We start from the raw sequence: 63594 nt of genomic DNA on the forward strand, positions 1-63594 counted from the left end.
GTTCAAAGATATTCTTCTATATTTAACTCATTTAATTTTCAGCAACCCTACTAAATATTAGTGCTATCCCATTCTGTAGATAAATAAACTAAGGCAGGGAAAGAACTGTGCCCCAAATCGCACAGCTGGTAAGTGGTGGAGTCAGGACTTTCTTCAGAATCTGCTTCAGAAGCCTGCGCCGTGCTGTGCTCTCCGTGCGCTGTGTGCTTCGTGCGCTGTGTGCTCCGTGCGCTGTGTGCTCCGTGCGCACTGTGCGCTGTGTGCTGTGCTGTGCGCTGTGTGCTGTGCTGTGCAGTGTGCGCTGCGTGCTATGCGCTGTGTGCTCTGTGCTGTGCACGCTGTGTACTGTTCTGTGCGCTGTGTGCTGTGCGTGTGTGTTCTGTGCTGTGCTCCGTGCGCTGTGTGCTTTGTTGTGTGCTGCGCTCTACGTGCTCTGTGCTGTGCGCTGTGCTGTGTGCTGAGCTGTGCTGGCATCGTTCTCACTCCTCCTGGTGGCTGTGGGAGGATGGACTGGTAAGGCTTTCTCCTTGTTATCTTCTATCCCAGACCCGGACGTCTGTCACAGTCATCAAGGGGTCTTGTCTGTAATGCCAGGAGGTGTAGCACAAGATGGGAAGGTGGGGGACACACTGAAGCGAGGAAATCCTAGAGGGAAGGCCAGCCTGGAGGGGCGCAAACACCGCCGCCCCCAGGCCCCGCCCCACCCCGGCAGCCAGAGCCCTGCAAGCAGCGGGGGCCTTCTACGCAAGAGGCATCCACGCTGTGCTGCTCTGAACATTGAGAGAACGCTAGGCTGGGCGTGGTGCAGGCTCACGCCTGTAATCCCAGCACTTTGGGAGGCCAAGGTGGGAGGATTGCTTGAGTCCAGGAGTTCAAGACCAGCCTGGGCAAGAGAACCAGATCCGATCTCTAAAAAGAAAAAAAGGAAGAAAGAAAACATATGCCACATGCTCATTTTCCTTGCAAAGGTGGTTTTGGAGGAATCCAGAGAAATGGCTGAATCCCATCTCTGAGCTGGGGCAGAGAAGGAAAAAAGAAGTCTGGTTGGTCTGAGAATAAACCCCATAGTCCAGAGGCAGCAGTGAGCCCCTGGGAATCTGGATAAACTTGAGGAGGACACTGTTCATTGTACTTTACACCAACGTGAACTGGAGGATACAACCCGTTTTATTTCAGTCCCAGAGGACTGAGTGACCTCGGATGACAAGTGGGAGAGCGCTGTACATTCATGCATGTATATACGTGTATGTGATTTGTAACATGTATATTATCTGGTTTATATAAGCAGATACATGACATAAACATGTACCAGTAGAGGTGTAGAGAATTCTTTATAAAAAGTGACATAATGAATCAATAAATCTATATATATTATACATTGTATATAAAATATAAATGTAATATGGTATATTATAAAACTTATATATAAAACAAACATAACACATACTGTTTTATATATGATATGTAAGCACATATTTATATACTCTATTAAAATGTAACATTATATGGTTTAATGTTTTTCCCATTAAATTTTTTTAACAAAATGGGACATTATTATATACACAATTTTGTGTGTTTTTAATTTAGGAATATAGTGTGTATGCTTCATCTTTTCAGTAATATTCTTTAAGAAGATGATTGTTAATATATTTTTATATTATTTTGTTTTTGAGGCGGGGGTCTTACCATGTTTTTCAGACTAGCCTTGAACTCCTGGGTTCAAGTGATCCTCCTGCCTCAGCCTCCCAAGTAGTTAGGATTACAGGCACACACCACTGCACCCATCTATATTTTTATATTCTATGTGGAGGTATCATAATTTGCTTAATCAGTCTCTTATTTTGGTTATTTCTGTTTTGTTTTTGCTATTATAGGTAATGCTGCTAATGAACTTTCTTATAAATAGAACTTAGATTCTGATTTCATACATCTTGCCAACATCAGTCAGGGCCTGACAGGAAACAGGTGGCACGCTAAACCTGGGCAATTGAGGGACATCTAATAAAAGAAAAGGTACAAAGGTGTAGGCTGAGTTTAGGGAAACCAACCAGGGATGGTGCAGTGCCTCTGGGATATTACCTCCTCTAGAATATTTTGTTATTGCTTCATTTTTCATTCCTTTTATTACTCGTGAGGTCAAGCACTTTTTATATGTTTAATTTTCTTTTGTGAATTGCTTTTGCCCATCAGGGAGTTCATTTATTCTGCTTAGTTTGTGGAGTGTTTTATATTAACTATTGGTTTGTTTCCTCAAATATTTCAGTTGGTTTGTTATTTTTTATATGTGGTTCCTGTTGTTTTGATACACAGGAGTTTAAAATTTTTACATTGTCAAACTATTAATCTTTGCTTATATGTTTTAGAATGATGCCAATTTAATAAGACTCTGTAAATGGAAATTATAGTCTATTTTATAGTTTCTTTTTAACCTCTAATTCTTATCTTCTTAACCAGAGCTATAACTTTCGTTATCAAGTAACCATTTATGTTAAACCTGAAAAAACTGAATATGATTCTTCCCCCTAAAAAATATTTACAAACATAGGTATTAACATGAATCATCATATTTCCTGACCTTGTATTCTTCCATCACGGTTTCAAAGCAGAGAAGAGTAACTCTGCTTTTTTTTTCTTTTTTAAGCAAATTCATCTTCTAGGTGCTGCAAATATGATAAACTGCTTTTTTAAGGAGAATGCTTGCCTGAGCCTTAGCAGACATGCCCTGACTTAACACATCTAAGTGAAGCTAGAGTATTTTTTCAAGAATCATCTTTATGATGTTCAAGATGAATTAAATGGAGGAAAAGTAGGTTTTAAAAATAAAATTAGGCTGGGCCCAGTGGCTGGCCGGGCATGGTGGCTCATGCCTGTAATCCCAACACTTTGGGAGGCTGAGGTAGATGGATCACTTGAGGTCAGGAGTTCAAGACCAACCTGACCAAATGGTGAAACCCCATCTTTACTAAAAATATAAAGATTAGTTGGGCATGGTGGTACATGCCTGTAGTCCCGGCTACTTGGGAGGCTGAGGCAGGAGAATTGCTTGAACCTGGGAGGCAGAGATTGCAGTGAGCTGAGATCATACCATTGAACTTCAACCTGGGTGACAGAACAATATTCCATTTCAAAAAAATATAAATAAATAAAAATAAAATTAGGCCAAGTGTGATGGCTCACGCCTGTAATCCCAGCACTTTGGGAGGCTGAGGTGGGCAGATCACTTGAGGTCAGGAGTTCGAGACCAGCATGGCCAACATGGTGAAACCCCATCTCTACTAAAAATACAAAAAAATTAGCCGGTATGGTGGCGGGCGCCTGTAATCCCAGCTACTCGGGAGGCTAAGGCGGGAGAATTGCTTGAACCCAGGAAGGGGAGGTTGCAGTGAGCCGAGATTGCACCACTGTACTCCAGCTTGGGTGACAAAGCGAGACTCCATCTAAAAAAAATAATAAAGTAAAATAAAATAAAAAATAAAAATAAAATCAGTTCGTAGACTATGATACAAATATAAAAGATAATATTAAGCATAGGCTTGGGGCCAGTCATTCTGTGTTGCAATCCAGCTTTACTACTTACAAACTGAATAGGAAAGAAACTTTTTCCTCTCTGTACTCACACTCACTCTCGTACTTCACTTCTGATACCAAACGTGTGGGGTTGTTTTCCTCCCACACATCCATTCTCCAGTGGACACCAGCTTGTCCTAAATTTCAATCAATTCTGACACCATCTACCTGGAGTTAGCATCAGAACTAACAAGTTAAGGGCTCAGTCCTGGAAGACCGGCTCCTACTTCAGGTCCCAGTCACAAGTACAGGCCTCCTGTGCTTCTGACCAAGGCTATAAATCAGAGGTTTCCATAAGCCCCTTCTAGGGTTTGATCATTCATTAGAATGGCTCATAGAGCTCAGGGAAACACTTGAGTTTACCAGTTTGTTATAAAGGATATTACAAAGGATACAGAAGAACAACCGGAGGAGATTCTCTAAATGCCTTCCCAGCAATAAATATGCTCAACTAAAATTATATGCTCATAAATTGCTATCAGTATTTGGTAGTACCTGTCTAAAAAGACATTTTCACAGTTGAAATACATAACATTTCATTACACATTAGTATTAACAGATGAACATTTGCAATAGATTTTGATGATAGGGAACACCAATTTTGAAACTCAATCAAAATGTTACCCTCTCTCAATGAAATTTTTGTTTTTTTTTTTTTTTTTTAAGACAAGGTCTCACTCTGTCTCCCAGGCTGGAATGTAGTGGCACAATCACAGCTCACTATAACCTCTACCTTCTGGGCTCAAGCAATCCTCCCTCCTCAGCCTCCTGAGTAGCTGGGACTACAGGCACACACTGCCATGCTTGGTTAATTTTTAAATTTTTTTTGTAGAAATTCCTGGATTCAAGCAATCCTCCTGCCTCCACCTCCCAAAGTACTGGAGTCCAGGCATGAGCCACTGAGTCTGGCCTAAAAATAAAAAACTTAAATGAGGTTTAATTGGGCCTCAGCATCAAGTATTTCCTCCTGTCTGATGGTTCTGTTGCATGGAATCAATAAAACCCTGATTCCCACCTATGTGTGATTGCAAGTGGTCACAGCCTTTAACAACGTGCTGGGACTCTCAGGATATCTTTCAATTAAACTAATCTAAATGCTTGAAAAGACAGATTTTTGTTGAAAAATTGAATCTACTGCCAACGTGTCTTGTCACGAATACAAGTCCACTGAGTAGCATCCAAATCATAATAAACATTCAGATGATTAATATGTTCTGTTTACCACCCAGTGCCCTCACTCGCCAGTTACTGCACAGCTCACTATTATGCTGGGTTTGATTTTAAGTGAATGGATAAATACAGCCTGCATTTTTTTTTCCACTTCTTTTTTATATGGAACATTTCATGAATTTTCATGTCATCCTTGGGCAGCAGCCATGCTAATCTGTGTATCATTCCAACTTTAGGATGTTTGCTGCCAAAGCAAGAACCAGATCTGAGTATTTTTAAGAAATGAGGGTAGAAGCCGGGCACAGTGGCTCATGTTTGTAATCCCAGCACTTTGGGAGGCTGAGGTGGGTGGATTACTTGAGGTCAGGAGTTCGAGACCAACCTGACAAACCTGACCAACATCATGAAACTCTGTCTCTACTAAAAATACAAAATTAGCCGGGCATGGTGGTGCTCACCTGTAATCCCACCTACTTAGGAGGCTGAGGCAGGAGATTCGCTGGAACCCAGGAGGCGGAGGTTGTAGTGAGCAACAAATGACCTGGTTTGTAGGATTTGCCAATTACCATGGTGCAAATACTTCCACTACAGCCAATTTCAAGTTATTAGTGCGATATTTCTGAATATGAGGTTAAGAAGAGATGTGTATCATTGGATGAATGAGTATTTCTGAGTATCAGGTTAAGAGATGTGTACCGTTGGTAGTGAGCTGAGATTGTGCCATTGCACTCTAGCCTGGACAAGAGTGAAACTCCATCTCAAAACAAAACAAAACAAAAAAATGAGGGTAGAGCTATGATCTTTCTCATCCATATAGTTATAGGAAGGTCTTAGAAGCATATAATACATACTTAATAAACAGTTGTTCATTGAATGAATAGATGAATGAGGTTTTTTTTTCCTCTAAAAAGGTTAGTCTGGTGGCACTAGTTTGTGATGTGGTGGTCTCCACCAAGTCAGTCTGATATGGAATATCTGAATGTGCATGTTTGTATTTGCATGCGTTTGTTAGTTTTTAGAGACAGCGTGTGAAATAGTGACCAAGAAAGGCTCTGGAGTCAGATTCCTTGGGTTTGAACCTCAGCTCTGCCATTTACTAGCTTCCCAGCCTTGGAAAAACTGCTTAATTCTCTGTGCCTTAGTTTGCTCATCTGTAAAAGGAGGATAACAATAGCACTTACTTTATAGGATAATTGTAAAGATTAAAAGAGCTATTCATGCAAATAACATCATAAATTGCTTAATATAGTTCCTGCTGAGGCATCTATTTTTAGGCCTGACATAAGTTATTTGAAACCTAGTCATACCTCATGACCTTTGGCGTCTGGTTACATCTTCCCCTTCCAGTGTGATTATTTGTGCTATAGCCCTATTGTTCTATCCCACTGATACAAAGCTCAACATAGCCCAGAACTGCCGGCCATAATAAACCTAATGGTCAATGCCAGAGTCATGGCTGTGGTGGCATGCACCTGTAGTCCCAACTGCTCAGGAGGATGAGGCAGGAGAATCACTTGAGCCTGGGAGGTTGAGGCTGCAGAGCCATGATCGCACCACTGCACTTCAGCCTGGGTGACAGAACTGTGTGTTTTTTTGGTCTCAACAAACACTCAAAAAAGTCTCAAACCCCTTGCTTCATCAGATGGCCGTGCTCACCGCTACCTACAGACTTCCTGTTGGCCTCCCATTGGGACCCCTAACCCTTCTGAGACCTTGTAAATAATATGTATCATGAATTTTGGTTTCATTTCCCCATTGTGGCCTATCTGATGCACACACCTGAACCTAATTTCACCATCACCCACCCACACACCCCCACCCCCAACTCCTACCCCAGTGCTCTCCCACAGAGTGGCTAGCTTGGCTTATGGCCACTCTCGAGAGAGAGACCCGAAGACCAAATTAGAAAAAATTACAACCTAACTTGATAAAGGTTTGCCATTTAAAGCTGGTAAAATATAAAAAAGAAATGTAAATTGAAAGCAAGCTTACAAAATTCTCCAAGGAATCATCAGATTGCAGAGGACATAGTCTGAAAAATACCAGTTTAAGAGAAAATGAATGAGAGGGTTTGTGCAGCTCAAAGCAAAATGATCTCCTCCTTTGATTTGCTTGCTCAATTAGTCTCAGAGGATGAGTGTCCGACATGTACGGAAAGATGTTTTTAATTGGAGAATAACCTGGAAACTTCATGCTACTGAGCTACGTGTCAGAAACAGTAACAAAGAGCACCGAGGACTTACTCTGTGCCAGACCCTGAGACAAAGTATGTACTTAAATTTTCTCATTTAGTTCTCAGAAAATGCCCAATGAAATTGGTATTTTAACCCCATTTCCAGATGAAAAAGTCAAGGCCGATGGCCCAGTTGAAACTCTTTTGAATGAAGTGGAGGAGGCAGGATCTGTGTGATTTGAGAGTCCAGGCTCTGAGTCAGGACTGCCTCCTGGCAACACACAGCAGCAACAAAGTGCAAGTTTGGGGGAATGCCAAGACCTTCACCTTGAGGGTCTGCATGCCCTGCTCTCCAGAACCGAGGAGGAGCCTTACCTCTACCCACGGGTACTATAGCACTAGCTCATCCGCCCGGGGTCTCTTCCCAGCGGTACCAGGTGGCTGTTCTCCTTGAATGTCAAAACACACAGCCCTTGGTTTCTGCATTTCCTTTGTCTTTGCCACCCACACCCACCCTCTCGCCTTGTACTTATTAACACCACAGGCTTACCCAGCACCTTTTATTTTTAGCATCTCAAAATGTTCGAACAAGACATTTTTCTTACTTTCATGTGCCTCTGCCTGGGAAAATCAGAATCACAAAGACTATTACCATCATAATGACTCAGATGGTTATGCAACAAACAATTCAAGATAAAAGGAGGGGAGAGGCCCTTCCAGGTTCTGGGGTTTGGGGGATGGATCCGGTTCAGAACACAGCTGCATCTCTGCTACCAAACCTGCTGACCTGGCCCTGGGACTCGGGACTTGCTGATCTGTGTGAAACAGCTTCTTCCTACCAGGGGTGTTATTGACGGCCAGACAGCTGGGCTGCCTCGAAGTGATGCTCGCCCGTGTTAGCCATTTTAATAGTCATTTAAAATTCACTTCAAATACTAGGGATAGCAGTTTGTCACTTTCCCTGTTGTTTTTTCCCACACACATATTAATATGGATGTGGCCAGCAGGTTCCAAGCTCTGAATTGTACTCATTAAGTCACAGCTGGCTGGGAATATGTGTCAATCCCAGACCTTTATTTCTCAAGCCGGTTTTATAATGAAATTAAAATGGACTCCTCCAGACACCCCCTTCCCTGGAAGCAAAGCATTTGCCCCTCTGGGGAGTGGATAGTGTTCTGATATGCTCTTTTTCTCAAAAGAAATGCGTAAGTAATTTCAGTAATTAAAAAATTTAATTTGATGATTACCCGCACAAAAAGAAACTGCACAAATTAACCCTGGTAGGGGAACATTCCCTCCAGCTCTTTCGACGAGGCCTTTTTTGCCCTCATCCGTGCCCTCCTTCCCTTTGAGGGAGCAGCCCACCTGTTTGGGATGCTCCCCCGTCACTCACCATATCCCAGTGTTCCCAGTGGAAGTGTGGCTGGCCAGATGGCCCCTGCTATTAGTCACTTTCCTCCGCTGAATTGCATGGCTTGACGTCTGAAACTCAGTATTTATTTGTAAAAGGAGCTAAGGAAAAAGCTGACTCATTGTTACTCCAGAGGAATTCCTTCAGGGAATATAATACCCTTAAGAAGACCAGACGTCATGAAAGACATTTTGGCTTAAGCAGAACTAGCTGCGTAAGTGAACTCACCTGGGGAGCTTGTTAAACGAAGGGGTTCCTGGACCCCACCCTGAACCTACTGAAACAGGAAGGTCCCAGGAATTTGAATTTTAACAAGCTCCCAGGTGATTAATTTGCAACCTGGATTTTGGGAGCCACTGAGATGGGAGACACCCACTCATCATCAGCGTGGGGGTGGGGTGTAACTGTGAGTCACTCAGGGAATGATGGGGGTGGGGGTCTGACCTTTGATTGGGTGCAGCTGAACTCACCTGACAGGCTGTGCTTCATTTGGAAATGACAAATTAGAAAACGATGTGCAATTAAGCTTTTCAAGAGGCAATTAATCAGTTCACCCCCTCTTGTACCTCAGAGCCAGCCTTTGCATCCCTGGGTAATCAGGAAAGTCACTGACACTCCCCATGTCATGTGGGCTGAAGGATGACAGAGCGGAAGCCCTCAGATGTTGTCTGCCCTGAACAGAAGAACAGGCTGGGTGAGTCCTGCAGCCTCAGCCAGGCTGGGTCCTAACTCTCAGGAGCTGCTGAAGAAGAGCGCAACGTACTCATTTGCAGATGGTTTTGCTGTGGTTTCCGAATGCCATCCCAACCCTAGGCCTGGAGCTAGGCTGGCATACCAGAGTCACCTGGGGAGCAAACCAAAAACATAGATTCCTGTGCCACTGATTGGCTTGGAGGCTGGGCCCTGAAATCTGTATTGGTAGCATCCTCCCTGGGATTTGGGAACCACAGTGAACAGACAGGACTGCCTGTTGGATCATGAAGTGATTGGAAATAAACCCACAGAGAAGTCGATGTAAAGAAAAGCAAAACTCCGATGGCAGGAGCTTTGAGTGATCCTGCAGCCCTTGGAGAACACCAGAGGGCCTAACAAGGGGAGGACAGTCAATGAGGACTGAAAAGAAAGACGCACCTTCAAAAGAGGCTATGTGATTCACAATTGCTTGGCTCCCATTTAGCACCGGGGAGCTTCCAGAAAATGATGGGGAGGGTGAGATGGAGAAGATTCTAATTGCACAGGCTGCTGTCTCTTGTGAGGGATTTTTAAAAAGTGGGTATTTCCAGTGCCGTGTAGTAAGTGGATGCGCCAGGGTGTGGTGAGGGGGCGGCGGACGCCCTGGTTCGTAATATTTGCTGATTTCCTTGCCACCAGCATCACTTCACTGAACGTGGAGTTGGGAAGAGACCTGCGCAATCGGCTCTTTGTGTTGGCAGGCGCCTCCCCCAGCACACCTCTGGATGGTTCCCGTCTTCAAAGACGAGCTTCCTGCAATTATCCCGCAGTATCTGCAGTAACATCACCAAAATGTGGCCATACGGGAATCCCTGAGGCGGAGTAGCTGGACCCGAGGGCTCACTGATTGTGCGGTTGGGAGCAGGCTTCTAGCAGGCTTGCAGAGATCCGCTTTTGTTGCGCCAAGAGCTGATGCTTCATGGCCAAGCCTGCCTGAGGCAGAGCCCAGTTTCCTAAGGAAGTGGGGAGGAGCAGAGGAAGCAGGAGCTAAGAACTTCAGGTGGGGAATGGGGCTCCTTTTGAATTCAGCTAGGAATCGCTCATAAAGACGAAGAGTTCACAATAAAGGAAATGGAGATGCTGCCGGCCGCCCCAGTACACTGACAAGCAGATTCTTCACAGTTAGCTGCAGCCAGAGGCAGAGGGCAGGCTCTGCACAACCTGACCTGGAGTGGAATGGAAAATATCCAATTAATCATTCAAATTTGTGTCTAAGGAACCATGATGCTCAGTTATGAATTTCAAGCACTTTTAAAAACTGCTCTTGGGAGAGATGTAAAACCCGTCATGGAAATAAAATTAGCAAATATTTCCCCAAGTAAGTTAAAATGTGTCAGGTAAATAATGGGAAGGAAAGAAGAGGTTTCTGGGAAATACCTCATTTGTGTAACTGAAGAAACATTGTAGGAGGTGATGGGGGAACAACACGCATAAAAATGCAGAGCGTGGCTTTGAGGGAAATATCTTTCCCCTTTTTCTTGGCCGTCATGGAGAGCGGCTTGGCTCTGAAATGGAAACCAGCCACTTTGTACAACTCAGTTCCTATGTCGCGTTAATGTGCTGAGCACATTAGGTGTGAAAAGCAAGGAGTGGAAAGAGCAGAAAACATGGACTGCCGTATTATCAAGTCCCTTTCTGTCTTGAGAACCCCTGCCCTGGGTGTGTGAGTGCTTTTGGGGTGGGGGTGAAGGCATGCTAGGAAAATACCATTTTATTTTTAAAAACAAGCAAACAAGATCCTGCCATATAATGTGCTACTAAGAATATTTGCTCCTGGCATTGACTGTCAAGCAGTGGCATGCTGCAGCCAGCTTGCGTTGGCTCACAAAAGCCACATCTCTTCTTAACCTGATATTCAGAAATATCACACTGATAACTTGAAATTGGCCATAGTGGAAGTATTTACACCATGGTAATTGGCAAATCCTACAAACCAGGTCATTTGTCCTTGGAGAACTGGTTGTTAAAGATCTGTCATCACACAGCTGCTGGCAGGTTATCCTACTGAGAGATTGGATCGTAACCATGTGTCTTAGTCAGCTTGGGCTGCCATAACAAAATGCCACAGACTGGGTGGCTGAAACAACAGTCATTTATTTCTCACAGTTCTGGAGGCTGAAAGTCCAAGAGTAAGGTGTCAGGGAGTTTGGTGGCTCCTGAGGTGAGGTCTCTTTCTTTGGCTTGCAGGCAATTGTCTTTTTTTTTTTTTTTTTTTTTTTTGAGACAGTGTCTCACTTTGTCACCCAGGCTGGAGTGCGGTGGCGTAATCTTGACTCATTGCAACCTCCACTTCCTGGGTTCAAGCAATTCTTGTGCCTTAGCCTCTGAAGTAGCTGGGATTACAGATTACAGGCACCTGCCACCATGCCTGGCTAATTTTTTTTTTTTTTTTTTGATATGAAGTCTTGCTCTGTTGCCCAGGCCAGAGTGCAGAGTGATTCTTCTGCCTTAGCCTCCTGAGTAGCTGGGATTACAGGCACACACCACCATGTCCAGTTAATTTTTGTACTCCCAAAATGCTGGAATTACAGACATAAGCCACTGTGCCCGGCCTAATGTTTGTATTTTTTAGTAGAGATGGGGTTTCACCATGTTGGCCAGGCTGGTCTCAAACTCTTGACCTTAGGTGATCTGCCCACCTTTGCCTCCCAAAGTGCTAGGATTGCAGGCATGAGCCACCATGCCCAGCCGTGGTTGTCTTCTTGATGTGTCCTGGTGTGGCTTTTCCCTGTTCACACACATCCCTGGCGTCTCCTCCTCTTCTTCTTCTTCTTTTTTTTTTTTTTTTCCTTGAGACAGAGTCTCGCTCTGTTGCCCAGGTTGGAGTGCAGTGGCATGATCTCAGCTCACTGCAACCTTCAAGTTATTCTCCTGCCTCAGCCTCCTTAGTAGCTGGGATTACAGGCATGCACCATCATTCCTGGCTAATTTTTGTATTTTTAGTAGAGACGAGGTTGCACCATGTTGGCCAGGCTGGTCTTGAACTCCTTACTTCAAGTGATCCACCTGCCTCGGCCTCCCAAAGTGCTGGGATTATAGGCATGGGCTACTGCACCCGGCCTCTTCCTTTTATAATGACAGCAGGCATGTTGGATTAGGGCCCTACCCTTATGACCTTATTTAACCTTAATACCTCTTTAAAAGTCTCATCTCCAAATACAGTTACATTAGGGGTTAGGACTTCAACACATTAATTTTGAGGGGACACAATTTAGTCCACAACACTATGTGACAGGCACTTGGGGAAGATGCATTTTATTTTCAGGGAAGTGGTATTTCAACTTCAAAGGGAGAGAATTTCAAGGCATTTCAAGCCCTCTAGCATGGTGGAGCAGGAAGGGGGAGCTTTCTGTGAAGTAAAGGAGTGTTCTTGCTGGCAGTGGTACTGTTAGCCACGTAGCTGTTAGGCAACAGTTGTCTGCTCCCAGGGAGCCCTGGAAACCCCTGATGCCAGATCCAACTCTGGCAGGGAGAAAGGCAGTAGCCATTAGACTTGTTCCCAAAGATAGAACCATGAGGAAACACAGACTCTGAAATTTTCCATTTAAGTATGGGTAAATAAATTAGTAAAGACCCATTGAGCACCATAATGATAGCAATGACCTTTCCCAGCAGTAAGGAGTGAGCATGCGCAGGGTTGCAATCAGAATGAAGCTCAGGACTGTCTGATGGTTGTGGAGTGGACAGTCTCTCATCAGCTGTAACTCAGGAAGCAAGTAGCCTTGGTTGTTGGTATCAGCTGCCCATGAGCAGGAGGGAAGCAAGCCTGAGAATGAATCCAACAGAGGAGGGTAGAGAAATGAGCTAGAGTCTCAATTAAATAATGCCTGCCTCCCTGATATACAGACAAGTGGATTTTGTTTGTTAATTATGTAAGTTAATATGTTCCTTTTATTGTCTAGTCCATTTTTCACGGAGTTTTCTGTTCCTTACAATAAAAATGGTCTCAAGGGTGATAATCCAGGAGTGCTCTGTGTGTGTGTGTGGGAGGAGGGTGGTTTATGTAACCTGAGTGCACTGGTTCAGTGTGTCAGCGACATTATCATACATCTATTGAAATCACTCATTCTTTATCCAGCCCATCTAACAGCTCACACATCAGCATGAATAGAGAAGTAGGACTGAATGCAAGCACTGACCTAGGTCCTACCTAGGACAGGGGTTGTCAGGCCCCTTGAGCTGTCTTCTTGAAGGTACTAGCAGTAGGAGAATCCTTGGAAACCTCCAAAAGGGTACATCCTGGCTCAGAGTCAGGAGAGCCAGGAGGGAAGCTGGTCTCATTCTGTGCAGAGCTTTGACAACTCCTGGCTCGCCAGGAGGGAACTGATGGGACAGGAGGAGGGACGGGTTCCCGGCAGAGCCCTCAGGAGCATGAGCCTTCCTTTCTGATCCTGATGGATCCTGCTGCTTGCCCTAGCTCTGCGCCACCCCTCTTTGCTTCTCCCCATCAGCACAGCCTCTGACCTGTTCCCCATCAATCCATTCATCCACCCTCACTGAGCCACAGACACTATGCTGGGTACTACGGATGTGGATGTGCGGAGCAGGTCTAGGAACTGGCCAGGAGTGAGTCAGACATGTAAGTCTGAGGCCTGCTATGAGACAAAGGCCCGGGCACTTGGGGCACATTACAGGTGAACGGAAGAGGCCGACCCCAGGGAAGTGGTATTCAAGTTGAGATCTGAATGGTGAGTATTAGCTGAGTGGAGAGGGCTCAAAGTGTGGGGGATGGCAGAGAAACAGCTTTCCCAAGGCACTGAGGTGGAAAGGGCAAGGTGCGTCCCACCTCTACCATCAGTACTCACTTTCCCCTTGGGAACTTCTCCCACTGTCCCCAGCCCCATCACACCCACCCTGAATCTGAGTGAGCCATGGAGCCGTGACCTAGTGGGAGGGGATGAGGAGTGAGGAAGAGCTCATAGACTGGGAGAAGGTGAACGGGAAGTGTTAGGAGAACAGGAAGTGTTAGAAGTCCTCCCCAAGGTTTAAAAAAAAAAAATTTCAGCGTGTTATCAAGGGAATGAGGGGGTTAGAGAGTAGCAGATTGTGATCAGAGAGTAGAATTTCCAAATTTCCAAATTTAAGACTTGGGCCAGGTGCAGTGGCTCACACCTATAATCCCAGCACTTCAGGAGGATGAGACGGGTCAGGGGTTCGAGACTAACCTGGCCAACATGTGGAAACCCCGTCTCTACTAAAAACACAAAAAATTAGCTGGGTGTGGTGGCATGCACCTGTAGTCCCAGCTACTCGGGAGGCTGAAGCAGGGGAATTGCTTGAACCCAGGAGGCAGAGGTTGTAGTGAGCCGAGATTGCGCTGCAGCACTCCAGCCAGGCAACAGAGTGAGACTCCGTCTCAAAAAAAAAAAAAAAAAAACATTTAGGAGGTGAACTGTTCCAGGAGATGATAGAAGCTGATGAGATCTGGGAGGGAGGTGCTGAGGTGACAGTAATTGAAGGCACGTAAATTAAAAAGCTGAGAACCTACCTAGATGCCAGCCTGGTAGCCGGCAGGAGTTGGTGGGGAGAGAGAGAATGATCTGCAGAGGAGAGGGTAGGAGAGTTGGATGCAAAGGCCCCATCTGCTACCACAGCCCCTCCTGCCCTGGTCATGACCATGAGAAATCCACGGAAAAGCCAGGGGAGGCTTGAGGCTCTGGACACGCTCCTTCCTCCTTCCCTGCGTCTGATGGTGCAGGGGGACAGAACTTTGAGAAACACAAGGAAAACAACACTCCAGTTTTCTTTACATAAGAGATCAACATTTGTTTGCAAGACTAAGGGTAAAGGAAATTTTAACAGAGAAAGACAAACTCAGGCATTAGTAGTGGTCTGACTGTACCCCTGAAGGAGTAACTTGAACAGTATTGAGCACCTTTCTTTGGGTGGTGTCCACCATGGTTAAGCCCTGCAGCCTTCTGCTGGCCTCCCCAGTTATTTCTGGGAGCTCTGTGGGATGTCTCTAGAAGCTTACAACAGCCCTCGCCAGCCCTGCTAGGAGTCCATCAGTTTGCCCATCTCCTCCTCTGGCTTACTTTGTAGAGGTTCCTGGTCCTCTAGCCTAGAAATCATCCATGGATTTTTGGCCACATTCCCAGGGCAGTTCCAAGGTCTCTGACATCATTGCCAAGGGTGCCATCTCCCGGAGCTTCCAGCAGGGTTGCTGCCTCTAGCAGCTTCTCCAGAGCAGCAGTGCTCCCAGATGCCTCTGTTAGCACAACTGGGACCTCTCCCAGGTCGGCTCTGGGCAACCAGGGCCACTGCTAACGTGCCAGAGCCTTGCTCTGATCTCTGGAGCCTCCAAAGCATCAGAGCCATCCCATGTTTCATGTCAACGTGAGAAGACTGCTTCCCTCCTCATTGTGTGTGATTCAGCAGTTAGCTGGGGCGCCTCTGGCCCTGGCAACTGATAAACTAGGCCCCACTGCGGGATCTCAAGGCAGTCGCTGAGATCTGTAGAGACTGGCATTTCACAGCCACCTCTCAGCCTGAGCTGCTGGTCACAGTTAGCTCTGCTCATGGCCCCTCCCCATCTCCCATGTGCAATCTTCTCTTCCATACCAGCTTGACGCCACCTTGAACCTTAGCTCATGCTTTGATTTTTCTTGGAGAAAACTCCACTTATACAAGTGGTCTGTGAAATACACTAGATGTTACTGAACATTTAGGAGCCAGACCTAACAAAATCCTTAAACAAATCATAACTTGGCTGAAGACAGGATCCTGCTACATATGATTTTTTCCATTTCTTTTCTTTTTTTGTGACAAAGTCTTGCTGTGTTGCCCAGACTGGTGGCTGGTCTGGACCTCTTGGGGCTCAGGTGATCCTTTTACCTCACCCTTCCAAGTAGCTGAGACTACAGGTGTGCACCACTATACTCCAGGTACATACAGTTCCTCCTCTTGTTCTTTCCTCCTCCTCCTCCTCCTCCTCCTCCTCCTTCTCCTTCTTCTTCTTCATCGTCATCGTCATCATTGTCGTTGTCGTCATCTAGTCACCCAGGCTAAAGTGGAGAAGCATGACCACAGTTCACTGTAACCTCCATCTCATGGCCTCAGGTGATCTTCCCACTTCAGCCTCTCAAGTATCTGGGCCTACAGGCGTGTGCTACCATGCCCAGCTAATTTTTTAATTTTTTGTAGAGGCAGGGGTCTCCCCATGTTGCCCAGGCTGGTCTCCAACTCTTGGGCTCAAGTGATCCCTCTGCCTCAGCCTCCCAAAGTGCTGGGATTACAAGCATGAGCCACTATGCCTGGCCCAGTTTTGAAATTTCACTTATAACTGGGAAACTTCTCTCCTCCTTTTTTAATTTTTATTTATTTTTATTTAGAGATGGGGTTATGCCATGTTGCCCAGGCTAGTTTTGAGCTCCTGAGCTACAGTGATCTCCCTGCCTTCGCCTCCCAAAGGGCTGGGATTAGAGGCATGAGCCACTGCACCCGGCCCCTCCTTCTTTCTTTTACACACTAACATGCGTGCACACACATTATTCACAACTGGATTTTGAACTTTTAATTTTGACTTCCTACTCTTTTCAGATCCACAGTTGCTAATGACCTTTGAGGTATTTACTGTAAGAATGAATGAATGGAATAATAAATTAGTGAATGGTGAAAACAGGAGCACTCATTGGAGAGCAGGTCCCAGAAGCTGTGAAGAACCCAGGGCTCCACAGTGACAGAGGTGGTCCACAACGGCAGCCTTGCTTTCTGTGTTCAAGCCCCCTTGGCCCATGTCCCCCAGTGCCAGGTTCCTAGAAGAGAGGACTTGGTTGGCCCAGCTGTTGTTGGGTTCTCTCTTGGTGCAGAAACTTGCACCCAGGGCAGGGGCAGGTCATGTTTCAGAAGGATTCCTGTCAGAGTTCCTCCCAACCTTCCCCATGGGTAGGGGTTTAGTTTTTAAAGACGGGAATTGCTGGGTGGACAGATTTCCCAAAATCTCTGTAACAAAGTTCTGCACTGTGAGACTGAATTGCTTTAGGAAAAGCAAAGTGATTGTGGCTTTGAGGCATTGTGCGGTTAGAACTCTGAATTAAAGCCGCAAGTCTCAACATGTGATTCCCCAAAACCCTTTCAGGGGTCTGAGAGGTCCTTCCTTCATCAATTGCACATCTGTGTAAGGCTGGATTTTCTTCTGTATTTAAACAAAAAAAAATATTGCAACAGATTGAAGGCAGAAGATATTTCAGCTGCTCTCTGTGAAACCAGACATTAGAAAATGTTGTAAAAATGTAAAACAATGCCCCGTTCTCAGTTTTTTTAAAAACACGATTCCCATAAAAAATGTTATTTGTGCTAACATGTAATGGGTTCACTGTTATTGATTTTTAAATGAATACATATTTTGTATATTTCTCAGTTTTAATTCCTAATATGATCCATATTGATAGATAAAACCTACGTAACAAAAAGCTCTTTGGGATCCTCGATAGTTGTTGAGGATGTCAAGTGGTCCTGACACCAAGAAATTTGAGACATTAAATGAGATGAAGAAGACAGGTTTCACACTCCCCTGTCTGTCTGCTTTTCTGTCCCCTCCTCCTCCTCAGGCCATCCAGTCCCACCACTCATAGAGACACTGGATCTTGTCCTCTCTCCAGCTTTTAGCACCAGGAGCCCCACCTTGTTCCCCTGCTGGGCTCCTGCGGGGAGTTGAGAAGGAGTCAGTGAGCAGAATGTACCGCAGCCCCTGGGAGCTTTACCTAGAAAGCTGAGTCAGACAGAACAGTAGGTAAAAAGAGGGCTTTGGACTCCATGTTCTCTGCTTAAAAGCAACCCCCGCTGGAGGTAGAAAATTCGGGTGGAAAATCCATTCCGCATGCGGAGAACCCCTGGCAGAATGGCTCTCCTCTGTGAGGATGTTTTGTTCTGAAATGTTGGTATGCATTGACAAAGACAGTTGATGCTCCTCTACAAAAGAAGCATCCACACCACGCAAGGGAAAGCATTCTTGGCGAGAAATGTTCCTTTGGAAGAGAGGAAAACTTCTACTGCCAAGAGGAGAGAGGAGCTGTGAATCACTAGCTGGGCAGGTAGGAAGCAGCCCCACCCATCACCAGGTGGCTGCAGGCAGGACGCAGGGGTGTCATGGAGCAGAAAAGCACTTTACTCCATCTGAACAAAAATGTGCAGCAAGTCCAGCTCTACGTTTGCAGATAATGATCGAAGCAGGGGAACCAAAATCCTAATGTTTGAGTTCAATTTCTCTTTCATCTTTAAGGTCAAAGTCAAGAGAAATTTTCTTCTCACGGATCATTACTCTTCCAAGACAAAGCGCTGACTGCCCACGAAGAGCCCTGGCTCTGCCACTTCCTGTGTGAATGCTCTGCCTTAATGTTCTTGGCTACAAAATGGGGATAATAACTGGCCGGGCGTGGTGGCTCAAGCTTGTAGTCCCAGCACTTTGGGAGGCCGAGGCAGGCAGATCACAAGGTCAGGAGTTTGAGACCAGCCTGGCCAACATTGTGAAACCCTGTCTCTACTAAAAATACAAAAATTAGTCTGGTATGGTGGCGCATGCCTGTAATCCCAGCTATTTGGGAGGCTGAGGCAGGAGAATTGCTTGAACCTGGGAGGCGGGGGTTGCAGTGAGCCGTGATTGCACCACTGCACTCCAGCCTGGGCGACAGAGTGAGACTCCATCTCAAAAAAGAAAAAAACAAAAAGGGATAATAATAGTCCTACTTCATGAGGTCATTGTGAGGATTAGCCTGGCACAGACTCAAGCACTCATTAAATGTGAAATATCATTATTAGTCAAGTAAGCATCTATTAAGAGATAGACAGTTGTAGTGGTGGTAGTGGTAAGAATGTAATATTTTTTCAACTCCCTCAAGCTAATCAGGCCACCAGCTGCGAAAGAAGCAAGCCCTTCTGTTCCTAAGTAGACATGAAAATGTGCTCTTATGTTTGAATGACTCCAGTGTGAAGTTGAAAAAAAAATTTGGGGTCTCTGTTGTCATCAAGAACAATATAGACAGCCGCTAATGATTTTTATTGGAGAATTCGTGAGACTGAAAGCAAGGAGAGGGAAACACACAAGTGCAGGTGAGAGGGCAAGAGAGAGAAGAAGCTATAGTTGTCACAAAGAATTCAGAACTTCTAATAAGACTTCCGGCCAGGCACAGTGGCTCACACCTATAATCCCAGCACTCTGGGATGCCAAGGTGGGAATATCACTTGAGGCTAGGAGTTCGAGGCCACCCTGTGCAACATAGCGAGATCCTGTTTCTAAAAAAAACAAAACAAAACATACTCCTTACTACCCTTAGAGGTTGTAAGGAAGGAATGCGAGTTTGCATCCCAGATATGGGTTCAGTCCTGGGCAAATCAGAGTGGTTGGTCAACCTAACACCCCCATCTACTCTTCAAATCTTTTTGTTTTGTTTTGCTTTTGAGACAGAGTTTTGCTCTTGCCACCTAGGCAGGAGTGCAGTGGCGTGATCTCGGCTCATTGCAACCTTGGCCTCCCAGGTTCAAGCAATTCTCCTGCCTCAGCCTCCAAAGTAGCTGGGATTACAGGCATGCACCACCATACCAGACTAATTTTTGTATTTTTAGTGGAGACAGGGTTTCACCATGTTGGCTAGTCTGGTCTCAAACTCCTGACCTCAGGCAATCTGCCTGCCTTGGCCTCCCAAACTGCTGGGATTACAGGCATGAGCCACTATGCCTGATGAGGGACTTATTCATATATTTATTTGGTATGTAAAATTCACATGATTCTTTCTCAATATCTGAATGATCTGCTGCAGGCAAAAGGAAAGCACACTCTGAACTGCTCTAGAGCTTTTAGACCCCACCAGGCAAACGCAGCCTTTCCTCTGTAGCAACGTGGACCCTCAGGTTCACTTCTGTTGGGTGCAGCTGTAAGAGAATATATGAACACCCTCCTCCTCCTCATCCCTCACCGTACTTAGCAGGAAGATATTTGTTAAAGACCTTGTGGGCCGGGGAGAAAAGAGGGAGAAAAAATTACACTGATTGGTGTGGTTGGTCATAGGCATATTGGCTATCCACACCAATAAGAGGGCATCTCAACCCATACACAAGCCCTCATTTCTTCCATACTTATCTGCCTGGGGTGCTATAGCAGAGATTTTCTACTTGAGTAGGAAGTTGTCTGGATGACCTGGGTTTTCCGAAGCTAAAGTTCTGAGATTCTGGCACCAGCGAAGCCTCTCTGACTCCAGGGGCAGTGTTCATGTAGGGGTCTTCCTGGGGATTTCCAGCCATTTTCCCTAGTGTGGGTCTCTGTCATTGATCCATACCCACAGGGCCTTCAGGATGGTCGCTGCCCTGATGCAGCTGGATCTGGGTTAACAGGGAGGAGCTGGACTTGCTTGGGACAATATCCACTGGAGCCACAGCTGACTTGCAAGGTCAGCCTGGAATGGCCGTCTGTGGGTAGATCCAGGGGACAAACTGTCATCTCAGTTGGGTTCTTTAAATACGAGAAACAGAAACTAACTGGGTAACTGACTGGGAGCTTATTGGAAAGATGTGCAGGAGATCTTAGGCCGAAAGAAAAGCCAGGGACCAACTTGAAAATGATGGAACAGGGCAGTAACTAAGGTGTAGTCTCCTAGGGTGCACTGTCAGAATGAATCAGCTCCAACCGTCTTCAGGCTTTAGGTCTCTCTGCTAAAGATCAAATTCCCAGAAGAGAGTCAGATCGGCCAGCTTTAGTTTCATGCCTGCCCTTTGGCAAGGCAACTTTACTGGTAGCACTTAAGGGTAGAGGGTGGGAGTGGGGCGTGGAGAAAGTTATTTTATCAAAAGAAGGTGCATGGATGATGGACAGACCAAATTCCAGATGTCCATTCCAGGGAGACTTCCCCAATGGCCTGCTTAGGGGGATGGCAGGGGCCAAAGGTAGGCTCAGCAACTCAGTACACAGCTGATTTCTAGAGAGTTCAGTATCAGAAAGTGTTTCATTATAAAACTGGTGATATCCTCATTGAAGAAATTTGGAAATCGCAGAAAAGTCTAGAAAAAATAATTTTTAAAAGTCATCTATGATTCTACTAGCCAGAGTTAACCGCAGCTAATTTTTCAGGGTGTGTCTCTCCTTTTTTTTTTGAGACAGGATCTCACCCTGTTGCCCAGGCTGGAGTGCAGAGGTGCAATCATAGCTCAATGTAGCCTAGAGCCTCTGGGCTCAAGTGATCCTCCCTCCTCAGTCTCCTGAGTAGCTGGGACCATAGGCTTGTGCCACCATACCTGGCTAATTTTTAAATATTTTTGTAGAAGATAGGGTCTCACTGTGTTGCCCAGGCTGGTCTCAAACTCCTGGCCTCAAGCGATTCTATCCACCTCAGCCTCCCAAAGTACTGGAATTACAGGTGTGAGCCACCACACCTAGCCTATGGATTCTTTTTTACAGAGTTGAGGCTACACTGTGTGCATATTTCATATTAAGCACTGTGTATTGACCTGTTAGAAAAATGTCTTTGTAACATTGGTCTAGTGACTAGACTTGAGCTGTGGCTGTGCTACCTGCTGGAAGAGGCAGAGGGGACCTTCTTTGGCTCATTATTTCACCAACACTGGGGACCAAGCAAGTGTTGCCCAACTTGGGAAAGTGCCAAGGCCTGCCTTTCATCCAGAGGAAGTTCTATCTGGACATCAGCCAAGGTGAATGGGAGCTTCCATGGACATAGTGCTGCATACGGAAGGCCCTAGTTCCATATTAGAATCCATATTAGAGTCCTTCTGTTATGAATAGATCACATTTCCATCTCATTATTAAAGAAGACACTACCTTTATTTAGTCACTTAAAATGATAAGAATATACTTCATGATGAAGAGTAAAATCACTAGGAAGGGCCAGGAGTAGTGACTCATGCCTGTAATCCCAGCACTTTGGGAGGCCAAGGTGAGCAGATGGCTTGAGCCCAGGAGCTTGAGACCAGCCTGGGCAACATGGTGAGACCCCATTTCTACAAAAAATACAAAAGTTAGGCAGGCATGTTGGTGCATGGCTGTAGCCCCAGCTACTGGGGAGGCTGAGGTGGGAGACTCACCTGAGCTCAGGAGGTCAAGGCTGCAGAGAGCACACACCACTGCAGTCCAGCCTGGGTGACAGAGTAAGACCCCATCTCAAAAAAAAAAAAAATTCACTAGGAAGGTGGGATAATGGGAGAATCCTAGTTGAAATATAGCTATACCCATCTTAATAATGTGCCATGTATACACAGATGTGTATATTTAGACACCTGAACTTGTGGATTTAATAATATTAAACTGAGAGCTTGCCTGCTTCAATCTTTGCTGACATTTGCTAAGGGATATAATTCAAGGTGATATAAGAATTCTCTGTCACCTGGAGCTAGAGAAATCTGTACAACTCCTGCAATTAAATCTCAGGAAAGAGTAGGCCATGTTCCTATTAATAGGGTCCACCCCTCAGAATCAAATCACAGTGGGATCACTTTTGAAGAGGTCAGAATTTGTCCATAGAGGAGAATCATTCAACTTTGCTTTTTGACTCATTCCACGTGACTCAACGGGCCAGCCTCTCATTCTAATACCTCTAGGGACACTTGTTTGCTAAGACACATTATCTGCACAGAAAAGGTCCTCCTAAGTCAAGCCTGAGGAACATCGAGCCATTGGGAATGCCATGCTTAGTCTAGTGACACCCAAGGGACTCCAGCTGAGGGGGCTCTCACCTCTCTATTACTCCTTCTATGAGCCTTTCATGGACTCCTTCACTCTCCTCATTTCTAGTTATTTTTCCCTGGGAGTCAGCTTCAGCCCTCTTTTTTCATTCTGAATTATCTTGCCTGCTTCCAGGGTTCCAACTACCTGTGGAATTGTGGCTTCCTAATTTATATCTCTAGCCCAGCCTTTCCTCAAATTCCAGACCCTCTTATCTACAGGATACCCCAGATTTCTACCTTAAAGTTGTCACTAGCACCACCTGCTCACCAAATCCCCAAACTTACTCTTCTCCCTGTGTTATTTTTATCTTGGTGGCACCAAGAGTCTGCCAAGCTTGAAAGCTGGAAGTCAGTACTGATTCCTCCCTCACTCCATCCTCACTCTGTTCACTAAATCCTGTTTAATTCACCCAGTTGGTCATTCAGTGAGTATATTTCAAGCACCTGCTATGTGCCAGGCATTGTGTTAGGTATCTACTGTGAAGCAAAAATAGACAAGATCCTTGCCCTCATGGCTTACAGTACAGCTAGGGAAACAATGTCATGAAGGAAATGTGTCCTAAGTTATTAGTGTTTAGTCTGGGAGACAGGGAAGGCTTCCAGAAGAAAAGGGGAGATCTAAAGGATGACTTAAGAATTAAATGAATGAAAGTCATAGGTGGGGAGTTCAATTTCTAAGCAGACAGAACGTCCTGTGTATGAGCTCTGAATGAGGTGGAAGGAATGAGGCACGTCCTTCAAGGGACTAAGAAACGACCTCTGGAAAATGAGTGGTCTTCCAGGAAGGCCATCATGGCTGAGGTGTAATGAATTGCAGTAATACTGAGACGGGAGAGGAGAGTGGGGAAGTGGGAGAGGCCCCATTGCTCAGCACCTTGTAAAGATTTTGGTAAATTTTTTAAGAGGACAGAGGAGACTTTCAAGGTGGGTGGGATGGTGGGTGGGGAAGGTTGAGGAATGACAGATTTCTATATGAAAGTCACTCTGGCTACAATGTGGAAAATGGATTAGATGGGGCCTGGGCAGAGGTAGGGGAAGGCGATCCCACTGGCTTCCTCTTTGCCATCCCCGTAGCCATGATCCCCAGTCCAGATTTTTGTTGTCTCTTCTTGCCTTGCAGCAGAAAACACCTCTACTACTGTCCCTAGCAACTTACGTTCAGTGTGGCTGTCTCACTTCTGACAATAGAAAAGAAAATCAACAATCCTTCTTTGGGCTCAAAATTAAGTTCAAACTCCTTAGTCTGGCTACAGGTCCCTTCAAACCCAGCCCTTGTCTCCCTCACCAGTGTCACATCCAACCACTTTTCACCGATACCCTGTGCTCTAGTCCATACAAGGGAGATGCGAGAGCTGTACTGTAGTTTGAGGTGGAAGGACCAGAGTAGAGGCACCGAGAGCCAAATCTGAGGCTCAGTCAGAGGTCTAGAATATTAACTGAATAGAAAGTAAAGGAAACCGGCCGAAGTGGGGGTTTCAGGCAGTTGGCTTCCAGCACCTTCAGGGAGTTGGCTACGAGAGCGTCAAAGACCAATATTTGGGAAGCACTCAGGGACAAGGCATCTGGAGGCTTGGATGCAAGACCAAAGGTGTAGTCACTGGGAGGTAGTTCCCCAGGACAGGCCCCCGAGCACTGCCAGATGGGAGCTTAAGGACAGGACCCCCAACCAGTAGAGAACTGAGGTTCCCAGACAGCCATGACCACAGCTGGCAAAGAATGGGCAGGACTCAGACACCTGTAACTCAGAAGGTCAAGGGCAATGGCTGACTTGAGGATGACTTGGTAGGAGGAGAACGATGAGAACATTCTTTATATTCTACCTGTCTGGAGCCAGAATGAATTCTAGAACAAAAGGAGCAAGGCCAAGCTTCCAGTCAAGGCTAGAGCTAGAAGTGCGTGGAGAAAGGAGTGGGCAGCTCCTCCCTTCGCCTGCACCAAGTTCAACAAACACACAGTCATAGCCATGGCTGGTCCCCAGAGCATACACAAGGCAGGGGCGTTAGTGGCCGCCCCATGCACCCCGGTGAGCTGTGCTCACTTGGGAGACCCATCCTCCTTGAAGGTGAGTGAAATCTCAACATGAGTATGGTTCTGAGAGTAGCCCTGTAACTCTGAGGAGGGCCTCTGGAGACCATAACTGTGTACAGTTCACATGGTAACCAGAAGACTATGACATACTTCAGAAGGCGGTGAGGTCACAGAACACAAGCTTTAAAGTAAGTGAATCATGTGTGCCTCATTTATTTTTAAAAGCAACTTCTGAGAAGGGCTTAGAACAAATTTTTTCCCTGAGTGCCATTTCCCACAGGTACTCACAGAACAATAAGGTGTGACCATAATGGCTGCACTGAGTTGTCTCTTGGACAGTGTCAGAAGGGACATAAAGAAGGTGGACAGAGAACTAAGGCAACTGAGATGCATCGACGAATTTAGCACGCGGTGCCTGTGTGACTTGTATATGCACCCCTACTGCTGCTGTGACTTGCACCCATATCCGTACTGCTTGTGCTACTCCAAGCGATCACGCTCTTGCGGCCTGTGTGATCTCTACCCATGTTGCCTGTGTGATTACAAGCTTTACTGTCTGCGACCATCGCTCAGAAGTTTGGAGAGGAAAGCCATCAGAGCCATAGAAGATGAGAAGCGAGAGCTTGCCAAGTAAAATAACTTATTTTTAGATTTTTTTAGTCGGTATATTAGCCTTATAAGTTGGAATAAGGAAAAATATGTGACAATCAATACTTGAACAAAGATTAAAAGGGTTCAGGATAATGACCCTGGTGACTTAGGAAAGATTTAAGGAAAGAAGAGTAAATGAGTCTATGATGGGAATTGTTGGGTTCTCAAAAGACAATGTAATGATGTCGATTGGCAAGGTCGTTGGTGGTTTATAGCAAGAATGCCAGTATGATAAATAATGCGGCTTTAATGAAGGGAAGAAACAGGGGGTGTCATTAAAAAGCCATTGGAAGCAACAAACTAAACATTTTTCCTGGTTATGAGTAAAGTGATTTGAGTATATTTGGACTTACAGAAATGACTATAGGAGAAGTAATAATAATTGATCAAATCCTTAATGCGTGCCAGAGGCTTTACAAGCAGGAGAGCAAATTGAACAATAGAGGCATTGCCTTGGTCTTGTGGGAATATCATTCTCCTATCCCCCCACTCCAGACAAAGACTTACCTTGTGTCTGGAATTAGGTCTATCATGTTGGCCTCCCCTCTCACTCTAGCAAAGGTCTTGCAAATAAACTATGGACTGAGTTGTAGCTTTCAGGATAGACTTGAAAGGCTTTTTAATTGAATTGGGTAATTAAAAAGAGTCAGTTTAAAAAAAATTTGTTTTAGATTATGTTTTCTTTTTACCTGGAGAAGCCTTTCCTTTTCTAACTTTTTGCATATGCCATTTAGTCTGTTACTGTTGATGAAGAAGATGGTTCAAAGTGCTGTCCCTGGTTAAAGAAATAATACATTCATACACGGAAATAATAAGTAAACGTAGAAAGGATTGATGAAACATTTTACATATTGATGTATTAAGTCAAACAAGCAAAGTGCAGAAAAACTGATAGAAGATAGATAGATAGATAGATAGATAGATACACAGAGTCTCTTGATAACAGTGACAGTGATGTTTCTTTGGAAAAAGCAATAGGAGGCCAGGTGCAGTGGCTCATGCCTGTAATCCCAGCACTTTGGGAGGCCGAGGCGGGCAGATCACCTGAGGCCAAGAGTTTGAGACCAGCCTGGCTAACATGGTGAAACCCCATCTCTACTAAATACAAAAAAAAAAAAAATTAGCCAAGCATAGTAGCAGGTGCCTGTAATCCCAGCTACTTGTGAGGCTGAGGCAGGAGAATCGCTTGAACCCAGGAGGCAGAGGTTGCAGTGAGCCAAGATCGCGCCACTGCACTCCAGTCTGGGTGACAAAGCAAGACTCTGTTTCAAAAGAAAAAAAAAAAGGATAATTATTGTCTAGGTCACCAGCAGCTACCAATGGTCATGAATGAACCTCCTTCATAGCCTGGGAGCTTTCACCTGTAAATTCATCTACACTCTTTGAACCAATGTTTGTTTTCATTTCTTAGGGTATCAAGTTACATAAATTGCTAACACTTGAGGCAGGGGCTCTTTTTAAAATATTTGGTCCAAGTTAAGGTTTCCTTGTGAGCAGATCAGTATCCAGTCTCCTCCTACTTTTGTATACTTGAATACCCTTGTCCAGGTCTTTCCAGCCTCTGTCTCCTGGCTGCTCTCCTATCCCCAGACTCTACCAATTAAAATGCCCTCTGTCCTGTGCCATCTACTCTCTTTATGCCTCTTTCAGGAGCCTTGTTTCTTGGCATGCAGTAGAAACAGCTTCAAGCTTAATCTCGGCAGTGTAGTTTAGGCAAGAGGTAATGCTTTCTCTTGTTTGTGATGCTCTTCCTGACAGCCTCTGGGTCTTTGCCTACTTTTTCTGTGCCTGCAGGCAGTATATGAAGCTGGTGATGTCTTTACATTAATTCCTGGATCTCGGAAATGATAACTCCAAGTCCATTTTAGAAATGACCTCAGGCTTGTCCTCTTTATCTCTTCCAATTCATACCACCTTGTGAAATGTCTATGCTCTATTTCTGACAACCTGACATTTCACTCTCCAAAAGGGCTTAGTGTCATTTGCAAACCTAAATATTCAATTTTCCTGAATATGGGTGAATATGGGTGAAAATGTTAAACCCTGATTCTAGCCTCAGTCCCAGAAGGCCCCCACTGTAGTATTTTTTCTTCTAGTGCAATGCCATTTATTCTTATCTCTAAGCTAGCGCCTGATCCATAACTAAATAGATATAGAAATACCGTGTGGATTCAATTTTTTAAAACAATCTTTGGTGTGAAAGCTTGCCCAAGGCTTTTCGAGTTTAGAATTCATATTCACATGACCTTCCTCCCTTTTAAAGAATGCAAGGGGGTTGGTTAGTGACGACATATCCTTTCAGATGGCAGGCTGTGCTGTCCAGAAGGTTCTTTGCCCAATGTGAAGTGAAGACTCTCTGGTCTGTAGTTGTGTGGCCCCCTTGAAACTGTTTTTCTGGGTCAGAGTCAATCTGCTGTGTCTCTGGGTCCTCCTTTAATAACTGGTAAAAAGCCTCAGCCAACAGCTTCTTAATTCATCCCACAGATTACTTGAGCACTCCTGACTATAATAGTCAGTTATTTGATTGATGTATGTGTGGTGTTTTCTTAGACTGGGCATAGAAAATCCAATCTAAGCTGGGTGCACTGGTTCACACCTGTAATCCCAGCACTTTGGGAGGCTGTAATGGGAGAATTGCTAAAGTCTGGTAGTTCGAGATCAGCCTGAGCAACACAGGGAGACCCCATCTCTACAAAAAATAAAAATTAAAAAAATTAGCCAAGCGTGGTGGCACATGTTTGTGGTCCACAGTACTCAGGAGGCTGAGGTGGGAGGATTGCTTGAGCCTGGGAGGTCAGGACTGCAGTCAGCTGTGATTATGGCACTGCACTCCAGCCTAGGCAATAGAAAGAGACCCTGTTTCAAAGAAAGAAAGAGAGAGAGAGAGAGAGAGAGAGAGAAAGAAAGAAAGAAAGAAAGAAAGAAAGAAAGAAAGAAAGAAAGAAAGAAAGAAAGAAAGAAAGAGAGGAGAGGGAGGGAGGGAGGGAGGAAGGGAAGGAAGGAAGGAAGGAAGGAAGGAAGGAAGGAAGGAAGGAAGGAAGGAAGGAAGGAAGGAAGGAAGGAAATCCAATCCATTTCCATCCTTTATTGGGCAGCTGCTCCAGAAGACACCATATTGGCAGTGTCTTCCTTAGTAGAGACCCAAGTAAGCACCTTTGTTTCTTTAGCTTCTTTGATATCCTCTTTTCCTCCCCTAGAGGCAGGCAGTGCCCCTATCTCTTCCTCCCTCTTCCGGATTTAGAGGGGCTGAGGGGACTGCATTGGTTTCCTTTGTGGGAAGCCATGCCACCAGCCTGATTTAAGTTGTACCCGATTCACCACCACATTTCATGGGCTTCCCTACCCTCTGTCTTAAAGCTGGAGAAACAAAACCCAGGCCCTCCTCAATCCTGCCCTAGGAGTTTATTATCTAATTCATGGGTGCCCTGCGTGGCCAGGACACCAGGCAGTCCTCGGGAGCAAAAGAACCTTGATATACAGCTGTACTCTTTACCGGTACCTAGAAACGAATCCTGAGACCGTGTTTCTGTCCACGTACCCAAGTGTCTGTGGCTGGCACGAATCTCAGTGAAAAATTCCCTTGAAATCCCCACACCGGGGGCACTCTCAAAACTTCAAAAACCTGCCTCCTCATTTCTTGGTTCCCTCTTCATGCTCTGAGGATGAGGTTTTCACTGAATCCACTCTTGCTTGGTGAGACTGATGAGTCAGGCCTCATGGTGAGCTCTTTGTGGGTTTAGAGGTGCCTTGCCCAGGTCTAAGCCCTCAGAGAAAGCTTTCTAGTCTCCCTCATTCTCTAACCCAGAGGTCGAAGTATAAGTGAGCCCTATGGGGCTTTCTGGCTGGTGCAAGGCTGGCTTTTCCACTCCCACTGAGGGGAGCTCTCCCTTGTTTCCCTCTGTGTCCTCTACAGAAGTGGAAGTGAATTGGGCCTTTGCCTGCCTCTCATCATAGACTCTTCACATCCATACTTCTCACAGCTCAGTCACCCGTTGGCTGCAGGGGTAAAAGTCGCTTCCCATCTAGGCCAAATGCATTGCTATGATTTGGTTTGACCTTGTTGTTTAATGATATAAGACTTAAAGCTTCAGATTTAGGGTAAGTCCATGTAAGGTGGGGCCTGGTGCAGCTTGATAAAGAAGACTTACACTTTATTGAGTGAAACTGTTCCTAGCACTTCATGTTCATTTAAGCCTTGTAACATGGGTGACATATTGGGTGATATTATCTTGGTCATCTTACAGACAATGAAACAGATTCAGGGGCCATGTTCTTGATCACTAGGTGGTGGCAGAGCCAAGACTTGAAGCTGTGTGTGCCTGAGTCTGGAATCTGTGAGCCTAATCTCTGGTCAGTGGTTCTCAATGTGTGGCCCCTGAAGCTGATTAGTAGCATTACCTGCAGCATGTTAGAAATGCAGATTCTCAGATCCACCCTAGACCTGCTAGTTCTGAAACCTCTGAAACTCTAGGGGTGGGATCCAGCCACCTGTGTTTTTTTGTTGCTGTTGTTGTTTTGTTTTGTTTTTCTGAGATGGAGTCTTGCTCTGCCGCCCAGGCTGGAGTACAGTGGTGTGATCTCGGCTCACTGCAACTTCTGCCTCCTGGGTTCAAGCGATTCTACTTTCTCGGCCTCCTGAGTAACTGGGACTAGAGGTGCGGACAACGACGCCCAGCTAATCAGCCACCTGTGTTTTAACAAACCCTGCAGGAGAGTCAGATGCACTTGTGCCATGCTGCCTGGCTCCCTGCTGAGTGACATTGTCCTCAGTATCAACCCGAAAGCCTGGAGAAGAGAGAAAAGGCTGGAAAATAAGAGAAAGGGGGAAGAAAGGAGAAGAGAAAGAAAAAGATGTGTTGGAAAGAGAAGGATCAAGTTTAAATGGGACTTTGGGATGGAGCTAAATTCAGGAGAAAAAGCAAAGTACTCCAACGAAGCCTAGAGGAAGGCCTGCCCCACCTGGTTCCCTGGTAGAGGTAGATATTTTTGATATCTTCATTACTTTACTCATGACCAGGCTGAATCTGATTTATATCTTTGAGAAGATGGCTGGGTATGCAGCTGGTCATTGCTGTGGGCAGCATGTTTCATATTTGGGAGTCTGGTTGTACATCCAGGTGAAATTCAGCACTAGCAGGGAGGAAAGGAGGCCGCACAGAGCAGTAGACACAGGCACTGGCTGTCTGCTAGCTTTTCCCAGCCTTCCCAAGAGGCTTCTGCAAAGGAGCTGATTTCCCTACGTTTACTGAGGCTAAGCTTCGCCCCCATGACAACAAGTATAGGAGGCAAACTCTCTTTGTGCAGAACCCCATAGAGCCATGAAAAATTCCAGGTGGGGTGATGGGGACATCACCAGGCAGGAGTCAAATTGCAAGTTCAGAGTTGAGTCTGATGAGTAAAATGTGGCTTCTGCAAGTTTCCCCTAAACCAACACATCTTCCCTGATAACCACTGACTTAGAAGCAAGAAGAAAAGGAAGCATGATCTGGCCAAGACTTTTTGGGTGACTTCCTGAAGACATTTGTGAGACTCTTGTGCAGCTGTCGCAGAGCCACAGGAACCAAAGTGACAAGAATAGAGGAAAAAAAGGAACCCAAGCAACAAAATACATGAAATTGTGCCCTGGGACCCAGGTTACTTAGAGGAGATGAATCTGGGCACTGACTTGGGCTTATAGACCTGGCTCCCAGATCCAGCTTCTGTGGAGGTCAAGAGGGCTTTGCCAAAACCAGCTGTGGCCAGAGCCGGGGCCACTAGCAAGGACTCCTAGCTGGGGTCCTTGGCCCTCCTTTAGGAGGCCCGGCTGCATCATCCTAGTGGGATTTGATGTTTCTCGTCTCATATGAGAAGATCTGAGCTGAACGGGAGAAGTTTGATTCTCAGACCATGCACACACCGTGGGAGAGTCTTGAAAGGCCTAGAGAGTGCCCATCTTGCTCTGTGCTTCCCCTTGGCCTTGGCTGCTCTGACTTTAAGCCTGTAATCCATCCAGAGAGGGTACCATGCCTGGAGTTTGGGTTGGTTCCCTGCATCTTTGTGGGCTATTTTCTGCCCATCCAGCAAGATAGAGTGCTTGTTCTCCTGCTTACCTCACAAAGATAGATTTCAAAGAGTCCAAAATTCTCCTACTTTCTCCTTAGTGTGGCATAGGGTACCCTGGCACACCCAGGGCAAGAAAGACAATCATGCCCCATGCCACCCCCAGGTTCCACGGGGCAAGAGGTAGAAATGGGGCTGAGGTCAGGTGTGGTGGCTCACACCTGTAATCCCAGCACTTTGGGAGGCTGAGGCAGGCAGATCACAAGGTCAGGAGATTGAGACCATCCTGGCTAACATGGTGAAACCCCCTTCTCTACTAAAAAAAAAAAAAAGCCAGGCATGGTGGTGAGCACCTGTACTCCCAGCTACTCAGGAGGCTGAGGCAGGAGAATGCCGTGAACCCGGGAGGTGGAGCTTGCAGTGAGCCAAGATCACGCTACTGCTCTCCAGTCTGGGCGACAGAGCGAGACTCTGTCTCAAAAAAAAAAAAAAAAAAAAAAGAAATGGGACTGAATACAGTCCTCTGGGTGTATTACACAAGTTGTTTCTGTTTGCCTCAGTGTCTTCTGGGACTGAGTTCTACTTGACCATTTTATAATTAGCCACTAAGAGTCTTGATTTGTAACTTTCAGTACAAGGTAGTGAACACTCAAACTGCTAATCTAATCATGTTAGGGCTCAAGTGGAAAATACAGATAAAAATCAGTATGTATAGCATGATTTCATAAGAACACATACAAAACTCTCTCTCTTTCTGCATGTATATAGGACTACACACACATACACACACACACACACACAAAGTCAAACACCAAAATGCTGAGTTATATGAGATTATAGGTATTTTTAAAATAGTCCATATGTTTACTTATCTGTATCTTGAGTCTTCTACAATGAACTTGTATAACTTATGTAACAAAAAGAAGTAACTGCATAAACAAAATTTAACATACAAAAGTGATATGGTGATAATTACATCTGCATCACAGTTATTATTGTGAAGATTAAATGAAATATGTCTTTAACATGCTTAGCACTTTCCACAGCACACTGAAAAAAAAAAAGACAAAAACTTAACATCCTATGTGCTAAGCATTATTGTAAATATTTTCTTGCATTAACTAATTTAAGCCTCACAGCAACCCAATGATGTAGACTATTTTTATTGCCCCAGTTTTACAGATGAGGAAACTGAGGCACAGAAAAGTAAGTTATCCACATGGCAGAGCCAATCTTTAAACCTAGGTACACCAGTTCCAGAGTCTGTTCTTAGGCACTTTGCTTTACTACCTCTTGATGGATCATAACTGATCAATTAGTGGGAGCTGCTGTTATTGTTTTTATTAAGGATTTACACAATAGAACTACTGAATAGCAAAAGGTAGCTCTGTAGGAACCATGGTAGCTCTGCAGTGAGAACAGAGGAGAGCGCTGATATGTAGCATTTTCCAATTTCCGTGGTGTAAATATCCTCATCACGACTATGATTGATTTCAAGCTATCAGCATGCAGTACTAAATGGGGAGTTGGGAAGAGATGTGCACTATCAGCTCTTGCCAGCTGATGCGATCCTGATTCAGGACTCCACTGGCAGGCTGTTCTGAATCTGATCAACATGGCCCCACCCAGCTGACTGCATTTCTGCTGCTGCCAGCTGTCCAGAGCCTAGAGTGACTTCCCAGCCTGGAGGAGCCAGGCCCTGTTGGGCAGAGCCAGGCCAGGGCTCTCCTGCCATCCTTGTTTGATTGAGCTTTCAGGCTGTCTCTGTGCAATTGCCAGAGGTAGCACCTGTCCTATGAACCAGTAGGGCTGGGTTCTAAAGTTGACAGCCATCTCTAAAATGCAGATTTTAAATGGTACCTTAGTAGTTACATCCCATTTTTAAATCTATATAAATACAAAATATAATTTATATATATAATTTAATTATAACTATATACACAATTTAATTATAGTAATAATGAGAGTGATAATAATTAAGCAGGATTTATAATGTATCAAGCACAGTGCTAAGTAAAATATCATAATCTCATCGAATCCTCTAATAGCCCTATATGATGCAGGCATTAATATAATTATTATCTCCATTTTGCAGATGAGGAAACTGAGGCACAGAGGGGTTAAGGAACCTACCCAAGGATGCATAACTAATAAAAGGAGGAGCTGGTATTTAAACACGAGAGAAAGATTTGGAAGGGCAGGCAGCATGCATTCATTGTGAATAGCGGTGTACTTGTGGGGCAGTGTGATTCACATGGGTGGACCACACTTTTTACTTCATGCATTTGTGTAAAGTTTATTTTCACAGTGGCTAGTGTTAACTTTGGCTATTTCAAAAGCTAGAAATCAAAATATTGCTTCTCAAGCTGTGTCTGGATTCTGAGGTCTGAGCTCTCTCCCACCCTATCCCTTTCCTCAATTCCAGACTGAGAAGAACAACAAATAGAATTCTGGCTTCCTCCTGCTGTAGCAGTAACATTTTAGGATCAGTGAATGTATGCGGTTTTGAACCTGATCAAGTCAAAGTTCGAGTGAAGGATGGAAAGGTATGTGTGTCGGCTGAGCGGGAGAACAGGTACGACTGCCTCGGATCGAAAAAGTACAGCTACATGAACATCTGCAAAGAGTTCAGCTTGCCGCCCTGTGTGGATGAGAAGGATGTAACATACTCCTACGGGCTCGGCAGTTGCGTCAAGATCGAGTCTCCTTGCTACCCTTGCACTTCTCCCTGCAACCCTTGCAACCCCTGCAACCCGTGCAGCCCCTGCAACCCCTGTAGCCCCTGCAGCCCCTGCAACCCATGTGACCCTTGCAACCCGTGTTATCCCTGTGGAAGCCGATTTTCCTGTAGGAAGATGATTTTGTAAAGTGCACATAGGAACCCATTACTTAATAGAAGTCAGCTACTCAACCCAGGCAGCTCTCTCAATGTTTCTCCTCTCCATCCCCTGGCCCCTGTTGTTCAAGTAGGTAGGAAACTGAATACATAATTGCAATCTGCTGGTGTTGTGTGAAAGTCTTTTGGTTAAACCCACTGCAGGAGCCCTGCAGAGTTAGTGAACACTGAAATGATTAGTGGATGGGAATAGAAGGATGATATATGGTGAGACCCACCCTCCCACTCCCTCCTCCATACCCAACTACCTCCAAACTCCAGGAGAAGACACTTTTCTGGTGGGCATCCCCAGACATTGTTTTCCAGATGCTCCAGTGAAATGGCCTAACCCAGAAACCAAATGGTCAAAGCAGAAACAGATTAACTAGAGTTGAAGGCAAACACATTTTCAAAGCACTGCAGTAGGGAGTCCTGGAAAGAGACTCCTCAAGCACAGTGGGGTCGTGGTTTTACTGGACAATGATCAGAATACAAAAAGTGTGGGGTGGTAGGTGGGATGAGGGGCATGTTTGCTGGCCAAGGCAGGGTGGCCATACAGCTTGTCATTTTTCAACATTCCTGTGGTTTGGGGAATTGGCCAGCTCTGGTTAGCATATGGATGCTAAACAAAACGTTAAAAAAAAAAAAAAAAAAAAAGCAAAACTGAAACTAAACAAACCAGCTTTGGTTTGCAACCTGCTTGAGATTTATTACAACTATCTCTTTTTCTATTTTTTTTCTTTTTCTTTTCTTTCTTTTCTTTTTTTTTTTCTTTTGACAGAGTCTTGCTCTGTCCTCCAGACTGGAGTGCAGTGGTACAATCTCAGCTAAATACAACTTCTGCCTCCCAGATTCAAGTGATTATTCTGCCTCAGCCTCCTGAATAGCTGGGATTACAGGCGTGCAGCACCATGCTTGGCTAATTTTTTTGTATTTTTAGTAGAGACAGGGTTTCACACTGTTGGCCAGGCTGGTCTCGAACTCCTGACCTCAGGGGATCCACTGCTTTGGCCTCCCAAAGTGTTGGGATTACAGGCATGGGCCACCGTGCCCGGCCTCTTTTCTTTTCTTTTTTTTTTAGACAGGGTCTTGATCAGTCATGAAGTCTGGAGTGCAGTGGTACAATCATGGCTTACTGCAGCCTTGATCTCCTGGGCTCCAATGATCCTCCCACCTCAGCCTCCTGTGTAGTTGGGACTACAGGTGCATGTTACCAAGGCAGGCTAAGTTTTGTATTTTTGGTGGAGACAAGATTTTGCCCTGCTGCCCAAGCTGGTCTTAAACTCCTCAGCTCAAGAAATCCACTTGCTTCGGCCTCACAAAATGCTGGGATTACAGGTGTGAGTCACTGCACCTGGCCTGTCTCCTTTTCTTAATTTCTGAAACTGCTTTTAGACACAGAAGCTCAATTCAAAGGTCAGGAGTGGAAAAGTACAGCTTTCACAAAACGATAGCGTAAGTCACCTGAACTTGGATCTGCCTGGAGGACACAGTCCATAAGCCAGGGTTCTTTATTACCAGGATTGAAATAAGTGTAAAGAAAGTACGAGATGATGGGGAAGAATCAGAATGAGGATACTGGCTGGTTTCCAACCTGACTCTCAGAGGGAACATAAAGCCCTCCTGTTTGCACAGTAAGTCTCTTCCTGAGTTTCAGCGGCATGTGGGTGACACAGTAGATCTCAGCATTGGCTCCACATGGGGATCACTTGGGGTGCTTTAAACATATGGATGCCAAGCAAAACATACAAAAAAAAAAAAAAACTAAACTAAAACTAAAAGCTAAAAAAGGCAAAAATTAAAACAAAAGGCAGATGTCTATGTCCTTTCTCCAGAGAACCTAATGTAATATAGGTGAGATGCAACTTGGGCATTGTGACTTTTAAAAGCTTCCCAGGTGATTTAAGAATGCAGCTAAGGTTGAAAAGCTCTGGATGGGATATTAAAGCTATCCCAGCCTTTTATTTTAAAAACTTCCTTTAGGCCAGGCACGGTGGCTCTCCTCTGTAATCCCAGCACTTTAGGAGGCTGAGGGGAGAAGATCGCTTGAGCCCAGGAGCTGGAGACCAATCTGGGGAACACAGCAAGACCTCATCTCTACTAAAACTTTATTTATTTGTTTTTATTTTTTGAGACAGAGTCTTGCTCTGTTGCTCAAGCTGGAGTGCAGTAGTGCAGTCTCGGCTCACTGCAACCTCCGTTTCCCGGGTTCAAGCTATTCTCCTGCCTCAGCCTCCTGAGTAGCTGGGATTACAGGCATGCACCACCACGCCCAGCTAATTTTTTGTATTTTTAGTACAAATGGGGTTTCACCATGTTGGCCAGGCTGGTCGCTAACTCCTGACCTCATGATCCACGTGCCTTGGCCTCCCAAAGTGCTGGGATTACAGGCGTGAGCCACTGCGCCTGGCCTCTACTAAAAATTAAAAAAAAATAGTTAGGCGTGATGGCACATGCTTGTGGTCCTAGCTACTTGAGAGGCTGAGGCAGGAGGATCACTTGAAGCCTCGGATATCAAGGATGCAGTGAGCTATGATCATGCTACTGCACTCCAGCTCGGGCAACAGAGCAAGACCTTGTCTTAAAACAAACAAAAATTCACTTTGGGAGGCCGAGACGGGCGGATCACGAGGTCAGGAGATCGAGACCATCCTGGCGAACACGGTGAAACCCCGTCTCTACTAAAAAATACAAAAAACTAGCCGGGCGAGGCGGCGGGCGCCCGTGGTCCCAGCTACTCGGGAGGCTGAGGCAGGAGAATGGCGTAAACCCGGGGGGCGGAGCTTGCAGTGAGCTGAGATCCGGCCACTGCACTCCAGCCCGGGCGACAGAGCCGGACTCCGTCTCAAAAAAAAAATAAAATAAAATAAATAAAAATAAAAAATAAAAAAATTCACAAACAAAAAGCTTCCTTCAAGTTCAATGCTGAAGAATACTGATGGTGGTAACAGACGTATTTTGTTTTCAATTAAGGGAAGTAATGGCCCTCTAACAGAAGTGTTGAATAAAACATAATGAACATTTCAAAAATTTACCTGTATAAGTATCATGCCATGTTTTGAATATATGTTTATAAATATCCTATTTTCTAAGGTATAAATTTTTGGAAAATGAATTTGAAGAAATTTCACCCTAGTCAATGGGATGCCACTGGGGTCTTTTGGCAGCCACCACTACTTCTTAAATGTGGAAAATAAACACTAAAAACATATTTTTACAAACTTGAAGCATTTATCAATAATTTTATTTTGTCTTATATAAAGCCACTGAGGTCCTAACCCGTTGGATAAGCAGGAACTTCTGTCCTCTGGTGGGTGCCATTCTAGGACACTCTTAGGAACAGTTCATTCTTTGATTCACTCACACACTGACCCACCCTCCTTTTTGTTGGTCCCGCAGCTCATCCATTCATCCATCAACCTGCCAGCCAGACTTTATCATTTTGAATGCCAGATACTGTGCTCTGCAACAGGGATGGAGAGAGAAAGCACCCTTTTCACAAATGCCTCACATTAGACTCAAGGAGGGATGCTATGAAGGGGCTCAGGGTGGAGGGTGGAGAGAGCCAAAGAAACTGAATGTGCAAGAGCTAGAGAGGACAAAGGGGCCTTCCAGACTGGCCCTGGGCATTCCCAAGGTTTATTGTCGACATCCCTGTCTCGAAGTAAGCTTCAGGTAAGCCTGAGTCTGACCTGCAGGGAATTGGTGGCCTTGGTGTGCTCACCACCCCTAATAGGGAAAGACTTGCTAGAAAGACAAGGATGTATCTACTGAGTCCACTGCTCTGAGTAATTCACAGCGCCAGGAGCTTCTATATTTTAAGGCGAGACTAAGCTCCGTGATATACTGTCAGCGCACTTGACAGTGTGGAATCAAGAAGTAAATCATACAGTGTGGGAGGGAAGTGCCCTCCAATCTCAGAGAAGGTGTGGGGAGGGGAAGCAGGCCTGAGTGGGAGGCAGAGCCTGGCTGTGGGCCCTGTCTGAGGCCTGCAGGAAAGGCACAGAGCAGGGCTTAGTCCATGAACTAACTGGGTTCCTGGGGATGCGGAGGAAGTTGATACAAAGGAGAAGAAAGAAGAAACATTTGCTGCTTTCAAAATTGCCCTTGGCTGGTCGGATGAACCCCAGGGCTCCGACAGCTCGGCTGTGGCCTTTAATGCAATTTTGTAGGTCCGGGTCCAGTCGTAAACACCCGACTCCATCTACCTGGGTAGGAGATGGGAATGGGGGTGACTCTTGAAGGGGCAGAAGAGAGAAATCAGCTGCTCTGAGCTGCTTCACTGCCCAGCACATGTGTGATGAATGAACATATAAATTAGGCAAATGTGCCACCTTCTAATAAACGTGTTTGGTAATACTGTAGAACTAAGAGCAATGAAGATAATTATACTTCTTTATTATTATTATTATTTTTGAAACAGGGTCTTGCTCTGTCACCCAGGCTGAAGTGCAGTGGCACAATCTTGGCTCACTGCAGCCTCAAATTCTGGGCTCAAGCAATCCTCCCACCTCAGCCTCCTAAGTAGCTGGGACTACAGGCACATGCCACCATGCCTGGCAAATTTTATCTATTATTTTGTAGAGATGGGGTCTCGATACATTGCCCAGACTGTCCTCGAACTCCTGGCTTCAAGTGATCCTCCCACCTCAGCCTCTCAAAATGCTAGTATTACACCTGTGAGCCACCACACCTGACCTGACCGTTACACTTCTTAGTGTTCATGGAATAGATTTTAGAGCCAAAGATCTATTTCACCGCGTTAGGAATTTAAAATTTCTTGGGTATAGGACCAGGGAGAATCCATATCCAATGACTATCTTGTATTATTTGATTTCTTTTAAAGCTCATGTAGTGAATTATTTTATAAAATGATATTGTTGGGATGGGCGTTGTGGCTCACGCCTGTAATCCCAGAACTTTGGGAGGTTGAGGTGGGTGGATCACCTGAAGTCAGGAGTTCGAGACCAGCCTGGCCAACATGGAGAAACTCCGTCTCCGCTAAAAATACAAAAATTAGCTGGGTGTGGTGGTGGGTACCTGTCATCACAGCTATTTGGGAGGCTGAGGCAGAAGCTCTTGAACCTGGCAGGCGGAGGTTGCAGTGAGCCGAGATCACACCGTTGCACTCCAGCCTGGGCCACAAGAGTGAGACTTCATCTCAAAAAAAAGAGAAGAAAATAAAATGATGTTACGAAAGATCCTCAGGTGACTATTCTTAAGTCATTGTAAATAGTTTTATTTAGTGAGTTCTTCATGTCACCAGAACTAATGGAATAAGTAAGTTTTAAAATTATTTCAACTTCTCTTCCGTGCACAAAAATTCCTTTTTCTCTCTCTGTCTCTATCTCTGTCCCTCTTTGTTGCTTTCTTTGTCTCTTTGTCTTCCTCTCCCATTTAAGTGCCTATGAGTGTCACAGGTTGGAAAAGTTTGGGACACTCTCATTTAGCTCTTTGGCTGAGGACATTATGCTAAAAGTTAAGCTAAAATGGATACTGAAACCAGAAGATGCTGGGTTTGTAAAACAAGTAAGGGGAGAGGGAGTCGCTGGGTGACCCAGATGAATTCCAGTAAAGTTTGTAGGGTTTTTGGCCTTTACATAGCACAATTATCAACCAAAGCCTGGATGAGTCACATGGTTTGTGATCCTGGGTGGAAGATGGACTCAGAATTTATCCTCAGGGAGCAACTGCTTTTATTACTAACCTGGAAGTGCTTTCTTCCTGTCTAGAGCTGCAGTAAGTATTTGTTCTTGTCCCTAAAGGTATAAAACAAAAACACAACACACCCCTTGCTTAGGCCTCTGGATCCTGATGAGTGTAGAGCATTTGAAAATCAGACTTGAATACCCCTCTCCCTGAGCCACACCAAGACCTGTGACTTGTAGCCACACAGACATCAGCAACGCGGTGGATGTAAACCTGGCCTTGGACAGATGACAAAGGTAATGATTCCAGGCCCTCAAGTGTGCCTCAGAGAATGTGTCAGTGACAGGAAGAGTCCTGGAGCCAGGACACTAGGCAGGGTGCTTGAAATCCAGCCGTCACTGTTCTTGGGCAACTGGTCCACCATTTAGAAGCTCTTGCAGTCAGCGGGTCATGTTTCTCTTCACACAGTACAGAGTACCTGCAAGGGGACGAGATAACCCCAGGTGGTTGAAATAACTTCTGCTTTTAGTGGGATGGGGGCCACCGAGCATCAGAATACCTAGAATTTCCAGTCTGAAAGGCTCAGAGGAAAGATAGCCTTTCTTTTCAACTCAAATTTTAGTGATAACTGCATTTTTATTCACCAAACTAAGGAAAGTGGTCTCGAAAGAGTTTTACTCTGGTTTGTGAATTTAGGGGTGGGAGTTGTAAACTATTTTGTTATGCTCATGAATTCTGTAGGTCAGAAATTCAGATGGGACATGGCAGGGATGCTTGGTCCCTCCCATCTGGGAAGATCCGAATGGCTGGAATCTTCCGGAGGCTTCCTCATTCCCTGACACCTGGGCTGGAATGACTCCAGGGCTGAGCTGAGCTGAGCTGACGCTGTCCTCTGGTTTGTGATTTTAGATGAAAAGTCTTAACAGCGGTGTAGAACATCATACTTTATTATACACACAACTGCTTTTATTGAAAACAACATAACATCAAAAGAATCACAATATTTAGCATTTAAAATGTTCCCCTAATAGAACCTTTGGGATTAATACTGCTTTAGAAGGAATATGGTCACCTCATCTGTGGAAACAACTACAGTCAGACACACTTCAATAACCTTTCTTCATTGTTTTTTTTTTTTTCTAATTATATTTCTGTTTCTTTTTCTTTTTCTTTTTTTGAGACAGAATTTCCCTCTCGTTGCCCAGATTGGAGCGCAATAGCACGATCTCAGCTCACTGCAGCCTCCACCTCCTAGGTTCAAGCGATTCTTCTGCTTCAGCCTCCTGAGTAGCTGGGGTTACAGGCATGCACCATCATACCTGGCTAATTTTTGTATTTTCAGTAGAGATGGGATTTTGCCATGTTGGCCAGGCTGGTTTCAAACTCTTGACCTCGGGCTATCCACCCATCTCAGCCTCCCAAAGTGCTGGGATTACAGGCATGAGCCACTGCCCCTGGCCTTATTTCTGGTTATTAAAACCATTTTAATTAAAATGGATCAAGGCTTAGTGTTGGCATATAAATATAATGAGTGTGTATTCCAGATTTTCTGGGACAGCCCAGACTTCTAATGAGCATCTCTTGGTTTGGGGATGGGAGGATGTGGTCCCCTCATGTTTCCTGTGTGGTCAGGGTCTCCTAGCGAGGTCTTTAGGAGCTAGCACAGATCCTTCAGATTACACCAGAGACGGTAACAGAAATAAGGGTACAGGGACAAAAATGGTGATTGAGACAAGCACCTTGGGAGAGCCGTGTGAAGGTGGCAGGAAAGCACGAGGCCAGGATTTGTCAGAGTAAGACTACTTGATCATAGATTAGGCGACAATCCTGGAAGAGGAAGTCGGTTTTCTTGAGTCAGCAGCTTAGTCACCTTCCGGTAGCATCAGTGTCAAATGGGTTTTAGCCTTTAGGGACTGGCCATGGGCTTCGGAGGTAGAACCCCATGTGGTTGGAATCACTTCTGCTTTTAGTGGGACGGGGCCGCTGAGTGGGATGGCTCTACTGCCTAGGAAGGGGGTGGATTCTAGAAGGGTGCACCCAGGAGTTCATTTGTGGTTGAAGCCTCTATTCCTTCTTCATGTGAACCCACATGAGGATTTACTCTGTGCAGGGCAGCCTGCAAGAAGCTGGGAAGGATGCAGAATGGCCATGACTGGAAATGGCTTTTAGGAGTTTTTAATCTAGTGTGGAAGACAGACATATAAACTGATAAGTGGCCGGAAGTGATGGCTCATGCCTGTAATCCCAGCACTTTGGGAGGCCGAGGTGGGGAGATCACTTGAGGTCAGGAGTTTGAGACCAGCCTGGCCAACATGGTGAAACTGTCTCTACTAAAAATACAAAAATCAGTTAGGCATGGTGGTGTGTGCCTGTAATCCTAGCTACTTGGGAGGCTGAGGCATGAGAATTGTTTGAACCCAGGAGGCGGAGGTTGTAGTGAGCTGAGATCATGCCACTGCACTCCAGCTTGGATGACAGAGTGAGACCCTGTTTCCAAAAAAAAAAAAAAAAAAAAAAATTTAAATTTAAATTTAAAAATAAATAAACTGGTAAGTGACAATGCCACCTTATCAAGGATACCTATTGAGATAGAACCAAGCACTGAGGGGCACAGGAAGGACAGAGCCGCTAATCATGGGGTGACAGGAGTGACTCAAGCCATATCATGCAGGTCACACACAAGTCCTTTCTATGCCTTCTTCTCCCCTCAGTGAAAAAATGAGAGGAATAACAAGAACTTGCTCCCCAGGTCTTGGGGGGTTTAATTCTCCTGGGAAGTAAGGTAAGTGAGTGTCTTCTGAGAAGCCCCCTTGTCCTTCCAGGCTCTCTTTGCTTCTCTCCCTATGTTCTCCGCTTAGGCACCTGTCAGAGTCCAGGCAAGAAACAGAGGACACTCCGCTGGGATTCTGACAGGCTTTAACGAAGTAGTTTTACAGAAGCGGGGGTGGCTCACGTGAGTAACAAGGGATGCTGTGCACACAGCAGCTACTAGCAAACGGAAGCTGTCCTTGCACTGAGCCTAGAGAGGAGGGAAACAGTGGTGTTACTGGTGTCCAGAAAAAAGCTAGAACTCTGGACCCAGGGCTGCTTCACAGGAGCTGGGCTGTAGAAGGATGCTGCTGCTGCCAGAAGGACTGCCCAGTGGGTGGGGAGCGAGAGGAATAAATACTCCCACCTCTCTTTGCTCCCAAACTCCAGCTCACCCATAGTGCATCCCCCTTGGCCAACTCCAGTGGGATACCCAAAGGCAAGGGACTCTGTGCAGAGCAGAGGAGAACCTGAAGTGGAGTTTTAGGGTTAATGGAAAATAATCAGCTTGCTTGCTTTCTGTCTTTCTTCCTTTCATTTCTTTCCTCCTTTCTCCTCTCCTCTCCTCTCCTCTCCTCTCCTCTCCTTTCCTTTCCCTTCATCCCCCCTTCCCCTCCCTCTCTCTTTCTTTTTCTTTCTCTTTCTTTTTTTCTTCCTCCCTCCTTCCCTTTCTTCCTTCTTCCTCCCTCCCTTTCTCTCTTCCTTCCTTCCTTGCTTCTTTCACTCTTTTCTTTCATTTCTTCCTCCTTATCTGCTTTTCTGCTTGCCCACAGGCCATCATGCCAGACATTGAGGAATCAGGTATCAAAAACCAGACCTGCTCGCCAACTTTATGGTGCTTATGGTCTAGCAGGGAGAGAAATACGGAGCACAAAATAAAGGAGAGCAGGAATGGGATGGGTGGGCTCAGGGAAACAACTCTGGGGTCTGATTTTTCTTTTCCAACGTCAGGCCACATAGCTCCTTACTCCTAGAACTGCAGTGTCCAAAGCCCCCATGAAAACCCTCACTCAGAGCTGATCCTAGAAAGCCCAAGGGACAAACTACTCAGAATTCACAGGCGAAACCCTGCGCTACCCCAAGCAACAATCCCTCCATCCCCTCTGCTATTCTGCAGCATTTCTCTCTCTCTTGCCTGAGTCTATGCACTCTCCCATAATATGTAAGGAAAGAGAAGTTCAGCAGAACAGCTTTTAAACTTAGGATGGAGGAAATCAATCTAAGGCAGACTGAGTGCCCAGAAGTCATAGCTGAAATACAGACATAGTCGATTTCTAAATAAAGCCAATAGAGAAAGAATAGGTCAGGAAAAATTAGCTAAAATTTGATAAAATTTATATCCTTTGTAGTCAATTTGAAAAGAAGAGGACAAACAATTTTAAAATGGGCAAGAAGAATGTTTGCAGCAGCTTTATTCATAATCTCTAAAAATTAGAAGCAAACAAGATGTCTCTCAATAGGTGAATGAATAAACTGTGATATATCCATCAAATGAAGTATTATTCTATGATTAAAAAAATGAGCTATCAAGGAAAACACATAAAGGAAACGAATGCATATTATTAAATTTAAAAAGTCAGTCTGAAAGGCTATATACTCTATTATTTTAATGATATGGCATTCTAGAAAAAAAAAACTATAAAGAGGCTAGGCATGGTGGCTCACACCTGTAATCCCAGCATTTGAGCCTGGGATTTGAGTTCAAGACCAGCCTGGGTGACACAGAAAACTCCATCTCTACAAACAATACAAAACTTAGCTAGGTGTGGTAACACACAGCTGTAGTCCCAGCTACTTGGGAGGCTGAGGTGGGAGGATCACCTGAGCCTGGGAGGTCAAGGCTGCCGTGAGCCGTGTTCCTGCCACTGCACTCCAGCCTGGGTAACAGAGTGAGAGATCTAGTCTCAAAAGCAAAACAAAACAAAAAGACTATAAAGATAGTAAAAAAAAATCAGCAATTGCCAGGGGTATGGTGGGAGGGGGATAGAGGGTTGAATAAAGCATGGGGGATACTTTTTAGGGTGATGAAACTATTCTGTATGATACTGTGATGGTAGGCACAGGAAGCTGTGCATTTGTCAAAACCCAAAGAACTTTACAGCACAAAGAGTGGTCCAACATATATGCAAGTTTTAAAAAAATCATTTAGGAGGTAAGGTGATTTCAGCATAGACTTCAGACTGTGACAAAAGAATCTAACTGTATTACAAATGTGTCAAAACATCTCACTGAAGAGGGTGAGGGAAAAGATGCTGACCTAAATAACTTTTGGAACGAGTAAAGTCCCTAAGACTAAAGGCAAAAAGAACCGCACGTTAGCACTGTACTCTAGTAGATAACATTTTTCCCTATCAGGTTACAGGTTAACATTCTGATACTGCCGTACATGTATATCAAAGTTGAACAACTAATAGATATTGCTGGATGGTGAGAGCAGGTTTCTCACTGTTAGGTTGGGAATTTACAAATACACAAGCGGAGGTGGCAAGCACGATCCATGTTGTAATGGATTACAGTTGCAGACACAAATGAGCTCATGTTCACATAGAAATTTAGATATGTGTCTGTCTATCTATCTATCTATCTATCTATCTATCTATCTATCTATCTGTCATCTGGCTTCCTATCTTGAGGTGCCCTATTTTGCATACATATATATGCAATTGTCAGGGGTATGGTAGGACATACCCCTGGTTACTGGTTAGTATGCCCACATATATTTCCTTGCTCTGTCAGCTGAGAGAGCCTAGAAACAATGACACCCCAGTAGCAGAAGGCCAGATCTTGTGCCCAGAACTTGGTTTTTCATGCTATTCTCCAATTTAAGAAATCAGGACTCCTTGGAGAAATGGTCGATTCTAGGACTGAGGCAGGAAATACACAGGGGAACCTGGAGCATCTTGTAGTACCAGAGAGTAAGGGAAGTGCTTTAAAAACAATCCATATCACTGGGGCCGTGTCAAAGGGACATGGGGGCAAACTAAAAGAACTCCCACTGGTCAAATCTGAAACAACACAATTAAGTAGTATTGGATTATAATCCAAAGTATTCTGTTATGAATGAATAATTGAATAAAATATTAAATGGGAGGGATGAGACAAGTCTCTCATACAGATGAATTCCCAATAATTTATGAAGATACTCCACCTTCAGGTAGGTGCAGCCCAAGTCTCCACTCCTCAAGTGGGGGCCGCACTTAGTGACTTCCTTCCAAAGAGCACAGTATACAAAGTGAGGCAAGGGTAACTTCACAGTGAAGACACCTGACACACACACCGCAGCCAGGTGATCGAGGTCAATACCAACAGCAGTAAGTCCTGTGGGGGCAGGCACCCTCACACCAGTCCAGCCACCAGGAAAACACCAGACACAGCACAAGACAGGGACATCCTGCAGAATGCCTGACTAGTACTCTGCAGATTGTCGAGGTCAACAAAAACAAGGAAAGCCTGAGAAACCATCACAGCCAAGAGGAGCCAAAGGAGATGCGATGACTAAATGCAATGTGGCATGGGATCTTGAAACAGAAAAGTGATGTTATGTAAAATCTAAGAACTAAGGAAATCTCCATAAAATATGGACTTTAGTCAATAATAACAAATTAATATTTGCTCATTAACGATAACAAATGTACCATAAGATGTCATGTAAGATGATACTGTTAGAGGAAACGGCGTTGGGTATATGGAAACACTACTATCTTTGTAATTTTTCTGTAAATCTGAAATTTAAAAAAAGTATACCTTAAAATAATAAAATAAAATAAACAATGGGTAAGAATACAAACAGGCAATTAAATCAAAGAAGAGGAAATACAAGTCAATAAACATTAAAAATATCCTTAACCCCTGAGGTCTTCATGGAAGTGTGAATTAAAACAACAGCATACTCTTTTTTCACATGTGAAATTACCAGACTATAAACAGCTTTACTGTTTCACTCTGGCTGGGAGGCTATTTTTGCAGTAAAGAGGACACACATTTCTTGCTGGTAAGAGTGTAAAAATTACTAAAATTTTGGAAAATAATCTGGCATTATCTACTAAAATACATATACAGAGATATTTTTGAATGATGCATTCTACTGTAAGGAATCTTTCTGAAATAAGAGATCTGGTGAATACAAGCAAAAGAATGTGTTTGGAAGCTTTGTTTCAAGGGGTGGAAAATGGGAAACCATCCAAATATCTCCCAATAAGGGAATAGCTGAATCAATTCAGTTTACCCATCCTGTGGAAATTCGTCTTGCTAATAAATATAATGGGCGAGATCCCTATGGATTGGTTTGGAGGGATTCCATAAAACATTAAGAGGAAAAAGTTGCAGATTAATGTGTGTGATCCTGATTCTGTAAAACAACAACCACACAACACAAAAACATCTAGATTTGCATGTGTGAGGATGGTAGTGGACAGACAGTCTGAGTCAAACTGTTGACATTGTTTACTTGTCAAAAGGAGTTACTAGGGGAGAGTGGACTGAATCATCACCTTTTTCCTTTATATCTCTGTTTTGTTTGTAACAAAATAAGTTTGTGCTACTTTTTAACTTTAAAAAACCTACTGAAAGACTAGATGCTAAAAAAAAAAAAAAAGGAACAAAAAGGCTAGGGGTGTGGCTTACACCTGTAATCCCAGCACTTTGGGAGAGAGTCAGGAGGATCATTTGAGATCAGGAGTTCAAGAGCATCCTGGCCAACATGGTGAAACCCTGTCTCTAGTAAAAATACAAAAATTAGCTAAGTGTCGTGGTGCGCACCTGTAATCGCAATACTTGGGAGGCTGAGACACGAGAATCACTTGAACCCAGGAGGCAGAAGCTGAAGTGAGCTGAGATTGTGCCACTACCCTCCAGCCTGGGCAGTGGAGTGAGGCTCTGTCTCAAAACAACAACAACGAACCTAATTAAGTTGAAATGAAAAAATTCAATGGTCATGTGATAGGCAGAATAATGTCCTTCTTTCCCAAGATATCCTTGTCTTTACCTTTGGAACCAGTGGATATCTTATTTTACATGGCAATAAGTATTCAGTCAAATTTGCATGTGTGATCAAGTTGAAAATGTCTAAGATGGGTAGTTTATCCTGGATTATCCAAGTGGGCTTAACATTATCACCAGAGTCCTTAGAAGAGGGAGACAGGAGGGTCACCTCCAAAGTAGAGAGGCAAGGACAAGCAAAGGTTAGAGGGATGCCAGCCAAGGGGTCACAAGGAATGCAGGTGGCCTCATGGAGCCAAAAGAGGCAAGCAAATGGATTCCCCCCTTGAGTCTGCAAAAGGAACTCAGTCCCATTGACACCTCAATTTTAGGACTTCCAACCTCCAGAATTGAAAGAAAATAATTTGTGTTGTTTTAAGCCACTAAGTTTGAGGTCACAGCAACATAGGAAACGAATACAGGCTCATATTTAAGATGTGATTTATCACTTCTGCTTTAGTATTTCTGAGTTCCTTGGAGATTTTTTTGTTTGTTTTATGTTTTTTGGGTCTTTTTTGAGATGGAGTTTTACTCTTGTTGCCCAGGCTGCAGTGCAATGGCACGATCTTGGCTCACTGCAGCCTCCACCTCCTGGGTTCAAGCGATTCTCCTGCCTCAGCCTCCCGAGTAGCTGGGATTACAGGCGTGCGCCACCATGCTCAGCTAATTTGTGTGTTATTAGTAGAGACGGGGTTTCACCATGTTGGCCAGGCTGGTCTCGAACTCCTGACCTCAAGTGATTTGCCCGCGTCAGCCTCCCAAAATGCTGGGATTGCAGGCATAAGCCACCACGCCCAGCTGAAAGGAGATTTTTACAAAGTAAAAAAAAAAAAAAAAAAAAAAAAGAGTCCAAGAATCTGAGACTTTAGCTGGGAAGGAGCCAGTCCTGCAGGAGAGAAGTGTGAAGTAGGCCTTAAAAGATGATTAAACTTGTTGAGGGATGCTAGTGTCCGCAAATTGATTATGCATCTGAGTCAGCTGAGGACTACTAGAACCCTCCTCTATCCCGAGCAATTCTCACAGGCTCCCAAGGGACAGGAGGATGCTCACCACAGAGCTGTTATGGCTAGAGGAGAGCTAAAGGCCACATGGGCAGACACCTCCAGGGTCATGGAAAGTAGGAAGTGAAGGACCCTGTGCAGAATTCATACTTCAATCAAGGCAGAATCTTCAAACACAGTGTGAGGGAGAACAGGTAAGAAACAATGAAATTTACAGAATAGACATTTAAAAAGCATACACCCATACATTACATATTTATAAGAATTGATTCCCATTTAAGAACATAATCCCTGGCCGGGTACGGGGGCTCACACCTGTAATCCCAGCATTTTGGGAGGCCGAGGTGGGCGGATCACCTGAGGTCTGGAGTTTGAGACTAGCCTGGCCAACATGGTGAAACCCTGTCTCTACTAAAACTACAAAAATTAGCCAGGTGTGGTGGCAAGCACCTGTAATCCCAGCTACTCAGGAGGCTGAGGAAGGAGAAGAGCTTGAACCTGGGAGGCGGAGGTTGCAGTGAGCCAAGATTGCGTCACGGCACTCCAGCCTGGGCGACAGAGCAAGACTCCATTTCAAAAAAAAAAAAAGCAAAAAAATTGTATACTGCCCAGCACAGTATCTGACATAAATGTGATGCTCAGCATTCAATAGTTGTGCGTTTCCTTCCTTCATCTCCTCTCTCCTTTCCTATTTACCTCCCTCTCTCAGTTGCAGCCTGCTGTTCTACACGTACCTATGTGATTTTGAAATTTCTTTTCTCAAGCAGGCGTGCGTGACCCAGCTTTGAACAGCACATGGAAAAGGCTTCAACACAATGTAGTTAATAATGTAACTTTACACCTCCATGTCCTCATCCAGAGGACCAGGTGGATGGAGAGCCACCACCTCCTAAGGTTTGGCCTAATGCTTTAAATGGTGAACCTGTTAGCTTAGTACAGTTAAGTGCTGTATGACGATGTCTCAGTCAATGATAGACCACGTGTATGATGGTGGTTCCATAAAATTATCATGGAGTTAAAACATCCCTGTTTCCTAGTGTCATCACAGCTATTGTAATATCACCACAGCAATTACATGTTTGTTGTGATGCTGGTGTAAATAAACTCAGTCACATACAAGAATAACATACAATGACGTACGGTACATAATACTTGACAATGATAAAAAATGACTGTGTTACCGGTTTATGTGTTTAATATGCTACACTTTTTATTCTTAGAGTGTACTCCTTCTTCTACTCATCTGTATATTTAAAAGTTGACAGTAAAACAGCCTCAGGCACGTGCTTCAGGAGGGATTCCAGAAGAAGGCATTGTTATCACAGGAGATGGCAGCTCCATGCATGTTGTTGCACGTGAAGACCTTCCAGTGGGACAAAATTTGGAGGTGGAAGACCGTGATATTGATGATCCTGACCCCGTGTCAGCCTAGGCTAATGTACATATTTGTGTCTTAGTTTTTAACAAAAATTTCCAAAAGTAAAAAAAAAAAATATGAATAGATAAAGGCTTATAGAATAAGGATATAAAGAAAGAAAAAATATTTTTGTACAGTTATCCAATGTGTGTTTTCAGCTAAGTGTTATTTTAAAAGAGTCAAAAAAATTTTTTAAATTACAGCTTATAGGCTGGGCACGGTGACTAATGCCTGTAATCCTAGCACTTGGGGATGCCAAGGTAGGTGGATCACCTGAGGTCAGGAGTTCAAGATCAGCCTTACCAACATAGTGAAATCCTGTCTCTACTAAAAATAGAAAAATTAGGTGGGCGTGGTGGTGTTTGCCTGTAATCCCAGGTACTTGTGAGGCTGAGGCAGGAGGATCACTTGAACCCAGGAGGTGGAGGTTACAGTGAGCTGAGAACACACCACTGCACTCCAGTCTGGGCAACAGAGCGAGACTCTGTCTCAAAAAAATATATATATATATTGCAACACTATCCACAATAACAAAGACTTGGAACCAACCCAAATGCCCATCAATGTTAGACGGGATAAAGAAAATGTGGTACATATACACCATGGAATACTATGCAGCCATAAAAAAGAATGTGTTCATGTCCTTTGCAGGGACATGGATGAAGCTGGAAACCATCATTCTCAGCAAACTAACACAGGAACAGAAAACCGAACACCACATGTTCTCACTCACAAGTGGGAGTTGAACAGTGAGAACATATGGGCACAGGGAGGGGAACATCACATACCAAGGCTTGTCAGGAGGTGGGGGGCAAGGGGAGGGATAGCATTAGGAGAAATATCTAATGTAGATGACAGGTTGATGGGTGCAGCAAACCACCATGGCACATGTCTACCTATGTAACAAACCTGCATGTTCTGCACATGTATCCCAGAAGTATATTAAAAAAAAATTGGCCGAGCACCATGGCTCATACATGTAATCTCAGCACTTTGGGAGGCTGAGACAGGCAGATCACCTGAGGTCAGGAGTTCGAGACCAGCCTGTCCAACATAGTGAAACCCCGTCTCTACTAAAAATACAAAAAAACTCAGCCGGATGTGGTGGCAGGTGCCTGTAATCCCTGCTGCTCGGGAGGCCGAGACAAGAGAATAGCTTGAACCTGGGAGTTGGCGGTTGCATTGAGCCTAGATTGCACAACTGCACTCCAGCCTGGGCAACAGAGTGGGACTCTATATCAAAAACAAACAAACAAAAAAAAAATTACAGTTTATAAAGTAAAAAGTTACTGTAATTTTTTTACCGTACGGTAAAATTTTTATTGAAGAAAGGTTTTCTATGGTTAATTTTTATTGAAGAAAGAAAAATACTTTTAATATAAATTTAGTCTAAGTGTATATGTTTATAAAGTTTGTGGTAGTGTTCAGGAATATCCTAGGTCTTCACATTCACTCACCACTCACTGACTCACACAGAGCATCTTCCAGTGCTGCAAGCTCCATTCATGGTAAGCACCCTATACTGGTATACCATTTTATCTTTTATACTCTATTTTCACTGTATCATTTCTACATTTAGCTGTGTTTAGGTGCACAAATCCTTATCATGTTGCTACAACTGCCTACAATATTCAGTACAGTCAATATGCTGTAGCTATGGGTTTGTAGCCTAGGCACAGTAGGCTATATCTAGGGTGTAGTAGGCTACACCACCTAGGTTTGTGTAAGTTCATTCTATGATGTTTACCTAGTGACAAAATTACCTAGGGACCCATTTCTCGAACATATTTCCATAATTAAGTGACACATCACCGTACAATGTTTCTCAAATTTGCTGTTCAAAAAAATCATGTGGAGAGCTTGTTACCCAGATTCCTAGGCCCTACGCCAGGCCTATGGGATCAGACTGCATAGGGGAAAGGCCTGGGCATTTGAGTGTGTGTGAGAGTGTGTGTGTCAGTGAGTGTGAGTGTGTGTGAGGGTGAGTGAGTGTGTGTGTGAGTGTGTGTGAGTGTGAGTGTGAGTGTCTGAGCGTGAGTGTGTGTGTGAGCATGTGAGTGTGTGAGTTTGAGTGTGTGAGGGTGAGTGTGTGAGTGTGTGTGTGTGTCTGAGTGTGAGTGTGAGTGTGTGAACATGAGTGTGTGTGTGTGAGACGTGTGTGTGTTTGAGTGTGTGTGAGGATGAGTGTGTGTGTGAGTGTGTGTGAGAGTGTGACTGTGTGAGTGTGAGTGTGTGTGAGTGTGCGTGAGAGTGTGACTGTGTGAGTGTGAGTGTGTGTGAGAGTGTGTGTGTGTATGTAGTGTGTGTGAGTGTGTGAGTCTGTGAGTGAGCGTGAGTGTGATTGTGAGTGTGCATGTGTGACTGCAAGTGAGTGTGTGTGTATGTAGTGTGTGTGTCTGAGTGTGAGTGTGTGTGTGAGTGTGCATGTGCGTGTGTGACCGTGTGTATGTAGTGTGTGTGTGAGTCTGTGAGTGAGCATGACTGTGATTGTGAGTGTGCATGTGTGACCACAAGTGTGTATGTAGTGTGTGTCTGAGTGTGTGTGTGTGTGTGAGTGTGTGAATGTGTGTATGTGTGTGAGTGTCTGAGTGTGTGTGTGAGTGAGTGTGAGTGTCTGAGTGTGTGTGAGTGTGAGTGAGAGTGTCTGAGTGTCTGTGTGTGTGAGTGTGTAAGTGACGTGTGAGTGTGTGTGTAAGTCAGTGTGAGTGTGAGTGTCTCAGTGTGGTTGAGTGTCTCAGTGTGAGTGTGTGTGTGCGTGTCTGAGTGTGAGTGTGTGAATGAGTGTGTGAGTGTGTGTGTGAGTGAGTGTGCATGAGTGTGTGACTGCGAGTGTGTATATGTAGTGAGTGACTGAGTGTGAATGTGTGTGAGTGTCCGTGTGTGTGTGTGAGTGAGAGTGTGAGTGTGTGGGTGTGTGTCTAAGTGAGTGTGAGTCTGAGTGTGTATGAGTGTGAGTGTCTAAGTGTGTGTGAGTGAGTGTATCTGAGTGTGTGTGTGTCTGAGTGTGAGTGTGAGTGTGAGAGTGAGAGTGTGTGTGTGTCTGAGTGTGAGTGTGTGAGTGTGTGTGAGGGAGTGAGTGTGAGTGTGATTGAGTGTGTGTGTGAGTGTGAGTGTGTGTGTGTGAATGTGCGTGAGTCTGTGTGATTTTGAATGTGAGTGTGTGTAGTGTGTGTGTGTGTGAATGTGAGTGTGTGTGAGTGTGAGTGTGTGTGTGTGAGTGTGCGTGAGTGTGTGTGTGAGTGTGTGTGTGTTGTCTGTCCCAAGCTTCTTTAAGACTAAAGTGATGTGTGATGTGAGGATTACAATCAAGAGCATCGTTAAACTTGGTTTCCCCAAAATCCCTGCCCCAATCCTTTGTGTTCCCAAATCCTTCCTTAGTAAATGAGGAACTTAATCCCAAAAGCCTTGCTACAAACTCCAGGGTTCTCCTTCCCTGGTTTCTCTTTCTTGTCCCCATTCCTGGGAAGGGCAGGACCTCTCTCTGACTACACGGGAGAGCCCAGAGGGAATGGCTTCCCCGTCAGGAAAGGGACCAGGGAGTACAGGTAGCGAAGTGAGGGCCCCCATAGCCTGAGATACCAAAATGGGGTTCTGCAGCCAGAGGAACAGACACTGGTCCCCTGAGAAAGGGGACGCAGCAACTTCAAAATCTCCTTGCTGTGAACACTCATGGATTGTTTGTTCTTCTGGCTCTGGTTACAGAACCACACTGGTCCACATCTTTCTCAAGCCCAAACAGCTCGGCCATGGAGCTAATCTGAGGCAGTGAGGGTTTTGGGCACTGCAGGAACAAGTTCTTCAGGTTGCCTCCCACTCTGTTCTCAGTAAGCATTTGCTTTCTATTTTGGTCTGCAGGAGGGTCTCTGTTTTGCACATCTCCTGAAGATACTCATTGCCAGCTTCTGCCACTTCTGCAGCAGGGCCCACAGCTAACACATGTTCTTGAAACTGTGCTGCAGAGCCTCAGAGCGGCAGAGGTCATTTGGCTGAACAGTTTCCCAAAGAGAACCCCCTGGGGACCTCCACATGCGTCTGGGAATATTCCAGGGTGATCCTCCTCTGCTTCAGGAGCTTGGCAAATTGCTCGAGGTCTGTCTGCAGAACTTCGATGTCCTGGGGCCCCTCAGGTTTTGCACCAGTTTCTCCTTGTCCAGCTTCACAGCCCCAGTGTAGGCAGCGCTGGGCTCCAGGGAGGGCCCCCGGGAGTTGCTCTCTACCCGGGCTCCTGCCTTGCCCTTGGGCTGAGAGGTCTCCAGGCCACCTCGTCCCAACCTGGCGTCCACAGTACACCACTCCACTGCAGAACTCATACAATAGGGGGCACAGGACTTCCTTGTGGCATCTGAGGTTTTTGTTTTGCTTCTGAGACAAGGTCTCCCTCTGTCACCCGGGCTGGAGTGCAGTGTTGCCGTCACAGCTCGCTGAAGCCTCGACGTCCTGGACTCAAAACATCCTCCCATCTCAGCCACCCGATTATCTGGGACTACAGGCACATACCACCGTGCTCGGCTAATTTATTTGCATTTTTTTTGTGGAGACAGGGTCTCGCTATGTTGCACAGGCTGGTCTCAAACTCCTGGGCTCAAATGATTCTCCCGCCTTGGCCTCCCAAAGTGTTAGGATTACAGGCGTGAGCCTCCAAGCCTGGCTGCATCTGAATTTTTAATACCTGTCCTGTGTGACTGCCATGTCTGGGACACTGACTGGTGCAAAGAGCTTCAGACCAAGTGCTGCCATCCAGAAGCTCCTCACCTTGGTGAGAGCAAGTCCTGCCTCTGGGCCACAGTGGCCAATAAGTAAAGCAAGGATGATTTTTTTTTTTCATATGGAGTCTCACTTTGTCACCCAGGTTGGAGTGCAGTGGCATGATCTCAGCTCACTGCAACCTGCACCTCCGAGGTTCAAGCAATCCTCCTGCCTCAGTCTCCCGAGTAGCTGGGATTACAGGCACCAGCCATCATGCCCAGCTAATTTTTATATTTTTAGTAGAAACAGAGTTTCACCATGGCTCATCTTGAACTCCTGGCCTCAAGTGAACTGCCTGCCTTGGCCTCCCAAAGTGCTGGGATTACAGATGTTGTGGCCAGAGGACTGAGAATCTAATAAAATTGTAGCTCTTTCCTTGTCATATATCCATCTCCCCTTCTCCCCCAAACAAAACACACACATTTTGTTCACAATTTCATGGGATTAACAGACTCCAAAATGTAATCCACAGATCTCTAGGGGTTCATAGGCCCCAGGATGAGACTGTCCCCTCTCCAGAGGTTCTTTATGTCTCTTCTTAGATTGATTATATTGTATCTGATTCCAGCTAAATGGGACCACATATGGCATATTATCTTTGATTAGCAACTGTCCCTTAAAATAATATTGGATGCCTTCTCTAATGGTTATTTCCAAAGATTAGAGGAAATCATTAATTTCCCCATGCTTCATGTTCTAGGAACTGGGAAGGCTGGGAATAATGAGGGATGAAGATGAATAAAACTCATCAGCCTAGCTTAGACATCCCACAGGGTAAGAGTGTGATACCCAGAAGAGGTTTCTGATGGAGCAAACTGGGTCCTAGATTTCTGGCACTAAGAATCCCAGGTATTGTGACAGGAGCTAGGAGAGGAACAGGAGCATTCATTAGCTTTCAGATCTAGAACAGGGTTCTCCTTCTAAAAATAGCTGGGCCACTGTGGAAGTCAAAGCTACATCAAAAGTCTATTAAAACCCACAAAACTCTCTGCCAAAGCCCTCCGTGAGAGGCCAGCAAGAAGTCAAGACATGGTGCCTATGTTTCCTTAAAACGTTTTCTAGTGAGTGCCCTCCACACCTACAATGTTGGGTTCAAAAGTTTGTTCTTTCCTGTGACACCGAGGAGGGGGAAAGAGCAGAGGAGGATCTTTCCAGTTCACTGCTCTCTCTGGAAAGAATGGGGTGGGCTGAGCAACAAGGTGACTGAGGACGGACAGGGCCCTCAGAGTCCAGCAAGGCTACCAGGGCCAGGATGCCCCCAAAGAGAATTGCCACTCTGATCTTTATGCCAATAGACACCCTGAGTCTTTGATAATTACTGATTTTTCCAAGAGTTAAAGGAAAAAAATATATATTTATATACTGGTAAAAATATATATATAGAGAGATACATATATCAGGGCTCAGCATGGTGGCTTACGCCTATAATCTCAACAGTTTAGGAGGCTGAGGTGGGAGGATTGCTTGAGCCCAGGAGTTCAAGACCAACTTGGGTAAAATGGCAAGATTCTGTCTCTAGCAAAAATGAAAAATTAGCCAAGCATGGTGTCTCGCGCCTGTGGTTCCAGCTATTTGGGAGTCTGAAGTGGGAGGCTCACTTCTGTGAGGTCAAGGCTGCAGTGAGCCCTGAGTGCACCATTGTACTCCAGCCTGAGCGACAGAGTGAGACCTTGTCTCAAAAATAAAATAAAATAAAATAATATATACTTACATATGTGTGTGTATATATATACATCTGCATCAATTTAAGCTCACATCTTTTTCTGTTTTCTGTGAATGGACTTTGCAGCCTGTCATCCATGTCTCCAGGAAGTACCTGAAGTGAGCTCTCATTTGTCTACATTCTCTTCTCCTTCATAATAATCTGTTTCTCCAAGGCCCGGACATTTAACCCTCAAGCATTACTGTGACAAGACGCTGGTTTGGGCTGAACATAGAAAGACACTTTGAAAAATGCCCAAGTTATTTCCTTTTTTGCTTTTCTTTTTTTGGAATAAAATATACATAATTTTCCATTTTAATCATTTTAAGTGTACAATTCAGTAGCATTAAATACATTCGAGTTGTTATGCAACCATAACCACTATCCTTTTCCAGATTTTTTTTAGCTTCCAAACTGAAACTCTGTATCCATTAAACAAAAACTTTTCATTTCCCCTCCCCCAGCCCCTGGCAACCACCATTCTACTTTCTGTCTCTATGAATTTGACTACTCTAGTTATGTCATATAAGTGAAATCACAGTATTTGTCCTTTTGTGACTGGTTTATTGCACTTAGCATAATGTTTTCATGGTTCATTCATGTTGTAGCATGTGTCAGAATTTCTTTCCTTTTTGAAGCTAAATAATATTCTACTGTATGCACTATATATATGTGTATGTGTGTGTGTATATATATACACACACACACACACATAAATATAGTAGATACGAGGTCTCACTTTGTTGCCCAGGCTGGTCTCGAACCCCTGAACTCAAGCCATCCTCCCACCTCAGCCTCCCAAAGTGTTGAGATTACAGGCGTGCACCACCACACTGGCCTCCATTGTATGCAGAGACCACATTTTGTTTATCTATTAATCAGTCATGGTCATTTGGGTTGCCTCCACCTTTAGGCCATTGTAAATGATGCTGCTATGAACATGGGTTGTACAAATAACAGTTTGAGTCCCTGTTTTCAATTCTTTTGGGTAAATGTCCGAAATGCATCAGGTCTGCTTTTTCAATTATGTAACATTACCTCCACAGACAGTCTGCAATGCATGCTCAGCTTTAGACCTCGCACCTTCTCTCCCAGAGGAGTTATAGCCAGTATATAAACACCAGCTGCACACAGCAAAGTGTGGCATGAGCATCTGAGTGGAATCAAGAAGGTACCGTGAGGATAACTGGGCATGGTGGCACATGCCTGTAGTCCCAGCTATTCAGGAGGCTGAGGCAGGAGAATCACTTGAACCCGGGAGGCAGAGGTTGCGGTGAGCCGAGATCGTGCCACTGCACTCCAGCCTGGGCGACAGGGCAAGACTCCGTCTCAAAAAAAAAGAAAGACAGAAAGAAAGAAAGTACTGTGAGGAACCACAAGGCATGCAGATTTCACGGCCAGTCTGTGAGGAGTGAGAGGAGAGGGATTGTGCTCTTTTACCCTGGGTACCTGGCATCTCGCCTGCACCTGGTGCAATCATCGAATTCATGATTGAATGAGTGAATGAAAGATTTTGTAGGGGGGATTTAAAAAGATTTTATCAAGGACACAGTACGTAAACAGGACCCTGAAGAATCTGTAGGGAGACGTAGGAAAGTTGAAAGGCATAGATGTGGGAGGAAGACATTCTAGGGGAAAGGTATGGCCTAAGCAAAGGCGTAGAGGCAGAAAAGCCCAGCGCATATTCAGCAAAGGAGGGGTCCGGCTCCTTAGAGCTGTGATTTAGACAAGCCCTCTGAGGAATGCTTTGAACGAGAGGGGCTGGAGGCAGGAAATAGGGCAGTGGTAGAGACCTCTGGTTGTTCCTCATGATATGGTTTCCTCTTCCTCCATTGCACTGAGAGATGATGATGACGATGATGATGGTGATGATGATGATGATTGGGGGCGTTTCTTTGATATATATCAGTGTCAAGCACTGTGCTAAACTCTTTACACAGATTATATCACTTAATGTTCATTAATGAACCTACAAAGTGGTCGTCATATCTCCATTTTACAAGTCAGGAGACTAAGTATTCCAGAAATTAGGAAGCTTGCCTGAAACCATGGGTGGCACCTGAGGGAGCCCAGGAAGTCCGATCACAGAGCCCAGAGTCCAGAGCCCAAGGCATAGCATGACATTTTTCTCCCCCAGGCTTTTCCAAACCAGTGCAATCAGCGCCAGAGCTGCTTTCCAAGGATACAACAAACCATTTGAAACTTTCTAGAATTTGGAAAGCTTCACTTTTGTTCTATTCTTTTTTTCTTTTTCTTCTTTTCAGAAACCGCCCATTTTTTAAAAAGTATTAGAAAAACTCTTAAAAAAATAATTGAAACTGAGATCCTTGGAGACCCTTGCCCTAGGCACAGCAAAAATTTTTATCTAAATGTGATCAGCACTTTGGGATGCTGAGGCAGGAGGAGCAGCTGAGGTCAGGATTTTGAGACCAGCCTGCCCAACATGGCGAAACCCTGTCTCTACTAAAAATACAAAATCAGCCAGGTGTGGTGGTGGGCACCTGTAATCCCAGCTACTCAGGAGGCTGAGGCAGGAGAATTGCTTGAACCCAGGAGGCGGAGGTTGTAATGAGCTGAGATCGCGCCACTGCACTCTAGCCTGGGGGACAGAGAGAGACTCCATCTCAAATAAAATAAAATAAAATAAGTAAAGAAATAAATGTATTTTGGACACAAGACTCCAGAATAAATATATTTTCCTCCAGACTAAAGTTTTTAAAAATCTGATTATTTTCCTTTAAAATAACTGTTCTAGTTTTAATACAGAATTTAAAAACTTGCTGGGGAAAATAGAGTCCTGATTTCATTGCGTCCTTTAGCAGGCTTCCTAATCCGGATTCTGAGTTAAAATTGTTTGGAGAGTAAGTAGGGTTAATTCCAAGAGCTTCCTGAGTTTGAAAAGAGACATGAGGTTCTAGAATGGTGGGAATTACAGTTACTTAGACTCACAGTTTGCCCCAAACCAGATGGAAAAATAAGGGTCAAGATGTCCAGAAAAAATCCCAAAAAGGCACATGCCAGTGCCGGCTGCTGACAATTAGAACGTGGGAACTCCAGCTCGAGTGAGCTGTCTCGCCAGGCAAAACATTTCACCTCAGTGGGTGCTGAAAACCAGCACATCCAGGAAGGCGGCCGGCTGGTGGCAAAGCAGCTGTCCTGGAGGAAAGCAGGCAACCCCACCCGGAGAAAGCAACTCTCCCACTCCCCGCAACCCCACTCGTTCATCAGGGGCACCCTCTCCTCCCAGCTCCAAAGCTGACACCCCAGGTGGTCACCGTGAAGCATGGACATTCTCAGAGGCTGCATCTCACCAAGTTCTTCCCTGAAGGGTTTGAGGCCAGGGCAGTGTCTCTCCCAGGCTGAGAGGAAGACCTCCCATAACACAGTCATCTGAGATGCTCATCAATGTGTGGGTTCCTCCTCCTCCTTCCAGACCTGCTGAATCAGAATCTCCAGAAGGAGGGCTCAGGAATCAGCCGTTTGAACACCCTCTCCAGGGATTTCCATACAAACACAAGGGTGAGAACCACTAAACTATAAGCAACAGACCTCTTTCCTCTAGAAAGAAGAATGGTGTGCTGTCCTCTGTGGTCCGGGTTCTCTGACTGGTAAGTGGTCGGCAATGGCTGAATGAATAGATTAATGGATACCAGAGGTTACTTTGCCATCATTTGGGATGGTGGTGGAGGGTTTCATAGAGGAAGGGGCTCCTGGAGGGCTGTGGCCTGCCCGGGCCAGGGCAAGGCCTCTGGGGCTCTTGCTTGGGGCTGGGCATCTGTGTCTGCCCCTTTCACCTGCGCTGTGGCTCAGCCACATCTGCACAGGCCCAGCTTTGGCCCAGAGCCCAGCAAGGCCACCCCGAAGTCAGACGCTTTTCTCTCCAACAAACGGCCAGACCAACCAAGCTTGGCCCTCAGGACTGGAATTTGCCACATTAGGAACCAGCCTCAGCCTCGCAGACACCCACACTACCTCTTGCCAGGAGGGTGGTGCTGGGGCCAGCCCCAAAACTGGCCACAGGAACTCTTGGCAGTTTCGCCCCACTTAAACCACACAAAGCTGCCATCCAGCCTTTTCAGGAGTAACGTTTGCCCTTCCTGGGCTGGCTGTAGTTTGTCAAAGCAAGGAGAGCCTGTGGCTACACCCTCACAGTCCCTGGCTTCCTGACTTGCAGGCCTTTCCTACTTCTCCCACAGTTTTACCTAACCTGCCCCCAGAGCATTGACTTCAGAGCCTTCCAAGCTGATGAAGTTATCCAACGTCGCCCCACTGCCTCGCATTTGCAGAGATCAGTTTACTTTCAACACGCCTTCATTTCTGTTATCTCTATTATCTCATTTTGTTCTCCTGGCCGCCTTGCAGGAAAGGACAGGGTATTATTACCCCATCTGATGGTACAAAGAAGCAGAGCCAGGGCTCAAGGTCACATCCCTGAGTGGCAGAGCCAGCCCCAGGACCAAAGTCTGAGCTAGCACCTTTGCTCAGACCTTGGACAGACCTGGGGGAAGGCAGCAGGCTACATGGCTGGCTTTCAAACTTGATTGTGTTTACCGCTCACCCAGAAGTGCGTTTTTACAAAGCAGGTCTCCAGACGCTCCCCAGAGCATTCTGTAGATTCAGTGTGCCTGGGAATCTGCATTTTAATAAGCACCTCTGACTGAAGTGAACAGAACATTTTAACTTACTCCTGGAGATCTCACCCCTTTATGGTGGTTTGAAAAAATGAGTAATTTTGTTGTTGAGAGTATGGAAGTCCTTAGAAAGGAAAATTGTGCCTGAATCCCTCAGGCCCTTGACCTCAGCTGTACTGGAGCCCCCTTCAGAGTGATTAACCTGCTGAAAGGAAATAAATGTGCCCTAAAACCCTAAGCTCACTGCCTGCCAGGTTGGTGATTCTCAACAAGCGTCTTCTTTGATCTTTCTCTTCAATGCTGATAACCTTTGGCTGCATATTCTTATCCTAGTTTTGAGTTTTGCCCCATTTTTGCTTTAGTTGTTTTTTAAAAAAACTTTTAGTTGTCACATTTTTTCCCCCTGTCTTTTAAGCTCCTGGAGGCTTGACTTTTTCTTTCTCACACCAAAGTCTCCCTAGTTGAAAAATACCTTGGACCAGTTAGTTTATTTCTACCTGCATTTCACTTGGATGGTGCCACCATTCCACAGCCAAACCCTGGCACTAAATCCAGCCCTGCTGCCCACCCCACCAAAGCTATGTAGACTATATTCACTGTGTCCCCTGCCTTCATGCTTCCCGAGGTGGAGAAGGTGCATAATGGTGCCTCCAAGCCTGTCCTGTCCCTCAGACCTATTCCTATGTAAGATACACCCCGAGTGAGGTTGACAAGACAATAGTTATGGAAAATGAAGGAAAATCTAAGTTGGCTCTGACCATGTCACCTAAGCTCTCACAGATCTGGAGAGCTGTCTGAGGTTTTAATGAAGTGATCTGCTATCAATTTCCTCCTTCAAGTGTAGTGCGGATGTGTTCCTGAAGAGCTTGTTATTAAGACATTTCACTTAATGTTTCTGTTTTGCTCACTTCTAGTCTCTTAAAAATCTTTGCATACTTGCTTTCTAATTATAAAAACACATGTACATTTAGAAAATTTGGAAATCCTAGAAAAGTATACAGTAGAAAAACATCACTAATGCTCCCTCCACCCAGAGTCCTTCTATTAACATTCTGCCATCTATTATAATTCAATTTTTTATATACACAGAATTTTTTAGAGATCTGGGGCCAAGCGTAGTGGCTCATGCCTGTAATTCCAGCACTTTGGGAGGCCAAGGCAGGTGAATCACCTGAGGTCAGGAGTTCAAGACCAGCCTGGCCAACATGGTAAAACCCTGTCTACTAAAAATACAAAAATTAGCTGGGCATAGTGGTACACACCTGTAATCCCAGCTACTGTGGTCCAAGAATTGCTTGAACCCAGAAGCAGAGGTTGCAGTGAGCCATTGCACTCCAGCCTGGGTGACACAGCGAGACTCCATCTCAAAATACATGTATCTGGGATCATACTATTTTATAATTTGATTTTTAAAAATTTAGTATATCATGATTATTTCCTCAGGACATTATTCTTCTAAAGCATGAATTCTGTAGACTCCCATAGTATTGCATCATTTGGATGTGCCATCTGTGTCATATACTTAGTAATCTTCTGAGGGTTGGATACTGTAGTGGATATTTGTCATTCTTGTAGGCAACTTTGTACACTCTGTATCTGAATCCTTTTCTATGTTTGGAGACTCCCTCACCCAATGAAACAGAAATGAAGAAAGATGGCAGTAAGATTCACTTTCCCTGGCTCCCTTGCAGCTAAAGTGTGGTCACATGGCCTAGTCTTTACCAATGCAATGACTCTACCCAAATTTGAATGGGAAGATAGTGTGAAGAAGCAAGGTCTAAAGACTTCCAATCCTGTGAGGATGGGGGAGAGTTGGCCACTCCATCAGATTCCAGAACCCACCATTCAGGTGCTGTAATGTTGGCAGAATCAACTGTAGTGTTTGCTCCTGGAGCAGCAGCAGGGGTACATTCATTAGATATGCTGCAGTTTGAACCTGAGTATTGATTCTAGCCTTCAGGACCAATTTCCTGGTTTTCCTGGAGATTCTGTGAGCTGTCTAGTGTCCTGTAACAAATTCTCCCTTTCTCTTTTTAACTTAAAATACCCAGACTTAGTTTCTGTTGTTTGTAATGATTGATAAAAAAGGAGAGGCCGGGCGCGGTGGCTCAAGCCTGTAATCCCAGCACTTTGGGAGGCCGAGACGGGCGGATCACGAGGTCAGGAGATCGAGACCATCCTGGCCGACACGGTGAAACCCCGTCTCTACTAAAAAATACAGAAAACTAGCCGGGCGAGGTGGCGGGCGCCTGTAGTCCCAGCTACTCGGGAGGCTGAGGCAGGAGAATGGCGTGAACCCGGGAGGCGGAGCTTGCAGTGAGCTGAGATCCGGCCACTGCACTCCAGCCTGGG

General features: G+C 45.1%; 1 protein-coding gene and 2 pseudogenes across 1 annotated transcript; 1 reads left to right on the forward strand and 2 right to left on the reverse strand.

Annotated features, from left to right (window-relative positions):
• Positions 1–4893: 4893 nt before the first annotated feature.
• LOC112630835 lies at positions 4894–4993 on the reverse strand (annotated as a pseudogene).
• A 19899-nt stretch (positions 4994–24892) lies between these two features.
• ODF1 (outer dense fiber of sperm tails 1) lies at positions 24893–34436 on the forward strand. Its single transcript, XM_025394779.1, has 2 exons — positions 24893–25376; positions 33862–34436. The coding sequence occupies exons 1-2, from the start codon at positions 25057–25059 to the stop codon at positions 34301–34303; spliced, it is 762 nt and encodes a 253-aa protein (XP_025250564.1). The 5' UTR covers positions 24893–25056; the 3' UTR covers positions 34304–34436.
• Positions 34437–53961: 19525 nt separating this feature from the next.
• LOC112630188 lies at positions 53962–54900 on the reverse strand (annotated as a pseudogene).
• Between the last annotated feature and the right edge of the window lie 8694 nt (positions 54901–63594).

This window comes from Theropithecus gelada, chromosome 8 (assembly GCF_003255815.1).
Source record: "Theropithecus gelada isolate Dixy chromosome 8, Tgel_1.0, whole genome shotgun sequence".
Taxonomy (NCBI): Eukaryota; Metazoa; Chordata; class Mammalia; order Primates; family Cercopithecidae; genus Theropithecus; species Theropithecus gelada.

What these genes read in the sequence shown, in the direction of transcription:
- ODF1 (XM_025394779.1), top strand. Translation starts at nt 25,057, where the DNA reads ATGGCTGCACTGAGTTGTCTCTTGGACAGTGTCAGAAGGGACATAAAG. An exon ending in GAGAAGCGAGAGCTTGCCAA is followed by an intron (nt 25,377 to 33,861) that starts GTAAAATAACTT and finishes CCTCAATTCCAG; the next exon opens with ACTGAGAAGAACAACAAATA.